This window comes from Melanotaenia boesemani, chromosome 20 (genome assembly GCF_017639745.1).
Source record: "Melanotaenia boesemani isolate fMelBoe1 chromosome 20, fMelBoe1.pri, whole genome shotgun sequence".
NCBI lineage: Eukaryota > Metazoa > Chordata > Actinopteri > Atheriniformes > Melanotaeniidae > Melanotaenia > Melanotaenia boesemani.
The window spans coordinates 23,739,290-23,798,018 of NC_055701.1; the positions used below are offsets into that span (position 1 = coordinate 23,739,290).

A 58,729-nucleotide genomic window follows, 5' to 3' on the forward strand; every position below is an offset into this window, starting at 1 on the left:
GTCTGGGGATGAAAGGCTGACACACTATCTGTTTTTAATAGAAAACTAAAAGTTGACCTAATTTAAAAAAAGCTTCTGAGTAATTTATTTATTATCATGATGTCATTCATGTTTCTTCTGTCTCTTGTAGGCGTCTGAGTGGCCGTCTTAAAGTGTGGTTCTAGAGGGTTGACCAGAAGTTCTGGGATCCCGCCTGAGATCACCACTTCACCAAGTTTTACATTTCAATGAAATGTATATATATACTGTCCCTCTGCAGTGTGCACCATCTACCTACAGAACATCCACCTGCCACCTCCACCTGCCACCTCCACCTGCAGCCACCACCATCGGCTTGCAAAGCACCATCCTCCTGTCTCCACTTGCACCCACCACCATCGGCTTGCAAAGCACCACCCTCCTGATTCCACATGCAGCCACCACCATCGGCTTTCTAAACACCAGCCTTCAGTCTCCACCTGCAGCCACCACCATCGGCTTGCTTAAAACCAGCTTCCTGTCTCCACCTGCAGCCACCACCATCGGCTTGCTAAATACCAGCCTCCCATCTCCACCTGCAGCCACCGCCATCGGCTTGCTAAACACCAGCCTCCCATCTCCACCTGCAGCCACCACCATCGGCTTGCTAAATACCAGCCTCCCATCTCCACCTGCAGCCACCACCATCGGCTTGCTAAAATCCAGCCTTCAGTCTCCACCTGCAGCCACCGCCATCGGCTTGCTAAACACCAGCTTCCTGTCTCCACCTGCAGTCACCACCATCGGCTTGCAAAGCAACACCCTCCTGACTCCACTTGCAGCCACCACCATCGGCTTGCTAAACACCAGCCTTCAGTCTCCACCTGCAGCCACCACCATCGGCTTGCTTAAAACCAGCTTCCTGTCTCCACCTGCAGTCACCACCATCGGCTTTCCAAAATCCAGCCTTCAGTCTCCACCTGCAGCCACCACCATCGTCTTGCTTAAAACCAGCCTCCTGTCTCCATCTACAGCCACCACCATCGGCCTGCTAAACACCAGTTTCCTGTCTCCACCTGCAGCCACCACCATCGGCTTGCTAAAATCCAGCTTTCAGTCTCCACCTGCAGCCACCACCATCGGCTTTCTAAACACAAGCCTCCCTTCTCCACCCGCAGCCACCACCATCAGCTTGCAAAGCACCACCTTCCTGACTCCACATGCAGCCACCACCACCATCAGCTTCCTGAACACCAACCTATGGTCTCCACCTGCAGCCACCACCACCAGCTTGCTAAAATCCAGCCTACGATCTCCACCTGCGGCCACTACCATCGGCTTGATAAACACCATCGTCCCGTCTCCACCTGCAGGAACCACCATCATCTTCTTCCAACACAGTACTGTACAAAAGTCTCGTGCTACTCCTTTCCTTTCCTTTCAATCTCCAACGTTGAACTTATCTTGGGCAGTAGTTTCTGTTGCTCAAGATAAGTTCAACTTTTCCTGAAACATTTTAAACCTGGAACCTTTTCTAGTTTCTTCCATCATCAGTAGTCCAGGCTTTCTGCATGTTTGGAGTTTTTCTTTAGACTTGGGCTGCTTTTTAGCTTGTTTTCAGTCCAGTTCTTGGACCTGACTGCTTTAGGAGGAATGTGTCTTTGTTTTATTCATGCGTTTGTTTGTTTATATATTTATGTTTCCATTTCAAGAAAGAGGGAAGACAGCTGCTGCTGCTAAGGAGAGAATTTCATCATGGGAGACAACTGCTGGCTGAGTCAACGTGGCGTGCACAGAGCAGCAGATTGGGCCGCAACCAAGAATTCGTTCCACCTTCGAGACAACGGTCTTCACTTCACAGAAGATCTCTGCAGAGCCGACACAGAAGCCAGGTTGAAGCTGTGGCCCCTGTTGAACAGATCTGGGAAGATTGGGAAAGCTGTCTATCTACTTTGTGGGTGGTCGTGTCTTTATTGAAAGGAAATTCCTCTTCTAGACTGAGGCGAAACAAGCTATTCATTGTAACTAATGATGTTTGTGTCCTTTAAGAATCAACTTGGCTTAATACAAGCCACCTGTGCAGGTAAGTTTCTCATTATGATGCTGCTCTCGCATCGCATGCAGTTCTCATAGTCAAAAACTATTTAGCTGACTGAGTTCATTTTTCTGTTACATTTATGTCTTTGTTGTTTCACTCAGCGCCTGAGGTTTAAGAGATGTTTTCTTCAGGACGCTCACCATTACCAGTCATATTTATTTCTGGAGGTCTCAGTGGGGAAATGAGAGTTATTTCTCACATGCTTCACAACAATCAGATGGTGTTTGCACACCTAAAAACAGTTTTACAGGTACTACATTACACACAACAGGAACGGTCACTGTATGTCTCAAGTTTTTGATATTTATGTCAATTTCATAACTTACCTTTTATGGCTCCAACTTCATGCATGATAATTTCCTAAATGAGGTGGAGAACAGAACTCTTTCCTGGCTGCTCAGATTTCCTCATGCTTACTTGATTATTGGTGGAGATTTTAATATTACTTTGGATAACACAATAGACAAATACACAAAATAATGCCAATGCAAAGTTAAAAACATCCATTTGCTGCCGTTTACCTGGAGTCGGGTCGCGGGGGCAGCTGCCTAAGCAGGGAAACCTAGACTTCCCTCTCCCCGGCCACATTCACCAGCTCATCCGGAGGGATCCTGAGGCGTTCCCAGGCCAGCCGAGAGATGTAGTCCATCCAGCGTGTCCTGGGTCTTCCCCAGGGCCTCCTTCCTGCATTTCTGCAGGAATTAAAAACACTCATGCAGAAATTTGACTTTGTAGATATCTGGAGAGAAAAATTCCCTTCTGTCAGAATTTTCACTTGGAGCAACAAGTTTATCTAGAATAGACTTCTGGCTAATTTCAAATAATCTTAAAGAAGTGCTGAAATTCTTTCTATCCCTTTGACTGACAAAAGGCACCATTGTCTTTTATCCCATCCTCCAGCCGCCCACATGCTTCCTACTGGAAACTTAATTGTTCTGTTTTCTGCCATGAAACCGTCAGACTTACGGTCAGAGTTATTACAGATCTGTTGGAATGAGGCTGAGGAGGATTGTGGTAGAAAATGAGAATTCTTTAAATTAGGCAAATTTCTGAGAATATATTGCAGCAACCTTGCAAAGCAAAGAAAATATAATCTCTTTCTGCCCTGTCTATTCTTCCTGATGCAATGTCACCTAAAGAAAGACAAACTGAGTACCAGAACAAATTAGATAATTTAAAGTTGAAGGTGACTGTATTAGACCCAGAAGGCAGTGGATAGAGAAAGGTGAGCAAAACTCTGCATTCTTCTTCTATAAATAAGACAACTGACCAGCTCCAGATAGATGCCATGTGCAGCGATGCAGCCTGTACAGCTTTAAATGCTGTAAAAATAGTGCTGCCACGTTTCTAAACTCTTTGAAAAACACCTAGCAAATAAGGATGCCGACCAAGAATTCTGGGATCGTCCAGTCTCACAGAAAGTAGTGTTACTCAGTTAAAGGTCTGAAAAATAATAAATCACCTGGGACAGATGGTCTGCTGTCGGAGTTTTACAGATTATGCTCCAGAGAAACAAACTTATAACATTAGACTTGTGTCCCACGTATTAGATTCAGAAATGATTAACAATGACATTTTATTCTTTTCCTGGACTTTTACAAAGCTTTGACTCAACAAGTTCATCTTTATCTGTAAAACAAACCTTAACAGAAATGCTCATTTAAACTAAAGAGTGGGACTTTACCAAACTTTGAATTAAACATAGAATACGACAAGGTTGCCCTGTTTATTCCTACCATCTACCCAGCTACTAGTTATATCAGAAATAGTTAGTGGAAAGGTCTATTCTGGACAGAGAGACAAGATCAGTAAACTGGCTAATGATACGACAATCTTTCTAAAGCATTCTTCACAAGTCCCTCCAGCACTAAATTTAAATATTCTCTAATGTTTCAGGTCTTTCTTTAAATGTGGGCCGCCGTTTATGTTAGGGTGTGCAGGAAGACAGACCAGAACCAGGAAGGAGCAGACAGCAGATTCAGTAAAGTGGTAACAAAGCTTTATATGGGGAATCTAGAGAGGCAGAGGTGGTGGCGGTGCAGCAGGCTAAACGATGACTCGTGGTGGGTCTTCCACACTGGAAACGGAACTCTTCTGTAAAAGGTTAACAATGAAAACAGGAACATTAGGAGTCAGACTGAACACTAAACTCAAAGAATCTCTGAATGGCTGGCTGATATGCAGTGGACCTCTCAGAGACAAGGTTAATAGACTTTATTTGACATCAAAGGGAGAAGTGTGGTCTTACGACATGCTGAAAATGAGGAGTAGACCCATCATGCGGGAACCATGGAGCCGTGTAGGGAGACGGAACAAGTCCATGTGGGTGCGTAGGTTAAGGTCTGACAGGGAGTGAATGTGGTGCTGGGGAATATAAGGACTGGTGAGTAAATGGGAAACAGGTGTGACTGATCAGGGGAGATTGGCTGTGGGGCAGAACTGGAGTGAATGTGTCAGAATGAGAGGATCAGGGACAGGTGTGGATGATCAGGGACGTGCTTACTGTGGAATGGCAGGAGAGAATGTGACATTGGCATTGTACTACTAGGTAAGGAAACGATCTGGCAACGAGTGGACTGCAGACTGGCTCTTATGTAGGCTGGCTGAGCCGAACAGCAGCAGGTGAGTGGAATCTCCCGTTAGCATTACCACCACCATACCCAGTAGGATCTCTGTGTCACAAAAGTAGCAAAAAAGGGAAAAACATAAATACAATCCTGACAATCTGTCTGCTCAGTTCAGTCTTACCAAGAATCAGAATATGAGATGATTTTAACTTCTGTCCGTTTTTAGAAAGAACAAAGAAAAATTAACTCATGGCTCCAAAGAGATTTATCACTTTGGGGTAAAACTTCCCTCTCTAAAGCAGAGTGAATATCCAGACTTACAGCTAAACCTGTATACGTTGATAAAAGGACTCGTAAAAATGTTGATCAGTTGCTCTGCAGCTTTGGAAGAACAAAAGCTATTACATTAAAAAATCTGTTGATGAACAGCTATGATAAAGGAGGTCTTAACTTTCTTGACTTTTTCACAATTAACACCAAAGTTAACTGGATTAAAAAAGCCTCCATAACATAACCTACCTCGACTTGGCATTTTATTCTTCACCATTGTTGTAGAAAAATTAAATACAAAGCGAAGTGTTACAAAGTTTAATTAGGAAAAAGAACAAATACTTGCAGCAAGGATCTCGCATAAAGTCAGAGGAGACTCTGCGGAGGCAAGAGGAAAACAAAGAGTTATACATTTTTGTTAAAAGAATCCTACTTCCTGAAGACCTTGGGTGGACACACAACTCCAAGAGCTGGCGTCAAGCAGTATCACATAGTTGTGTCTCCACAAGACCAGTCTGGCCATCTTACCCTCGTAGTGAACTTTTAACAAAGCATATGTGTTTGAAGAGAATAAACCTTAAAAGTGAATTAAAGCATGATGAGGAAAATGTACAATGCAAAAACTGTAATATACTAACAATCAATGAATAAATTAATAAATGTATATAATGAAAGAAATAATGGGATAAACAAACCTTTAACAAAATTAATATATGAAACAATAAGGCATAGTAAGTAAAATTTCTTCTACACCATTTTATGATGGTAGCCTAAACTTTTTTATTATTTAACTATAATATTGACCGAATTCCTGTCGCTCTCTCTAATTTCCATAAACACGCCCTTTTGGCCTGGTCTCTTATTTTCAGACATAATTTTTCTCCAAATACGTACATCATTTGGTACAACAAGGATATTTGTTATAAGAATAAATCTTTATTTTTGGACAACTGGTTTAGGAATGATATTGTGTTGATAAGTCAGTTCTCCACCTGTTCTGGATCCTGAACACACCAGAGGTTTGTGGCGAGGTGTTTGCTGTTTTATTTTGGATATCTATGATGAATTTGAACTTTATTTTGAAATCCCGCTACCCAAAGCGGAAAAACTACCCTGTCTAATGCTGCTCTATCTTTGTATTCACAAACTATAAAAAAGCGCTGGTTGATTATTTCCTTTTATGTAATCTTATCCTGTTGTTGGCCAATTTTTCATCCATAAATGCAAAGTTACCAAAACCAAACCTTCATGTATCTGTTTTATAAAAGAAGTAAAGCTTTATATATGTACTGTCTTCCTCCAACAATAGAACGGTCTTAAAAACAGTGTCTCTCCAAATTCAATGTGTTTTTATAAGTTTTTCATTTACTATTTTATGTGTAAAACCCCTGCCATTAATTAATTGTTCTTAATCTTCTGTAATGTGAATTCTGTGCTGTGTGTCTTTGTATGTTTCGAGAACTATTATAATTTAAAAAAAAAAAAAAAAAAAAAAAACAAGCTCATGAAGACACTGCACCCCCTAAGGTCGAGCCATACAGTCTATGCCTCGAACACACTTCACCAGCCTTACCTACCCTTTAGTTAGGTGTTGTCATTTCTAAAGACAGAGAAACTAGATGCAGTTCGAAAGTTGATCTGATTTTTGACAAAATGTAGAAAAAATACTGCCTCTGACCACAAATAGATGTCATTAAGAGGTAGAATAGTGCTAACCAAAGCTGATCTTACAGATGCTGCTCGATCTTTCAATGTTAATAAAAAGTCTCAGAAGAAATTGACAAAATGTTATTTAAAATATGAGAAACAAAAACCTATATATAAAAAAATCTGTAATAATGAACTTATATGATAAGGGCAACCTTAACCGACACACGGGAGGCGACGTCGCTTCTTCTCCATTTATTCATTGCCACGGAACTTGCGCGATGAGGCGAAAATCACTGACCTCCTTTCAAAGCGAAGCCGTTTTAGCCAAAAACCGTGCGTCCAAATGCGCGTTCCGAACGCATCGTGAACGCGCTCAAAACGCCTTAACCTTGAAAACGTCTTAATTCAAGGTGAATCTTTGTTGAATCACTTCCATTGGCTGAGGACTCTGGGTTAAGCCATTTCATTGAAAATCGTGGGGGTTGCAGGCTGTAACACCATCAATTGCTGGCAGTGTCATCAGTTTGTTATTGTTATTATTATTATTGGGGTTGCGGGCTGTAATACCATCGGTTGTTGGCAGTTTCACCCGTAGTTTTTTGTTATAATTAGAGATTGCAAAAAACACAACAAATGAAAAATAAAAGATAAATTATTTTTAAAAGATCAGAGTAATTGATCTTTTCTCTTTTTTTTTTTTTTTTTTGCTTTCACTTTGACATTCTAGATAGAAGAGCAAGTTTTCTTCTTCAAGGACCATTGAAGGACTCATATTTGCAATTTCTTTTCTATGAAAGCCTGCAGCACCTTCACAAGCAGTACAGCTACTTTCATTGCTGAGCAGCGGAGCTGTTATTCCAAAAATAACCAGCAGATGGCAGCATCCCGTCATTAACAAAACAAATGGCGGCCATCCCTTCTGTTCCAGTGGAAACTAATTTTAAGAGAGATTGTGACGTTAACTTTGTTTTGATAACTTTTATAGTAACAAATGTACACTTAATTTGTATAGTATCTTATATATGGTTGGTAGTTTTTCGTTTCGTTGATATTCTTTCAGGTCTCTCCACAAAATTGTAGGAATAAACACTTATTTACATGTCAGGTAATTTTAAACAAGAAGGCCAGGATGAAAAACTTTTGGAATATTGATCTTTATTGTAATTTCAACAAATGAACATACACAACGAAGGTTTAACTCGCTAATAACATAATTCTGTTAATATACACCCCCTTATCCAAAAAGTAGTAGGAGAGTTCTCCTTTTTTTCCCCTTTTTTTCCGGTTTGTAATGTAATGTCATGACATCCAATAATTAATATAAATTTGTTTTTTCCTGGTTTTGATATCACATGGTAACTTGATAAATGACACTTAACCTTGTTTTATCTATTGGCCTATGTATATTTGTATAAATTTGTATATATTAATGAATTATAAGTTCAAACTTTGTTCCTTTCTTTGTTCCAACTGTTCTATGGTGAAACTGTTCTGTTCCACAGAAAAGTTTTCCACTTTGCCTCAGACCATTTTTTTTGGTCCAGAGAAGATGGTGGTGTTTCTGGATTTCTCTTTGGATATGCCTTTTTCTGAGCATGACAGAGCGTTAACCTGCAAACTCTTTGCAATTTTATATTAAGTAACTTTTTTTTTTTTTTTTTTTTGGCATTGTTCCACCTTTTCTAGATATAAAACAGCTGTCCAGCATCTGAGAGACTCTGCCTCATTGAAATGCTCCTATTCAGTCATGTTACTAACCAGCCTTTTGTTGCTCCTACTACAACTTTTTACAGATGTGTTCCTGCCATCAGATTCACTATCGGCTCATATTTTCAGTTTCATCATGTGGTATGTTGTTTATCTCTACTGGGAATAAAATATGGGGTTATAAGATTTAGAAGTAATTTAATTCTGTTTTTGTTTACATTTAACACTGTATCCTGACTATTTTGTAGATGAGGTAGCCTTAATATTATGAAATGTAAGATGACATTTCATCGTTAATGACGTCAAAGTTTTACGTTCTATGAGGTTCATTGAATGCAGCACGACTGTGGGAGTTCTCCGACATTTCTGCGGCACTTTCGTCACATTTTATCCTTTTTCCAACTTTCAACCTTTTAACGTCAGTCCGAACATGTGATTAACGAGATGCACTTTAAAATGGTTTTAAATTGCATATAATATAATAAATGGTTTCCAACTAATTAGTTTTTGGTGTCTAAATTCAACTTAAATACATAAAATTACGCTATTTTGTTTGAGAAATGTTGAGAGTTTGAAGCATTTATTTTTTATGTGTGAAACAGGACTTCTGTTATAGACAGATTTACAATCCTGGCTGCGATTAAACAACATTTTATTCTCTCCACTGTCTGATAGGACTGTTTTATTTGGCGTATGAAAGCAAAACGATTGAACATTAAACATTTATATTTTAATTAGAACGTTCTTTATTCATAGACGTAGTTATTTCAAAATTAAACCCTCATTTACTTATTAGAAGAATGATTAAATCTTAAATCATAAATATCTCAGAAAGGTTACGATAAATAAAATATTTATTCTATTTAATGCAACTTTATTTTTTCTTGTCTTTCACGGTATATTGCATTGTGTCTTGTTTTACTGTATCTTCTCTTGTTTCTGACAGCTTTTTTCCTTGCTTAATCTGAGTAAACAATGTTTACGTTGAATGCTTAATTCAGCATGTGTGTGTGTGTGTGTATTGTTATTGTATATATTTAAAAAAAATGCTGGAAATCTGTGACGAATCTGCGGATGTGTTTCTCTCCGTGTCCTCCATGTTCTGTCACCCTGAGCCCTCTGCTGTCACGACCCTCACGCGCCTCAGCAGCCCACGCTCACACAGGTAACAATAAAACACATTTCTTCAGAGTTTAACACGATGTCTTTCTGTTGTTTTGTTGAGAAAAATAATCATAGATGGAAAAATTAAGACCGGAGGAAGGAAGCATGGAGCTTAAGGGGGTAGCTGTTAGCCTCGGAGCTAACGACACAGGAGCACGAGAAACATGTCCGACATGACGTTCCTGTTTTAAAGAAAACTTTTAGTCTAAACTGATTTATCTGAAACCAGTAAACAAATGAAAATGTTTAGAAATTATTACAATGGGAAATTTAAAGAGCGAAGCTGGAGTAAAACTGACAGAAAGAAAGGGATGTGTATGTTTAAGTTTCTTTAAACTGGTCTGGTGCAGGAGCTGATTGTGACTAATTGCCTCCACAGAGAGACTCATGGCGGTCCAGGTGTCTGAATCCGACCAGATCAAACAGGTAAGTCGGGGGAAAATAAAACAAACAGAACTCAGCATCATTATGTTACGTTTACCGTTGTCACACCAAATATTGTGACCACCGTGTTCTGTGACCCCGCAGATGCAACCACATGGAAAGTGTCTGTTTTACTAAAACTATTTAATCAGATTTATTCTTCCTAAAGTGTCTTAATACACGTTTCACCGCTTTGATCAAGAGCTGGAATAAAGTGCAGTTGGTCAAATTATCCGACATATATCAAAGCAGATTTTTTTTTTAACTTTTTTTTTAATTAGCCTATTTTCCTCTGTTATTTATAAGAGTAAAAACAGTACCATTCATTTATGAATCTAGTAAACGCAACCAATAATTGCACTTTACAGTTAGATGTAAGTTTGTGTGAGATTATTAAACCAAAAAACCTTACAGCAGTATAATAAGAGATACATACGTTCAGACCAGGGATCGGATTTCACACAGAATACAGATGCTCAGCAAATGCAGATGTTTTCATTAGCTATGATCTTTCCAGTTGGCAAACTTTTATATTCTAGTCAAAGAGGAACCGTGGTGGAAACTGCACAGGTAGCAGCCTTAAAAACAGCTACTACAGTGTTTAACCAGATGACTGTGTGCAACTTTAACTCTGCAAAACATCACAGAAAATTCTACAGCAAACATAAAACCTAACCTACTAAAAATGTAATTTTCTCTATGCTACACTTTGTAAGGAACGATGAGTCGGACTGATTTTATTCCGGCTGATGCCTCCAGAGACAGAGGAGACACCGAATATTATGACCATCAAATTCTGGGACTCTAAGAGGCGCTGCTAGTCCTGAACTGCTTTCGCTTCAAAGCAAAGTTTTCATTTATTGCATAAGTTTAGAGATGCTGGAGTACTATGATTGATTCCACGAAAAGCAATGTCATGTACCAGGCTTTTGTCCTGTATTAAAAGAAAACTGACTTTTAATTAAACCATAGACAAGTAATAACATATTAATAAATATAAACAATTTGAAGGAATCATATCATTTTTTGTCTCTACAATCTCGCTCATTTGTCTTAAAAACCAGACTAATCATACACAGAAAGAAACCATTTCAACTGAACTGACATTAAGTTTATTTAAAAAAAATCTTAATTACAAATGCTAACACGTGGCCTCACTGATCCAAACTCCTCTGTGTACATTTAATAAACATAATAAAGAAAGACGCATTTAAAAATACATAAAAGGATTTTAGTTCAATATCAGTTGAAATATTAGGTTGCTTTTTTTTGTATTATTATCCTAACTTTTAAAACAAAGGGAAGGGGCTTGAAGAAATCATAACATTGGTCGGAGTATTTCAGAATCTTCCGAGTGTGAGTGAGACACGAATGCTGTGTTATGAAATTACACCTCAATCTGCTCTCTTTTTAATGCTTAAAAATGCAGATAGGATGCTGAAATGTGCTTCAGCGCCTCCTTCAATAACATAATGCAATGGTCACAATATTTGGTGTGACACCATTTCTCCCAGTGCCAGTTCTTGCAGCTGAAAAAGATAAAACAAATCTAATTATCTAAATCATGTTAACGCTAGTAACAATAATAGGCTAGTAAGTAAGTGTATAGATGGATGAGTCATTTTATGTGGGTAATTTTAATATTTGTTTCCTTATCTGCAAAATATATATATATATAAAAAAAAAAAAAAAACTCTTGAGTCTAACACTGTTGGTGTATCTCAGAAACCCTTTAAACCAGGAGCGTAAAAGTCATTTTAGTTCAGGGGCCAAACACAGCACACTTTGATTAATAGCATAGAAATAATAAAAAATCCCTTTCCCCCCGTTTTGTTTTAGTGCAAATAAATACAAGTACATAATTAAAGTAGTACTATGTAATAGTTGTGTGCAATACTCCCAAGATTTAGTGTCATTCCAATACAAAGTAAATACAGCGCCAGTAACACTGATACCAGCACCAATACCGATGGTTTTTATTAGCTAAGGTGGGATGCATCATCAGATGTTTAAATCTGAATGAATGATTTTTATTTTTTCTTTTGATTATTTATTAGTTACAATCAGGACAGAATTAGTCAAAATTTATAAGTAAATATAGAACAGTAACAAAATAAATTTCAAAATTTACACTGTTGATGCAAATAAGTAATTATATTCAGTCCAGTATATTCAGTATATTTGTCTCCTGTATTCATTTAGATAACACAGTATAATGGGAAAATGTATTAATGCAGCATAAAGCACATTTTAGTCAGGATTTGTTCATACATGCATTCATTAACTGTTCTAGTTAGGGATGGGCCGATACCAATACTAGCATTGGAAATACTGATCCTACCAAAAGTAAGGGGTTTTGGTATCGGTGAGTATTTCTGTCTAAACATCATCCGATACCATGGAAACCGAATCATAATTCGTTGTTTCCTGCCAAACGCAACCACACACAGACAGGAAGTTACAGTCTTGCGTGACTGTTGCTTTGAGTTGGTAAGCAGAGAAGTAGCTGCACGTGAGTCACTGTTGTGCTAACATTTAGCATTAATGGTATGTTAGTAATTTGGCGTCATTACTCGTTAGAAAATCCCGCCGGCTAAACAGTGACATGCCTCATATGCAGGGCTGAAGTTTCCAGAGGCGACATGAATGCTGCCAAATTTACCACCAGCGACTTTATAAAGCATTTTGGTTGAAATCAAATTAAAGAGCACGAGTTTGTTTCTTTAAAGGAAATGTGCAACCAACCACAGTAATAACAAACATTGGTTAATGCTTTTAAAAACCATGAGTAATTTGCAGAAGAAAGCCAGAAAGCCACCGCTATAACAGACAATGTCTTAGATTTTATTGTCCTGCGTTAACAGCCCCTGTTCTTTGTGGAAAACGTTCACTGTTCGTCCGATTTCAAGATAGTTTTTAATAGAAATTCTTTGATCCGAGTTTATTTACTCAATAATTAAAACAGTTCTGTGGCCAACGTGGATTTCATGTGTTAATAAAACATGAATTATATAAATAAATATTAAGACTGTCAAAAATAACGCGCTAACAACAGTAACTAATTTATGTAATTATGTTCATTTTTAAACCGGAATTAATGCTCCCTCATCCCCCACATTTTTCCCGGTGAGGGGGTTCAACACTTGCACTCTTTCATTTAAAGATAAAAAAGAAGCTGTTTTCTGCAGGTCTGTACTAACGCACTTCTCCTCCTGTTGTTCCGTGACCGGCTGTTGGTGATCAGCTGATCGGCTTCTCTGCTGCTTGCACCATCTTTCTTTTTGCGGTTGTTTATTATTCATCTGAGGAGGAAACTAGCGATTCATGGTTCATATTACATTCAACCCAAAGTATAATTGGACACACTAGCTATAGCAAAGATTTATCAGTCTCATGTCAATCAGATCCATGCCACTGTCATAAAATAGAATTTATAGTCCTTTTAATAAAATAACACAGGTATCGGATTGGTACTCGGTATCGGCAGATACCCAGTCTGGTATTGGACAGAAAAAATGGCATCGGAGCATCCCCAGTTCTTGTTCCGTTGCTGTGAAACTGTGCACGAGCCTTTTGCTTAGTGAGTATCATTAATGTGCCATCCAGCCACTGGATGACTGGAGACTCCATCTGTGTTCTACTGATGGAGTCTCTTATCTACTACTGAGTGCGATCTAATCAGTTTATTGAAATCAGAGTTGCTTGAACTGATAGTTAGTGCTGGTCTTGAAACTGATAACTCTGCGTTTGACAGTTCAGAGTTAATCAACTCAGAGTTCAGATTTTTATCAAAATAAAAGTTCATATTCTGTTATTTTCAGATTTACAAAGTTCATCCTACAGACTAGTTTTGGTCCCCCGGCCGCACGTTTGACACCGCTGCTTAAAACCTTCCAGATGAATTGGCTCCATAGCTGAATAAAACCTATCCTGCTGTTGGAGCTACTTTGTTTGTATTTTATAGTCTTATTTACCACAATAATATGCCTCAACATAAAATCAAATTCACAACAACACCTGTAGTCAAACCAAGCAGTGCTGTCATGATGATGGTAGGTTTATTATATATGTTCGTGCAGAGGGACAGCTTTCCTCTCTAGTTCAGCATATTACCAAAATTAATTTCAGATAAGTGAAGCATGGCACTTTACATACACACACCAGGTCCTTGTAATAATCAGTCACTGCTGATGTAAATGCATTTTTTTAAATTCTAGGAGTCAATCATTTTTGCCAATGTGGAGGTGAGATGGGCATTAAATTCTGTTCCAAGTTTTCCTAAAAAAGTCTTAAAAAGTTTTAAATTTAACTTGTAAAAACCTGTAGGAACCCTGTCGGATCCTTTTGTTCAGGATCAAAGCTAAGAGCAAAGTCTATGATTGGTTCGTCTGGTATCAAAATGCATGTATCCAGAGTCTCAAAACTTCTGTTGACAACCAGCATTTGAGACCAATTAACTCAAACTAAATTTAGATAATCAAAATATCCATTTATCTGGACCCTGCTGTATCTGGACTCCTACGGACTCATTAGATCTGGACCAGATGAACTGGAACAGTTTGCGGTGGGCTGAAACCCCTGGCTCAGATTTGTAAAACCTTCCGTTTTGCATGAGCAGTTTTTTGACCCAGACCAGGACCCACACCAGGGTCTGATTTCTGTCTGTGCTGGACGAGGCGTTGACAGGTTGAAATGTATAGAAAACAAACTTGATGATGGGATTTTCACCAGTATAAAAGCTCTGACCCGTCCACACTGAAAACCAGCGTCAGACGTTGATTCTAGATCCAACTAGTCATAAACTCTAATATCACTAATTATAATACTAACATATTTATAACTGTAGCATTGTACAGTAGAAGCCACCTCAGATCAGAGTCGGTGTTTTATCAACACCACCTCATCATCACTTCTCCACCTCCTGAGACAGAAGAGGCTGGGCGATCCAGGAAGAGTTCTGTCTGCATGAACTCCGTCCATTTTCCACCCTTAGCTGTGTTAACCATCTTAAAGAACTCCAAATTAACTTATAGACAGCTGAGCATGTAGTTGGTTTTGGTTTTAATAATAACTTTAAATTTTTGCATCCATCATTGAGAGTGACTCAGCTTCCACATGCTGGAGGCAAGGCAAATTTATTTGTATAGCACATTTCATGTACAAGACAATTCAAAGTGCTTTACATAAAACATTTCAGCAGGGTGCAGAAAGCAAGACAACTGCATTAAAAAAAAGATTAAAAGAAATGCAATTAATGAAATAAAAACGGAACGAAGATGCTAAAATAAAATAGATAAAATGCAAGAAATAAAATTTCAGTGTGGAAAGACAATATTAAAACATGATTCCAGCTTAAAAGAACCAGATGTAGATTTTAACTTCTAAATAAAAACTACTGAAATGCAGCAGAGAACAGGTGGTTTTTAACCTGGATTTAAATAAACTAAGTGTTTCAGCTGATCTGAGGCTTTCTGGGAGTTTGTTCCAGACATGTGGAGCATAGAAGCTGAATGCAGCTTCTCCATGTCTGGTTCTGGCTCTGGGAACTGATAAGAAACTGGAACCAGATGACCTGAGGGTTCTGGTAGGTTCATACTGGGTCAGGAGGTCACTGATATATTTTGGTCCTAAACCATTCAGAGCTTTATAGACCAGCAGCAGAACTTTAAGGTCTATTCTCTGACAAACAGGCAGCCAGTGTAAAGACCTCAGAGGTCAAGAAGACAGATCCTGCAGATCCAGAAAACACGCATTTTTGTTCCTGACAGTGAACGCAGCAGTGATCAGTGCTCTGCATCCTCACACAGACATTAGATGAATTGATCTGTTATGATTTATTAACATGTTTTTCATGAAAGCATCACACTGTGACCTTTGACCCTGGGCAGGAGACCACTGACCTGGAGGACACCATGAGAACAAGTTCTGCATCAGGTCAATTTTCTCAGTTCTGGGGCATTATTTATAAAACTGTGTGTAACAAAACAAACTACAGGTGGTGTCTGCTGCTCAAAAAGCAAATGCTGTGCACTTCAACTTTCAGATTTCTAAAAGCCTGCGCACATACATCCTACACCTGTTTCTGTTCTTAAATCAGAATCAACTGTAAAGCAGGTGCACATGAGGCAACGCCTTCCCACGCCCACATGGTGGCTATAAATGGTCAGGTGGACGCCTACGATACATATTCATCACATCATTTCCAGGATGGCTCGGGAGGGAAAAGGAGTTAAGCGGAATTTTTCGGGGTGTGAGACTGAGATCCTGATGGACCATGTTGGAAAATGTAAAAATGTTTAATTGGTGGGCACGGCGTGGACATTACTGGTGTCAGAAAGGCAGAGTAGGGGCAGATGCCGTCATCACCGTGTCAAAAGGCAAATCACGTCAGAGACATCGGAACATATGGCTGAATATCTCAGTCAGTAGAGCATCTGTCTGTTATGTGGGAGATCGAAGTTTAAATCCCACAGTTGTGGACAGTAAACCTTCCAGTTGGGGCCTTAGGCAAAACGCTACAGCCCACAGTAAATTGTTTTGGAGAAAAGCGTCAGTAATGATGCCGGTAATGTCGTCTTTTGTTTTAATGTATAAAATAAATGTGTACAGATACATCTGAGACTGGTAGCAGTTAATTTAGTGTTAAATAATATTTCTTTATAGCTACTGGGTGTTCAGACTGGTTCTGTGGTGGTGCTGCAGCTGTGGTTGGAGAGGGTGAAGCCAGAGACTCCATGTAGCACCGCAGCACCACCGTGTCCTCAGAGGAAGTCCTGCAGGTGCAGAGGGACACCATCACCACTATTAACAACGTGGCCAAGGAGTTGCGGGAAATGGAGAGTGTCTTGATGGAAATTGGGACAATTACAAAAGGATTGTGTAAGAATGAATAAATAAAGGAAATCCACCTCTTGTGTTTCATAAGTGTTGCATCACTTCTAGATGCTCCAGTCTTTCCCACTCTGCTGGATCTTAGAATAAATGACCAAACTGTTCGCATTTTCTTTTACTGACTGGTAAATGTTGGCAGCAGACTCTCCACCTCGACTGTTGGTGTCCTAGTTTCCTGTTTTCCCAGATTTTGCGAGTGTGTCTGGGTCAGAGTTGCCGTGGAGGTAGAAACATTTTCCCGGCAAGTTTGGTTTTTATAAATCTCAAAAGTTGACTATATTTGGTTTTTGTACCTACGCCAGCTTTATAAATAAGGCCCCTGGTTTTGATTCAGCATCAGAAACCAGCTGTTTAATTTCCGATCAGCTGTTTGATCGTAGATCAGCTGTTTTATTACCATATATGGTTACATGTGGTCTTGTAGAGGGTAGGACATGAAACTGGTCCATGTGTGCACATGTCCAGGTGTTCTGGCATTTAGAAGGGAACTCTGCAGATGTGTGTGTTGTTTTTGGCTTCTGCACACACACACACACACACACACACACACACACTTGCTTCATGATAAACTGAGGTGTTTGTCTGCTGTGGTCTGGATAAAGAAATGGTGTAAAAGAAATAGTCTGAGTTCAGGAATTAGATCTAACAGACTTTTACCACAACATGTAGACAGGAAGGTTTCAGAAATGCAGCAGGTCTGTTTTCTGATGAGAAATAAGAGCTGAAACTTTCTGTTTCTGTCTTCTCCCAGTTTAAAGAGTTTCTGGGGACGTACAACAAAGTGACAGAGAACTGCTTCATGGACTGCGTCAAAGATTTCACCACCAGAGACGTGAAGCCAGAGGAGGTAAAGAAAAAAATAGCCAGGCTGACTCTGGGTGTCCAGTCAGGGTTTTGGTGATAAGACCATCAGAATTATGTTGTCTTTATAAATGTGAACTTTAAATCCACCTTGTGTGGTTGATCACCGTCATCGCTGTCATCAAAAATCCTGCCAAGTCAGACTGTTAATAATTTGTTTTTATTTCCAACATGAAGCAGAAATCTGGCACTCATGTTGCTTGTAAAAAACTGATTCCTGCAGTGATCTGTGATCAGAGAACCAGTGTTGTCGTTAACATTGATCCTCCTGTGGTTCCAGTCCAGCTGCTCCGAGTCCTGCCTGCAGAAGTATCTGAAGATGACTCAGAGGATCTCCATGCGTTTCCAGGAGTACCACATCCAGCAAAACGAGGCTCTGGCTGCTAAAGCTGGACTTCTGGGTCAGCCTCGCTGAACCGGTCTCAGAACATGATCGGAGACAGACCGCTCCTGGTCTAGCAGGTCCAAGATCACCAGAATGAAGACTGAAGCTGATCATGTTGGGTTTCAGTTTGAAACTGAGCCAATGCTTCAACCTGCACCATCAGACCCGACATTCTCACAGGAGGGTTCACTAACAAGATATTCTTCAGCTCCTGAAGCTCAGCAGGAACATCATCATCATCATCATTCTTCTGGACAGGGTCAAAACTGAACTGGATCTCCTGCACAAGAACCTGTGAAGTATCCTTTAACGTGGAAATTTCTGGACTTTTTCATTGAGATATTTTTTTGTTGTCGTTGTTTTTGTCTGTTTTGTGTCTTTCTTTAGTAAAAATGTGATTATTAATGTCAGAAAATATTAAAAACCAAAAATGAAGTTTTAGGATCTCTGTCGATTTTATGGTTCCTGTTTACTTTCAGGTTTTCATGATTTGACTTAATTAGTTTGGAGACGTGATCATTTAGCCTCGTTCCAGTCAAACGAGTGGAAAACACCGTGTCCTGGTGCAGCTCATGATGGAGGCCAAGATCCAGTTTGTTGGTTTCCTTGGGCCAATATTTCTATGAACACAGATGTTTTAAGTTGGACTAATGTGAGTTATATAAATTATTTTTAATTGGATTGTAACTGTACTAGTGAATTAACAAAACTGGACTGTGAATCGAACAGTTATTTGAATCTGTAATCCATTTCTATACTTACATGTTTGTTAGATTAGATATTTATTAATTAATTAATTCCTGGTGGGAAATTAAGAATTTCCAACAATATCCACAAAAGAAGATAAAAGTCATGCAGTAAATATACATAAAGCGGAAAAAGAAAAAAACAGGATTAAAGTTCAGAGCAAAGTAGTTTACTAATGTAGAACAAATACTTTTAAAAAATCATTTGTGTAAAAATTAGTTTCCATTAAAGCTTTTCTAAGTAACATACTTGGCACTAAGTAACAGTCTTGGCCTGATGATGACTAAATGTGAAGAGAATGATGAAGAGGATCGTTTAGATATGAGCTGTCATTGAACCAGAACATTTAGTTCTCCATTCATGGTTCAGAATCTTCTGTGGTTAATCATCTTGTTAGAGAACAGCATGTTGTAGTCCATTCTGACATACAGAAAGCTGAATATATGTAAGAAGTGTAGGGGACACATTATCAGGGCTCAGGACCTACTGTATGTTTGCATCATTTAGATGTCAAACATATTGCAATAAGTAGCGTTTTCCTCTTTAACAAAGTTAAAAGTTTGTCTTATTATAAAAGGATCTACATCTTTTTTTCTGTAAAGGAAAAAAATAAAAAGGCATCACATTAAGATGGAAGTAACTAATGAGAGAAACAACTTTATTAATCTATCAAGGCAGATAGGCTTTAATTTGAAAGTTGAAAATAGTATATAATTATATATTTTTTTTTTATTGCCACTTGCTCTCCTTAAATGCCCTTGATACGATTTTGTAGTTTAATAAATAAATAAATTGATCAGATATGGGGTATGTTTTATTCATTTATTGTCAGCTGTTTAACTAGTTTAATATGAATAATAATATATATCCAGTACTTGATCATTTTCCAGTCGTCTCTGTGGTGATCCTCCTCTTCAGCTCTACAGTCACGCTCCGTGACAGGACGTTTTTTCCTGTGAAAATTTAATACAAATCCACGGAATGTTTTATAACTGACCTCTATGAATTATTGGTGAGACAACAAAAATAAAGACGTGTGGATTTTGAGTTTTTTTGTCTGAAGTTTGGTGCGCAGATCTTCGGCACACAGCGGGGCTGGACTTCTCACGATGTTGGTACAAACAAGGAAGCATGCTGAGCCAATAGGAACACGAAGCTGCTGCAACGAAACCGACCTGTCCAATCATGTTCTTCCATTGTGTTTCGCTTAGTCTCGTCTTGACTGGACAACCAGTCAGTAATTACTGTCATTTCCCTCGTGGCGCCGCGTTCGTATTGACCAATAGCGTTTTCAGATGGAGTGTGTCCTATGAAAATCAGGGAAATATTTAACCAATCAGATATCTTTGTAGTGACTGCCGCTGCCACAGTAGCCAATCACATGTACGAAAACCCATCTCGGGGCTCAACAGCTTGTTGTCCGTGTATCGCTTTGCAGCTCGAGCGAGAGAGGAAGCAGTTGCGGTCGTGAATGTGAGTATAAACCTTGATATTTAGTCCTGAACAACACTTTACTTTGACTGGTTAAAACAGCTGACAGACCGCGGACGGAGACGTGAGCAGATGTCAGTCGAAAGGCCACCTGGATGCTGTAGTATGGAGCTGGCTGGGAACTGAATGGCTGTGAAGAAATGTGAAGCTCCTGCGCCTTTGTGGAAGAACCGATTATTAAATAAATAACTTCCCAGTAGCTCTGGCTCCGTCCAATGTCACAGATTGTCGGTCTGATTGAATGAAACTTTGTCCATTTCCAGAACCAAACAAGAGCTCGTGTGGTCGCAGGTCCACAATGCTCTGCTCCTGCCGGACTGTTAAAATCGCCGTGCGATCTCACTAGCTAGTTGCGTCGCTTGTTAGCCAGATGGGCAATGTCGCTTTAGACAAGAGAAGACGGCAAAGAACGCCGTTCACCCGCTGTTTGGACTTTATCTGAGTAGGGACTCGGTTGTGTAGCAGCGACCCTCCTCCCCACAGCACGTCGCGGTTTGGATGGGGGCGGACATGGTAAAGTTAGCCCAGCTAACTGACATGGCGAGCTGTGATGGCGACGTGACTCAGTTGCTCAGGGAGCGGAGCGGGAAGTAAAAAGGTTCATCTAGCCGCGCTATTGCCACTCCAAGCCCCACAAAAACCCACCGAAAGGGCTTTCCCAACCCGATGTGATAGAGACTTTGTGTTCAGTACAGATAAACGCTGCTAGCCAAGTTTGCCCGAGCTGTTTCTATGTCATATATGCTCAGATTCAGGCAGTGGAGGAGGAGGGGGGCAGCTCCGAGCCAGGAAAGAATGCCTGAGCTAACACAAGTGCGCGGCTAGTTGGTTAGCTCAACATAGCTGGAAATGTTGCAGCCTCGGGACAGCGTGACGCTGTCCCTTATATCCTCCTTGGAACCGCTAGTTTTATTAACACCATCCGTCACTCTGATTTTGTCTTTCAGTGATCCAAAGTCCTTCGAGCTGGACTCCGTAGAATAGCCGGAGAGATGAAGGTGAGTGCCCTGCGACACAAGCTAAAATACTCACAGCTCCATGTCCACATTACGAGGAGATCCTGCTGGAACCAGCTCCTGATCACTCACACTGGGCCCTGAACGTCTCATACTGCCACCTTTCAACTCCAGAAACTCCCCAGAGTCCTGTTTATTTCCCACACGGCAGGATTTTAGCTCTAGTGTCAGGAGACCAGCCTGAAAAGCACAATCAACAAAACTAACATGAAAAAACATCTGAAGGTCAGTCAGGGATGGAGATGACACAAAATGTTCTTCATCAGGACTAAAAACAAACAGTAGCTGGAAATGAAAATCTGTTATTTGACAGCAGATAAAGCTGGTAATCAACACACCCAATATTATTAATATCAGTATTATCTTGGCTGCAAACCTCAGAGGAAAACGGCAGCAGTCCTTGCTTAAAAACAAACAAAAAAAAAACACACAGAACAAGTTTCAACTGAAATAACAAACATCCTCTCAGGAGCTGATGCTGTCTAGAAATAAAAATCCCATCAGTAAGATCAGCTCAGTTTAACCTGTTTCATCCAGTTTTTGTTGACTGAAACAAAAACTGTTGATCGTTATCAGCTATATTTACTCTGTAGATTAAACCTGTAAATGTCAACAGAATACAAATTTAACTAGAGATGGGCCATGTGTACAAACAGTAAAAATAGACTATATATTTACAAACACTTAAACAGATATAAAAAAAATTTGATATATTTTATTGTTTTGAAAAGTGGCTCCCCTGACATTTCTTTCTGGCTTTCATGTAAAAATTTCTCCTCTTAATGATAAAAAACTCAGGTAATGAAGAATACGCGGCTACACATTTAATAAGACATTATTGTAATCCTATATTCAGATAATGTACATTTTTGTAATACCACAAAACTGCATTTTAAGCTCTAAACTAGATGTACTGATTGCAGTTTCCTCATGTTATCAATAATGTAAAATTCTGTCACAGTAAAATCAAGAACATTGAAAACCATTTTAGCTTTTTGTTTTCATGGAAGCTGCTTCTGTGAGATCTTTATAAATGTATAAAAATATAAGAATTTTAAACCCTGATTAGAAATCAGTCCTCCAGGTTTCTTGATAGTTATAATGTAGAAATAAAACCAAATAAATCCAACTGTAACGCTGTGAAATTTTTCCCTTCTGGCTCAGGAAGACGAGATCTGAGGAAAATGTAAGGTCTTCTGTTAGTTCCTTAAATCCTACTTTTATATAATATGTGCACATTTTTCCACAAAGATGTAAAGTAGCTGCCAGTCTGATGAAAAGATTTAGCATCATATCACCTGACAGCATATTACTTTACTCAGATATGATTTTATATTTCATTATTAAAGTGTGGTGTTTCTCCTATTAGCTTCTCTTATTGTTGGTCAACAGAAAACAAATAAAACATGAAACCCGTTCATTTAATGTGTCTGATAGCATTCTGTCGTACGGGTCGAATGTTCCCACTTGCCACACAAGGTCATTGTTGTTGTTGAACTCTGAATCAGCTGATTCTGGGACATCAGTTTGGTGTGTGTGCAGGCAGAGCGATGCAGGGCTGAGGACGATGTGATTTTTGCTTATAATGTGCCGCTGAAATGAGAGAGAGGCTGTTGAGCTGTTTCCTCGGACTTTGCTCAGACTGACGTTCCAGAAAGAGCTGATCCTGAACCAGGGATTGGTCTAAAACTCAGAGTGTATGGAACTTACGTAGGCTTTTATATAGTAGTTTAATCTTTTTATCTTCCAATTTTAGAAGCTGAGTCTCTCACTTAGTTTTGGAAACATTTCTGTCAGTTTGAGAGCGTAAATCTGAACATCAGCAGTAACATGGACAGACGTGTGAGGAGGCTCCAGTCACTTGTTACATGGTTTGATTTATAATGGAACATCAGACTTCTCACAACTGATAATATTTATGGTGAATTTCTGCCAATAACTGGTACCTGATTAATCTGAGCTCCTTCCAGATGTGGCCGCTCACTGTGGATTCATTTGGTTTCTGATCAGTTCACTGGCGTCTGGAAGAGTCTAAACTTTCGTCCTTCGTGGTTTACCTGTGGTCAGCCAAGCCAGTTGAACTCCAGGAAACTGTCAAAATCATCTGAGCTGCAGCTTTGTTAATAACACCAATATTTCCAGCTCCAGTCTTATGAGGTTGATCCGGATTGTTGTCGTCTTAAGACCAGAGCAACCTGCATAAACCTCTGTCCGTTTTCAGATGATGCCTCCAGCCTTAAAGGTTTGTTGTGAAACTGGAAAATGCCTGAAAACAGTCAGAAATAAAAATCTAAATCATCACTAAGAGCAACTTTTCTTAACTAAATAGCCTTTTCTGTCAAGATGAAACGGGTAAACTCAAGAGGCTGGTTGGTGGATAACGATTTAATGCTAGACTATATTAAACAACCATAATAATCCAACAAAAGAACCCAGTTGGGCTGTTTTATCAGCCACTCCAGAGTCTGCTGTTTCCACCTCAAATCTCACGTTTTGCTGTTACCTGGTTGGTTGTTATGAAGGTTCAGATGCCCTGAGTGGATGAGGAGGAGGAAACGAGTGAAACTTGGAGCTGGTGGTCTGACTCCTGGGCCACAGCTCTGACCTCATGGACCGTGTCCTTGAACCATGCATGCCCTGTGACGGCTGTGTTTCTGTTTGTTTCAGGCAGCAGACGAGCCTGCCTACCTGACAGTGGGGACAGATGTCAGTGCCAAGTACAGAGGAGCCTTCTGTGAAGCCAAAATCAAGACTGTTAAACGCATGGTCAAGGTGAAGGTAAGACCTCCAGGAAGAAAACCCACAATCTGCTCTGTAGGTGACCAGGAATCTGTTTCTGAAGACATGTGAAGAGGTTAGCAGCTTTTGTAGCGGTGGGGTGCACGGTGAAGGGGTTTGACTAGGGTCTAGCCCAGCAGCTTTTATCAGCACCGACTCTACAGGCTGTAAAGTCTGAAACGTAGAGCTGACAAGCAGAAACACCCCAGTCTGTCTGCCATCAGAGAGATTATTAAATATTATGGGATGTCTGAGCTCAGACTCCATGTTGCTGTTTATGTCCTCTGTGAAGGGTTCTCTGAACCAGAACCAGGGATGTTGCGGTTCTTTGTTTTGGTTTCTTCCTCTTCTCTCTGTAAAGCCCCGTTTCCACTGAGCGGTTCAGTCCGCGCTGGTACGGTTTGGAAGTTTTAGAATGGTCGGAACAATTCAGGTGAGCGTTCGCACTGCAACTTGGACCGCCACTGGGCATGCAGGGTTTAGACCAAATGCCTAGCGTGGCGTCATACTAGTGCGACAACAACAAACATGATGCTACAAACAACAACGGATGCCAATCAGCAGCTTGTTTTTGTTCTGCTTGGCTTTGGTTGTTTTGAATTGTGCGGTATGGTTCGGTTGTATAGGTCCTTTTTATAATGGAAACAGGGGTCGTTGCCTTCTGTCTGTGGTGTTTTTGTCTCTTTCTTCTTTCTACTTTCCCTTTTTGCTTCTTTTTTCTGTCTTCCTTCTTTTTCTGTTCCCTCCGGCCAGGTCCAGCAAGATTACATAGATTTTATGATTCAAAGTAGGCCTGTCGCAATAAGTCAAATAATTGCACGGTAAGAAAAAATGAGCGCGATAAGTTTGCCAGCCGCAATAATTTTTATTTTTAAAAAAAATTTCTTACTTTACTATAGACTGTATGACAATGGGTTTCACTATGGAGTATCTCGACTGAACGCTCTTGTCTATAGAGATATATGAAATGTAGCCCGGCCCGGTCGAGCTCATGTCAAGGTGTCCCTGAGCAAGACACCAAACCCCTACTTGCTCCTGATGGGTCGTGGTTGAGCGCCTTGCATGGCAGCATCCGCCATCAGTGTGTGAATGTGTGTGTAAATGTGACGTACATGTAAAGTGCTTTGGATAAAAGCGCTATATAAGTACAGACCATTTACCAAATGGTTATTTGAACGCACTGCTAGCTGTCCTGACGTAAGACTCTTTTGTTTTAAGTTTACACATGATTAAAATAATTTCAAAATAATTTTTGTGTCTCTATTTTAATAGACTATTTGAGGTTTGTTTGATTGTTTATATTTCTGTTTATTCTGACTGTAACACTTGGAAAAAAAATGGAAACTGATCGGTCGTTTGATTCTGGTCCTTTTCGTCTTTCCTGGACCTGGTGTCTTCTACACATCTGCATGTTTCTGGTTCCACCTGAGATGGAGGAAGTTATAGGAACAAGCGTGGCAGTGTTTGAAATGTGCTAATGAAGTCACATTTTTATAAATAAATAGATCTGACAAGTGGGACAAAAACAGGTGTATCAAATATTCTAACAAGACTCCCAATAGCTTTCACTGTTGTATAATTCCTGGAAACTCCTGTCAGCAGATGGTGCTCCATCCTGTTACAAAGACCGTTTTTAACACAACAAACGAAGCAGGAAAACTTGAGTTCTTTAAGAAGCTTCATTTGGACATCAGTAGTTCTGTTTTTACTCATATGCGATTGTTTTCAGAAGCTTGAGCTTGTGGTTAGCTTACAGGTGGTCACATCCAGTTGTTCTGGTTTAGATGGTGGGACAGGAGAATCAGTCCTGTTCTCCTGAACTGAGGTTGGTCCATCTTCATTCTGTCCTGCTCAACATTATTTATAATGTTCCTAACTGTGCAGGAACCTCCATGATATAAACTAAATGAGCAGGATTCTTGCTATGTGTTTCAGTCCCCGATCTATGATGGGTTGTTCCAGATGAGTGGAGATGAAAACAGTAAATAAGCCAAAGACTCTGGGGGGTTGTCCCTACGATGCCGGATTGCAGCAAAACCGCTAAAGTATTTTAGCAAACCACCCTTTCATCCCCACGAAGCCAGGGATTAGCCTCCATGAAACCGACCGTGTCTGAAGCCAGGTACCAAAGTGGATTGGTTTGAGTCCTCTTACTTGAGGATGCAACGTCAATGTGATGAACAGACGGCGATTACCAATCCATCCTTCCTCGAGTTTTGTATGCTTTGTAGTCAAGCATTTTTTGAAGAAGAAGCTCAACTTCTTCATTACTCCAAATATGTTTCTCTTTTGCCTCCCAGTGAATCCTCAGCTATCTTCTCTTCTCTGCTTCCGATGTGAACTTCCTGCAACACACAGCGAGCCTTTATCGGCGCATGCGCTGTTTTGCTCTAGCTTTGGCGTGTTACTCTTTAGCACCCCCACAGCTTGTAGTATGTACTACAGCAGTGTCTTAGGGATGTTGAAGCTTTTTTACTAGTTTTCGCCACCGTTTTCACACAAATAGCCTGGACATAGTCTGGATCTGACCAGTTCTATTACAGCTTTACGGCCTTCTGTCGGTAGGAGCTAAGACTGTGGTCTGTCTGGATGTGATGAAGATAGAAGTAGTGTTCAGTCAGAGAACTTAACTGAGGATGGCTTTATAAATGTTGATCAGTGTAAACAAACCTGTAGCGAGCAGGGAGAGGGTTTATCTTCGCACGTTGGTGTTTGTTGTTACCCGGTTAACACGCGTTAATATGGGCCATCCAGATGAGATAACTGGTCTGTGGTCGCGCTCTGCTACGTTTCCAGAGCTGGTTGGTGTTCAGGAATGATGCTGCAGCCCTGCCGTAGTTTGGAGGGAGATCTGTAATATTAAAACATCTGAGGAGTTTGGCTGAACACAGACATCACAACTGCTGTGTTGGATGTCTCAGAAACCACTGCCGGTGCTGGTTATTGAATTATTCTAGTTTCTAATCTTCCTTTTTCTCACCAGCCTCAGCAAGGTGAACTAGTTCAACATGTTTATTTCAATTATTAGTTTGTACTGGTTTGCTGGGGAACATTTTATTTTTTCTGAACTGGCTCAGATGGCTTTGGAGAAGATGCTGGGCTATAACCTCCTCTCTTTGTCTACTCAGGTGACTCTGAAAGGTGAGAGTACGTCTCAGGTGGTACAGGACGACCAGGTCAAAGGTCCACTGAGGGTAAGAGCTGTTGGTCCTGTTTTAATGTAGAAATGTGATATTTGATAAAGTCCTCTGATTTCAGTGTCAAACAGAATTTAAGCTGCACACAGCAGAGCAGTAATTTGACATTATTATTTACCTTTATTCACCTTTACATTGAGACATGATGATGTAACGGACAGAAAGCGTTCTGGAGCTGACATGAAATGAGTTGTCGTTAGTTTGTTTTAAACAACAACATGTTTCTGATGACCAGGATCATTTTCCTATTTTATGATCTTGAACTCAATCTGACACTTTGCATGCCAGACAACAAGATGTCTGCTGTCTTCTTCATGTCTGTCAGATGAGCTGCAGACTTTCAGAGTTTCTTTCAGGTTTAATTAAAACCCAGTTGCAGACACAGGAGCTGTACTTGAAGTAAAGCGGTTTGGCTGAGATAGAGCATTTTTGTTGAGCATGTTAACGTAGGATTTGATGTTGTAACTTGTGTTAATAAAGAAAACGTGGTGGTTTAGATGCCAATGCTGTCTCTGTGATACAGGTGGGCTCCATTGTGGAGGTGAAGACCAACGAGGGTTCATGCAGTGAGGCCATCATCAGTAAGCTGACGGACGCTAGCCTCTATACTGTGGGTGAGTCTCTGACAGCTGATTGGATGGTCAATTGACACATTACATGAGGTGCTGATGGTGGGAAATTTTTTTTAAATTGCTCAACGAATAAATGATGAAAAACAAAGGGCTTGATGGTTTATCAGAAGTTAAAATGGAGACATACTGTTGTCGTACCAAACAAAAACTCTACTTCAGGACACTTTTGTTCTTTCTTTTTTTATGAATTGCTGTAAGGAATCACTCTGCTGGTGTCACATTGCTGTTTTCTGTCTAAACTACAGTCTGTTTCAGCACATTTCTTCATATTTTTTCATTATTTTAATGGTACGTTTTTTTATCTGATCTCAGTGCTACAACCTCGATTCTAAACACGTTGAGTGTCTGTGTAAAATGTAAACATAAAAAATGTAGGCCCCCCCTAGTATTGTGAAAATTGTCCATGACATAATGTAAAACTCAATTTCCAACATTTCTCAGTCAGTGGTGCCAGTAGCAACACACTACACATTGTGGTGTAACTCACTGGCTTATGTACATTTTGTTTTTGTGTCCATCAAGGCGGTTTAAATTTCCCATTTTTCCATTACTCAATCACACAGTCACGCCTACTAATGTTTCATTCCTGTGTCTGCCCTCCTCACCTGACTGTCTCTCAGTGCTTCTGTCCCATCTCCCTGTCATGGCTTCTGTCTTTCTTTCTGTTTCACACCACTCCTTTGGTCCTTACTCCTCAGCTCTCCATCCCTGCCTTGTTGTTTCTCAGCCGCTTTTCTTCCCTCTTCTTTTGAATATGGAATCAATTCAGATCAACCAGACAGCAACAAGGCTGCCAACTTTTCTATAATTCTTGGAGTGAGATTTGGTGAAACCAACCAAAATTTTGTCGCATACACGGCAGCAAGACATAAGACTCATTTTGACTCATTTTGACTCATTTTGTGCAGGTTTAATCACAAAATACTGCACTCAGGAGTAATAAAATAAAAAAGGCATTTAAATAGGTCTTCAAAGTACCAACAGAAACTTGAAAATGAAACGGGAACCAACTCAACTATAAAAAAAGAAGGCTAATAAGACAAGACAGAGGGAATTTCACAATGATGATGATTTCTCAAGATCTGTGTGCCTTGTTGGACTGGCTTTTGGCCTTTTTGGGGGACTTAATTATCAGCTGATTGTGGTGAGAATGTACAAAAATGAATACAGCCTGTGGAAAATAAGATTATCTTAACCTGCTTATAGCAGAACATTCAATAGAATAAAACTTAATGTCAGTGTTATTGGGATCATTTTGTTTAAACCAGCTGCAGATGATTGATTTAAACTGAAGAACTTCAGCCTCATCTGGACGTGATGATGGACCTGCTGCTGCTGCTGGGTCTGAAACTGAGGACTTTGTGGTTCATGATGTTGATCTTTGCCAATACAGATGTTAAACTGGTGCTGAAAGGTTCAGTATATATGAATGAAATGAAATGAATGAATGAATGAAAAATACTTTATTAATCCCAAAGGGAAATTCAATATTGTAGTAGTAGTAATTTTTTAGTAAAACAGTCACATTAATTAATTAAGGGCTTTGTTCTTCAGCCTGATAGCTGCTGGAAGGAAGGATCTTTTGTATCTCTCTGTCTTGCATCGGACTTGAACAAGCCTCCCACTGAACACACTCTGTTGTTTCGTCACGGCGTTGTGTAGAGGGTGTGAAGGATCTTCCATTATCTTCGTCAGCTTGTACAGAATTCTTCTTCGGAAGAAACGGTTTGAATCGCCACCGTTTTCCTCTCTGCCTCGCTCCTGCCCTGCATCCTCTTCTCTTTCTTTTCAACTCCGTTGGGATTTGAAGTGTTGTTTCACTGATAATCTTGAGTTTGGAGAGTTTTATCAGTTGATCCCGATGGTAAACAAGTCTCGTTGCCATGGAGACTCACAATAACAAGTCTTGCAAAAAAGAAAAAATATTCAGAAAATCTCCCGTATAGCACAGCCTCTGACCAGCGCGAAAAAATCTACCCGAACAGACACAGATTGACAGCTGATGTCTTAAAAAAGACGGCTATATTGCAAAAAATCACAAGTTAAAAACAGAGCTACTACAATTGCTGCTGCCACCTAGCGGCGCATTCTATCTAATATATCTATTAGATATATCTAATCATATATCTAATATATGATTGTTATGCAATCATAGTCATGCAGTTCCCAGTCAGACAACAGCTTCAATACAAAACTTGACTCAGTGACATTTATTGGAGAACAAATTTCAACATTATTTTTTTTAAACATTTGTTGGAGCAAATTTCCAACAATCAAATATAATTTATTTCTGTAAATATAAATATATATGAGTAAAGCCTGACTTTAACTTTTATTATGCTGAATTTTTAAAGCAAACCTCCAAATTCATGTAAGAAATTATAAATCTATAATCTGATATTCACTTGGAATTTTTTTCTAATTTAAATCAAAAACTTAAACTTAAACGCAAATAACATGCAAGGGAAGCAAAAATGTTACCTGTAGATGGTGAATAGGTGATCCAATCTCGAGACTTTTTCCCCATCATCATGAGTGAGGGAGCGCACATGAAGCGGGTTGAAGCGGGATATTTTCTTGTTGCCCTGTTGTAAAAGGCAGCAGCTCCACGATCAATAAGGACAGCACAAGCATTTTCATTGACTTCCCCCCACAAAGCCGGGTCACAGACCTGATTAAACCACTGCAAGTCGGTGTTGCCGTTGCTGCAGCTAGCTTCAGGCTCTGTTGTAGGGCTAACGGTGGCCGTCTCCAGATCCAGACCCACCGACTTAGCTTCTACGTCATCCTCTATTACTTCAACCTCAATTTCCTCCCTCGATTTGATGAAGAAAGTGTCTATAAAAGGTACACTTCTTAATAAACACGCATCCCTCTCCAATTTCAGAAGAATGTTCCTCAGTGTAAAATAACACACACATACTGATATTGTTTTTAAATGGAAGCAGGCAGTCATAGCTGGAATTTTTAAACTGGAATCTCTTCACATCTCCCTTTCTTTCCTCTTCTTCTGACATGATTTTATACAGTCTTGTTTATTAGGTGTGGGTCCTCCTTCCATAACACAGACATGCTATGCTAACGTTGCTCTGTCTTAGTGTGAATCATTGCCATCATTCCTCCAGTTGACCCGAGGAAATCAGATTTCTACCAGTTTAATCTGGCACTCACTGGTCAAACTGAAAACTGTCCATTTCCAGGAAATGGCTCCTTTCCTACTTGATTGGAGTGTGTTGTGTATTACAGATTCAGCGACGTCCCTCTGGGATTGATCAAGTATTTCTGACTGTGATTCTATTAATTAAAAGTTAAACTTTGGCTTCTTCAAACACGGACTGGCTCTGGTTCGGAGTGATGATGCTGAGAAATGGTTTCGCTCATTGAGCTGATGACGTGTGATGTCACACCTTCTCTTGGCTGTCTGACCAACCCACTGTCAGCTCCAGTGATGAATTCCAACACCGTTAGCATCGTTTGTGGAAGTGAGACGTTAGCATCAGAGGTGGATCATCTGTTTGATTTCAGTCTGAGTGGAGAGCTCTGAATCAGCTGAGAGAGGAGAAAACAGACAGAACAATGAAACGACGAATGATAAAGATCAACTTTGACCATTTTCTTCTGGAACATTTGGTGTTGATATGCTCTATGAAAATGAAGGTGGATGCTTCCAACCTGAAAGCTCGCTGTGGATAAGAAGGCTGAATGTGTGTTTGTGTTTCAGTGTTTGATGACGGAGACGAGAAGACTCTCCGTCGAACGTCGCTGTGTCTGAAGGGAGAGAGACATTTTGCAGAGAGTGAGGTGAGTTGTCTGACAGCTGGACTTTCTTCAGTCCATCTTTTTTAAACCCAGCTGATGTCTGTAAGCGTTAAGATGTCCTCAGAGATTCTCGTCCTGCTGTCTCCCAGACGTTGGACCAGCTGCCGTTGACCAACCCGGAGCACTTTGGTACTCCGGTTATCGGTAAAAAGTCTAACCGAGGCGGGCGGCGCTCATCCCAGGCTGTGTGAGTTTTCTTCCTTCCTGGATGAGATGTTTTTATCAAATAGCTGCTGATGTTGTTTGAGGTTCACATTTTAAAAGCTTGTTCAGTGTAGCTGTTTTTTAAATAAAATTTTACGTAGTTTTAGATCAACTTTAAACACTTCATCTTGATCAGAGGCGAAAGTCCCACGAGGAGAAAACATAGATAACTTTAATTCTACCGATTTAGCTCCTGTTTGCTGTAAATTCATGACTACTTGTGTGTATTCCAGTGCTGATGAGGAAAACGACACTTCATCCAGCGAGGATGAGGAGGATGACAGGAGGCGGCTGAGTGATGAGCTGCTGGGTCAGGTCTGCAGCATAGAGAATGTGGAGGATTCCTGCAGCTGGTTCCTGGCACTGGTAAACATGGAGCTGAAAACTCGGCTGTAAATGGTGTGAAAATACTCTGACCGGGCGGTGTTTGGGTGTTCCAGGTGGTGTCTCCCAGCTGTAACGATGAGCTGGTGGTGAAGAAGGATCAGTGTCTGGTCAGGTCCTTCTGCGATGGAAAGTTGTGAGTTTTGATTTTTGTTTTCTCTACTGCTTTTTTTTTTATTTCTTTCTGCTCCACTTCCTTCTACCTCCATGTAGTTCAGATGAAAACAAAGATCTTCCTCTCCATCTCCCACCTGATGACTCTGATCATCAGGAATAGTTCATCAATCAAAACACCTCCTTTTTGTCCTTGCAGCTGCATCGTGGTGAGGAGACATGTCCACCCCGTCAACTCCCTCAGCATCTCCAAGTTCTTTAACAGGAAAGGTGAGAAATTTTTTCCCTCCTCTTCCTCATCCCTGCCTGCTCCATCTCCCACTCTTTTTCTTTTCTTCTCCTCCACTTCATATGTTTCTTGCTCCTCTTCACCTCCTCCAGGTCACGAAGGAGCCCAGATATTTCTGAGGGGCAGGGAGGTTCCAGATGTGTGGAAGATGGATATGAGTCAGATCCTAGACTCGTCCTCCAGTGAAGATGATGAGGATAAGGAAAGTGAAGAAGAGGAAGAAGAAGACGATGATGACGATGAAGATGAAAAGAAGAAGAAACACATGAAGGAGGAGGTGCAGATTTAACATTAACAGTTTTCTTGGGACACTAACAGGATTTTTGGTTTTGTTTGATTTCATCTTCCTGTCTGCCGTCTCTCTGCAGCCGGAGGAGGAGGCAGACCCTGAGGAGAGGGACCGCTTCCTTCAGCAGCTCTACAAGTTCATGGAGGACAGAGGTGAGTGAGCTCAGCGCTTCATCCTGGATGAGAGCTAAGCCAAAGAGCAGCAGTAGATGCTTTAACATGATGCTAATATGATGAAGAAAACGTAGCAGTTTTAGCAGATGTTGACTTTTTTTGCAGTTTGGATGAAGCTTTATAATAATGGTCCAGATTGGTTAAAGATTCAGAAACTAAACATGAGCTGTGTGTCTCAGGAACTCCCATCAACAAGCCTCCGGTGCTGGGGTACAAAGACCTGAACCTCTTCAAGCTCTTCAGGCTGGTGTATCACCTGGGAGGCTGTCACAAGGTGAGGAAGATGATAGTCTGCAGACCTGTTAGAGAGCTAGGTCGTGAGTAATGATGCTGATGAAGGTTTTGCATGCTTGGCTGAAGTCCCAATGATCATCTTGGCTGTCTGATGAAGACGTGCCTCTGCGTCCAGTCAGCTGATACACCACACTCTGAGAGTGAGTTGACCCAGTGGATTTCTGTCTTCCAGATCGAGTCCGGCACAGTCTGGAAACAGGTCTACGTGGATCTGGGGATTCCAGTTCTCAACTCTGCTGCATCCTACAATGTCAAGACGGCCTACAAAAAGTAAGAGATTCTTGGATAGGTTCAGATCTAAGTTCTGGATCAGGATCCATGATGTTTAGACGGTCTCTGAGGGATGAGATGGTGTCCACCGTGTTTTTGAGGGAAGAGATGGAGGTGTCCACCGTGTCTCTGAGGGAAGAGATGGTGTCCACTGTGTCTCTGAGGGATGAGATGGTGTCCCCTGTGTCTCTGAAGGAAGAGATGGTGTCCACGTGTCTCTGAGGGAAGAGATGTAGGTGTCCGCTGTGTCTCTGAGGGAAGAGATGGGGGTTTCCACTGTGTCTTTGAAGAGATGGAGCTGTCCCGATTGAAATCTACCAACAGGTGGACAGTCTGTGTCCTCCCTACATCTGTGTAAAGATTTCCAGATTGGATTTTTGGGTTTTGGTGAATTAAGTTTCACTTTCATGATAATTAATCAGGACTCCAGACTGCAACCAAATGGTCGCATGTTGTGACTAAAATGTGAGACAGTGTAAGTGAATTTTTCATCTACTCGCGCAATGGCGACCAATACATTTGCCGGTCTTTTTCTTGTAGTAGTTATAATTGAGTTTATTTTGTCGCTAACAAACTTCTGCTCCCCTCTTCAGCCCAGTAGCTCACAGTAATGCGCAAATTAGCTGCTGGTTTGTCGACTCAAACTAACTTCAATACGAGAAAAGGAGACAAGCTCCAACAAAGAAGATGGCAGCCAATGTGTGTGTGAGCGAGGACGAACAGCCACTGTGATTGATTGACTTATGTGTGGAAAGAGGTGGGTCTTGGGGGAATTTATTATTCCTCAGTGTTGCTAACTTAGTGACTTTGTCGCAATATTCAGCGAGTTTTCAGACCCTTCTAGCAACTTTTAAAGAAAACAGCGACTATCTACAAATCTAGCGACTTTTTCTGGAGACTTTTGGAAACTGACGTGAATGAACGTAATTTACTCTTTCCAGTTTACTTCCCCTCCCCGTCCAAAAGCACTCATACGAGGCTTGGTGTTCGCGGAGCAGCAGCAGCTGTATTCAGAGCAGACGGCGTTCTCCTCTGTTTCATGACCAGACTGAAACTGAAACGTACAAAGCTGCTGCTGGAGGATCCTGCGCTGGCTTACCGTCAGAGTAAAGCTGAACTAAAAAAAATAATATTGACAGAATTATTTTATTTATTATGTAGTTAATACATAATACATGGTGGTGTGGTGGTTAGCACCGCAGCCTCACAGCAAGAAGGTCGCCGGTTCGAATCTTGGCTGAGGGGAGGTTTGAACCTTGAGGACGGTGGCCTTTCTGTGTGGAGTTTGCATGTTCTCCCTGTGTATGCGTGGGTTCTCTCCGGGTTCTCCGGCTTCCTCCCACCGTCCAAAGACATGCATGATAGGTTAATTGGTTATTCTAAATTCTCCCTAGGAGAGAGTGTGTGTGTGTGAACTGGTGACCTGTCCAGGTTGTACCCTGCCTCTCACCTGCTAAAATGCTGGGATAGGCTCCAGCTCACCTGCGAACTATAATGGAATAAGCGGTCAAGATAATGGATGGATGGATGGATGGGTATTTAATTTATTTGCTGTTCTAAACATTTTTAGGTTCTTTTTTTTTTTATATATATATATATATCAATTTTTGCCTTTCCCACTACATCCCTCTTTATGGCAGCATCCATTACAACTATATGTACCAGGCTGATTATGCTAATTAGCGACTTTTAGGAGAGCCAATAGCTACTGTTTTTACTGAGCAGTTGGGAACAGTGGCTGGAGAGGAGTATCAGTCCCTGAAGCTGCTTCGACTACAAAGTGAAAATCAAATCAAATCTGGTTTGATTTGACAACTTCTTTGTCTACTTGTTTTGTATTAGTGTGGCCAGTAAGATGTATGTTTTTTTTATGTTATGTCAACTATAAATAATGTGAATTGTAAAAATTGTAATTTCTGAATTTATTATTCAAGTATTTATCACTAATACAGTGAAAATGAGAGGAATTGTGAATATTTGCTTTGCAAGGCGATTTCAGTTTGCGCCCCTAAATCTTCTGCTTGCACTCCTAAAAATTTAAATTTAAATGTGCTCCTCGTAAAAGTTAGTCTGGAGCCCTGTTAATATCTGAATGTTACTTCCGATTATGTAGCAATTAAAGGGGTTGTTATATAACCAAGGTGTTGCCATGACAACTTTTGACTTTGGATCTGTGCCATCAGGTATCTGTACGGCTTCGAGGAGTACTGCCGTTCATCCTCCATTACCTTCAGGACCATCCATCACAATGACCCCAGTCCTCACACTGTGCTGGCCAATCACAAGAAAGCTAAGGTGGAGCCTAAAGAGTCGCCCACACTGCATGTGAAGGCGGAGCCTATCGAAGAAAAGAGAGAGGAGCCAGAGACAGAGAGTGAGAGTGAGAAAGAGATGGAGAGGCAGTCATCTCCCAGGGTGAGAAGTCATATAATGTTGATGAACTGACGTCACGACTACCTGGAAGAGTCTGATCACGTCTGTCTGATTTCAGGGGAGGAGGAGGTGTGGGGGGGGTCGGCTGAAGCTGGCCTGCAGACCTGAGAGTCTGGGGAGAGGAGGAGGAGGAGAGAACAGTGAGGAGCAGCAGAGGGAGGTGAGGAGACACAGCAACAGAAGAATGGACGACTCTGAGAAAGGCTCTGATGATGAGGAGGAGGACGATGAGGAGGAGGAAGGGGAGGAGGACTCACGGACAGGAGACAGGTGAGACTGAAACAGCTTCCCAGCCAATCAGCTGCTGTCCTCACACCACAAAGTGCAGGAGCAGTTCATTGTAAACTAGTTGTTTTTCTATGATTAAAGCCTGGTACACACAACGATTTGGGGCTGTTTTTGTCCCGACTTTGCCTCTTCCCAACCTTGGACGGTAGACGCCCGATCATCGTGAGATTTCCCTGTCCAATCATCATTTGGTCTGTGGTGTATTACGAGCCACTTTGTCCCGATAATCCGCTCTGAAACGGGTCGTAGCCGACAATCGGGAACATTGAGCATGTTCAATATTTCAGAGCTGATTTCTGGGGAACGCCGACGACTTGTTCATTCTGACTGCGTGGATGGTGACGTGGTACGGAATGTAGCCAATCAGAGAGCGAGCTGGTTGGGGAACAAGGAAGTAAATAAAGTCTGTGTTCACGCCGTCTCCAGTCTGTTATTTTTTTGCAGTTTTTGCTTTTTCTGTTAACTAGTCCCAAGACCACCATCATTCCCTCGTCCTATATATCCCCTTCCATGCTGTGTTGTTTTTTGATTGTTACTAAGTTTCTTCTTCTTTGTTTTTTTGCCGGTTGTTGCTATGTTTCTTCTTCTTTGTTTTTTGCCGGTTGTTGCTATGTTTCTTCTTTGTTTTTTGCCGGTTGTTGCTATGGTTCTTCTTTGTTTTTTGCCGGTTGTTGCTATGGTTCTTCTTTTACGTTTCAACATTTGTCCTCCTCGGAGGACTAGATTGTAGAAGAGTTGCGGGACAGCATCGTCGTGTGTGATGTTCTGTGGTTAGATTATCGGGGCAAACCACACACAATATGATCAAAACAGATTTTTTATCTTTACACGTGAGGTCTCGACCAGATAAAAAATCTCATAAGATTAAAAAAATCGTTGTGTGTGTGTACCAGGCCTAAGGAAGAAAACAGAACCTAACAAATCAGTGTGAGGACCCACCGTCAGAGCGGGAAGCTCCAGTCCAGAACTCGAAGAAATGTTTCTCTAAAAATAAAGGTTTGATTAATTCTGAATAAAAACTAGATGAATATTTTAAGTCCTCAAATTTGGACAGAAATTTCCACATTTTCTGTCTCTCCTTGTTAAAACAATCCTTCATATTTAAACATTAATATTCCTTTTCTTCTTTCTAGATTTATTTGTTTTATTTTACAAAAAGAAAAAATACAGAACATGCTGCTCTATTATTGTTCTGTTTAAAACCATTGTACACAAACTAAACGAAAAATAACTTTTTGAGGAAATGTACGTCCTCCACCGCACAGATTTCTTTAATTTAGCTTTTTTAATTTCTTTGGGGAAAAATCATCTTTTTAAAATAATCTAAAAATATCCTAAATGATATCGCTGCAGTTTTCCATGGCTGGTTTAAACCAGTTTCTCACCATGACATTTCTAGCAGCAATGATTGAACCAACATTAGGATTTGTATGCAGTATTAGTATTAGAATTTAGAGTCAAACTTTAACTTGCTAGTCTTGCATTAGTTTTTTAATGTATTTTTTGAAACCATTTCTTTTCAATGAAGCCATGTGAAACATAGCGTCAAGCGCCCCCTGCTGACCACACCACCAGCTGATGAAGATGAGCTGGGTATTCAGACTTAAGTTTTATTCACCGTAAACTGACAAGATTTATATACATTTATTTATTTGGAAAGAAAAGATTTTTATTGGTCAATGAAATGATAGTTTAACAGGTTATAACTGGTTTTAACATTTATTTTAATATTTTTGTAGTTATAAAATTTTAAGTGTGAAATAATTTGTATTTATTTGAAGACGTGATGAAGGACTGAAATGCTAACTCCATTTTTACACCTTAGAGAACATAAACTATGGAAGCAATCGTCAGAGTCAGCTGTCAGATAAATAAGTGTCTCAAATAATAACGATAAAAATTTGGGCTGGAAGTTTAATTTTTTTTTTTTTTTTTTTTACTTTAGGAAAACAAACTTTTTTTCTGTCCAATTCAGATTTTTCTTATAACCAGCCCCCTTTAATCTGATTTGATGTTTGGTCCATTTGTGATAAACTCAGGAGTGAGGATGAGGAGGATGAAGACTCGGTGACAGGGACAAAGGTTAGGGTGAAGTATGGCCGAGGGAAGACGCAGAAGATCTACGAGGCTCACATCAAGAAGACTGACATGGACAATGGAGAGCAGTTCTACCTGGTTCACTACTATGGCTGGAACGTCAGGTGGGTTCATGGTGGTCTCCACAGAGCTACCAGGACCTTGAGGACAATGTTCTGATGTCGTATGTTCATCCACAGGTACGATGAGTGGGTAAAGGCTGACCGCATCATCTGGCCCACAGAGAAGGGAACAAAGAAACGACAGAGGAAGAAGGTAAAGGTGAGACGTCACATATTGTGACATCATAACCATCATCTCTGTGGAAATGTCCAGAAACGTGGACACTGACCTCCGTTATGGAGACGGATGCTCCCCTCATGCAAATTTCCATCTCAGGGAGTGATCTTGAGACAGGAGAGAGACAAGAGGGAATCTTATGTTTGATTTGTTTGTCCTCATGTGGACTTTTCTCTCCAGAACAAAGACAGGGACGAAGCATACAAGGATGAGGAAAAACCATCATCGGTGGTGGCAGTCAAACCAACACCTGTGAAACGTGGTCGTCCTCAGATCAGGAACATGTCCATTGGACGCAGTGTCTCCAAAACCCCCAGCAGCGATGGACAGTCCAATGGCAAGAGCAGCCGGATGGACACAATATCTAACTTGGCCAACGGAGATGGTAAGACAGACTGAGCACGTTCAGAACTGCTGGTTTTATTCTAGAGTCCTCGGGACCAGTCTGACCCATGACCTCTCTGCAGAAACTCCTCGGCGAAGGACGAGACGGACGTCCGGGATGTACGACTCTGACCACGCTTCAATTGGTGAGAATGTCTCCACTTTGTGTTTAATCAATGATCAATAACAGGAAACTGTCTCACCACATCCTGTCCTGTCGTGCAGAGGATTCTGGGAACTCCTCAGATGACAGCGACTCAGAAGACAAGCCTGACAAAAAGCCGTTGCCATGGCGAGGGAGGCTCGAAGCTTGCCAACCAGAGCCAAAGGAGGAGGAGGAGGAGGAGGAGGAAGAAGAGGAGGAGGAGACCAGGGAGTTTTCTGATGTCGCAACACCAGCTAACGATGACAATGTGGGTGCCATAGCAACGGCTGTCCAACTGCCAGCTGCCACCATCGCCTTGTGTCCCAGCATGCATCAGGAGAAAGCGGACGGAGTCCTGAACCGATTAGAGGAGAAGGAAGCCAAGCAGGAGGAGGAGCTTGCAGGAGCATCCGAATTGACTAGGACGGCATCTGTCCATGACGAGAAGACGTCACCTGGACAGGAGGGGCTCCAGAAGCTGTCCCCCAGCAGAATGACGCCACCTCCTGAAACAAAGCAGCCTGAGTCTTCGTCCCCCACTGTCCCCCAGGCCAGCGACCACTCCACCCCCACATCCTCCCCCAGAGTTAAAGGTCGCAGGAGCAACCCCAGGGAGCCGGGCTCCGAGACCCCTCCCACTGTTACCAACGTCCCCACCATCCCCAGCCCCCCCCAGGCAGAGGTTCCTTCTCCTCCTCGCAGCGTTCTCCGGAGACAGGAGGAGCCCATGGTGGTTCTCCACTGCCTCCCCACACAGCACCTCCCCACCAAGCCGCTGATCACCACCTCGGATACAGACTCTGCCACCGAGGAGGAGGAGGAGGAAGAGGAAGAGGGGGGGGGATCACCCAGGGAAAGGAGCAGCGCAGCGCTGAAGAGGAAGGCAGTGGAGCAGAGGACGGCGGAAAAGAAGCTCTGCTCCGACCAGAGGCAGGAGGAGGCTTCCTCCACCAAAACTCCCCCCTCCACACCCAAGACAGCTGCCGGAGTCTCCCCCAGAACACTTGTCTCCCCCTTACGCTCAGATAGGAGGAGCGAGGGAGCAGTGAAGGCAGAGGACTGGACCCATCCCGAGGAGGAGAAGAAGGCGTCAGAGGAGCATCAGACAGGTGAAACGAATATTGACCCAGAGGTACATGGTGGTACACCACCCTTTGCTCTAGAGACCCCCGCCCCTACTGAGGAGCTGCAGCCGGAGATTGACCCCGAGTCTCTGGTCTGCCATGAGGTGGACCTGGACGACACCGACGAGAAGGATAAACCTTCATCAGAACACCTCCTCCTGATGGTGAGGGACCAGAAAACAACTCCACATCCTCTGACCCATGTTGTTCACGCCTCTCCCTCCTCACATCACCTCCCCCAGCCTCAGGTTAGACCCTTCTTAATAGCTGCCACCCCCACCCCCTCCTCTGAGGAGCCCCATCCGGACAAGGCTGCTGCTGAGGAGGAGCAAGGAACCACCAGGGTGGAGCAGGAAGGAGACTCCAGCCCTGGGTTTGAAGGCAGCACCTCCTCATCCTCTACCTCCCTGCTGTCGCTGCAGGAGAACAAGGACCGAGGTAAGAAAGTCACAGCAGGAGATAGGTTTGTCCTGGCTCACTCTGACCTCTGATCTGACCTGTAACCTCCACCCTCTCAGGCCAGAAGAGGCTGAACGACTGTGGCTCTAGTCCTTCTGCCAAAAAACACAAACGGAACCAGAAACAGCCAAATACCCCTGCCAAGGTGGACAAGAATGGAGCAGGTGAGATAACGTGACTCGTGGAGAGGAAGGATGGAAGGGAAAACTTAAACCCATCAAGGACTAAACTGATCCAAAACTAAACTGTTGCAAAACTTGACAAGTCTAAAACGAAGTTGTTCTTAAACTAAACTGTTGTTAAACTAAGATGTTCTAAAGCTAAATGAATCTAAAGGTTCTGGTTCCATAGCCAGAATTTAGATGTTTTAGATGGTAACTTCCATCATAACATCAGTTTTTCCAGTCAGTGGACTTGGATCGGTTCAGACTTAGGACATCTGGTCCATACAAGTTGTTGATATCCGATCGGTCCCAGCTCTGATATTCAGTTCCACACTCTTGGAGATGGACGTCTTGAGAACTTCCATCAGTAACATCTGTGTTGCTGAAACTGTCTTCCTCTGTCTTTTCAGGTCACAGCAGTGACAGTGAAGACCAGTCTCGTCTCTCATCGCTGTCCAAATCCCAGAAATCTCGTTGTCCTGGTCTTTCATCTCCAGCTGCTCACAGCAAAGACAAAGGGAGCTTCCCGTCCCCTCAGCGCTCCTACAAATGGACCCTCCAGCTAGGTAAACACACACTCTGCCCTGAATGACCTGATCCGGTCACAGTTACAGCAAACTGTCCTGCAGTGTTGTCATAGCAACATCTGGGTAGCAGGTTCCTTTTCAGAGGAGTTAACAGATCACATTAAATAGGATTTCTGTCTTACATTTGGATCAGACTTCTGGTTTTCCAGGACTGTGCACGTTTGGGTCAGACTTCAGGTTGTCTGCCACTTTCAGCCCCCACTTTGTGCGTACACAACATTTATAAAAAAATTAAAAAAAAAAAAAGACCCCTGAGCTGGTGGGGGCATAAAGATGCTGAACAATAGGAGGCCCAACATGGATAAACTCCACATGTCATGTTTGTTTTAGTAGCTCCATAGTTACCAACTGATATGAAGTAGTTTCTATCTTTTAAGTCAAAGAAAACAGAGGAGTCCCATAGCTGGAGGTCTGATGATGATGATGACGATGGTAACCGCTGCTTTTCTATTGGATTTTGTTGCAGTGACATCTGTAGCCCAAGGTGACTCCTCAAAGCGGATAACTGTATTTTCCATGCAGATGTGTTCAGTCTTTTTGATGACCTTCATGGCCAGAAATGTTCCCACAAAAAACTTCTATAAAAATCATCAAACATAAATATTTTTTCCTTTTTATTTATTTATTTTCATAAATTGCCTAAACTATTTCAAACCTGCTCAATACTACCAAGCATTCAATCATTTTTAGTCTAAAAATCCAGTTTTGTTTCTTTTAAGCCTTTAAATTGCAGTTTAATTATTTGAATATTTGTAAAAGAAAACACACACACACAAAACATGATTCTTTTTTCCTACATAATACATATCAGGGGGATGAGTCTTTGGTGATGAGAGCCTTGGATATGTCAAAGATCAGCAGAAAAATTGATTTGATGTCTTTAGTATTTTTTATGTAGTATCAGAAACTCCCTCTGGGGACCTTCGTGGCCAAAAATCTCCCATTGACTTCCATTAAAACTACATGTTTTACTGGATTCCCCCAAATTCAACTGTTTCTTATTGTATGCAGATACAGGAAAGTCTTGTTTTTTTTTTGTTGTTGTTTTGTTACTACATATTATGGCGCCATGGGACCATCAGGGGCTGCCAAAAGTGGTGTTTTTCTGTGTGATTTATAAAATGTTGATTAGATGTTGATCCAGCAATTATTTCACACAGACACGCTTGAAAAAAGATGTAATTTAAAAGATTAAAACACTAAAATCTATTGAATATTTGTTAGATTATTTAAAAAAAAAAAAAAAAAAAAAAAAAGGTTTGTGGACCAAAAACTGCTAGAAAATTACCAGAGGGTACCATGGTTAAAGACCGAGCAGTGTTTTGTGATGCTACACATGATGATGATGATGATGATGACGACGATGGTGACAGCTTGATGTTCTTCCTCAGACGAGTTGGACGGCATGTCGAGCACAGAACGGATCTCCTTCCTTCAGGAGAAGTTGCAGGAGATCAGGAAGTACTACATGAGCCTGAAGTCGGAGGTGGCCTCCATTGACAGACGCAGGAAGAGACTAAAAAAGAAGGAGAGGGAAGGTGGGAGCAGTAAAGCATGCTGGGAAACTCAAACATCACTTTGTTTCGTTACTGATGATGTCCTCCTGTCCTCTTTCCTCAGTGTCAAACACCACGGCCTCCACCTCATCGGGGTCCTCAGACACGGGTATGAGTCCGTCCTCGGCCTCGCCCACTCAGAACACTGTGGCTGTGGAGTGCAGGTGATGACACGCCCACTGGGGCCCCACAGCCTTGCTGTGCTGATGGCTGATGGGAACCGGCCACAAGGAGGCCCCGCCCCCTCACCTGTGGACTGACCTCCTGTTTGAGGAGACTGTTAAAGTCTACTCCCGTCTGCTGAGCTGGTGCAAGCCTTTCCTTTCATTCTCGCCCCGAGAATCAGACGAGTCAGATTCCTCTTCCTCTTCCAGGTTCCTCTGCTTCACTTCCTTTTCCTCTTGTTTATTTCAAACACGATCAGAGTTTTTATGTTTATTAACTTTGTTCATGAACTGTTTGAGTAAAATAATGAACCTTTGAGTATTTATTGGCTGTGAACAGAACTTTTCCATGTTTGGGTTCTCATGTCAAATTTATTTACACAAATGGATCAAAATCCACATTTTTACCAGAAAATCTCAGATTTTTACTTGAAAAGCTAAATTCTGCTGTTGGACACAGCTGATGTTTGATTTGGTTTCTTCATAAATTAATTTAGCCTCAGACTCATGTAGTCTTGATTTCCCTGAAACTCTGTTTTAAATGTTTTATAAAGTTTCATTGATTTAAACAGATTTGGATGTGGTTTTGTCCAATCCGACAACTCCTTGGTTCTCTAAATCAAACTGACCTCTTCCTGACTCGAATCCTGCTGTTTCTGGTGATAAATTTGCACTTTTTCTGGATTAATCTGACTCTGTCTTCATGGTTTTGTTTGTCCAGTCATCCCTCCAGAGGCTCCTCCTGTTTGCCTTTACTTTCTGTTCTGTTTTTTTGTGCATTGGTTCAGGCAGACGGCTGCTTTCAGCTCCTTGACACTTGTTTGTTTTGTACATAAAAGCAGAAAAAAGAATAAAACACCTGTATTTGAGAATTACATTTTACACGCCTGCAAAGATACTTTCTAATATTTTCTAAGAGAAAACTGTTTGTACTGTAGTATTATGAACTCCTCGGTTGTTTTTGTTTTTCCTTATGTGGTGTTTTGCTGGCGGTGGTCTGAGAGCGAAAACTGTAAATATGAAAACACACTTCCTCCTTCAAACAGAAGCCACGCTGAAAGGTGTGTGCACAAGCAGCGCTCTGTTTCTAATAAAGTTTTTAACCGTTTCTGTGTCTTTTTTTCCCAGTCCTGAAGCTTAAACACGGGTCAGACATCTAAAGTTTTCCACCTTTAATCAGTAAATAGCGCTGAAATAAACACTTTTAAGGACAACAAAAGGTAAAAACAGACTTTCTGTACTTAGTGCTGTAAAAGTTTGGAGACTGAATTGGATTTTTTGGCAGCAACAAATGGCAAAAGTCATAAAATCATAAATGATATTAAAATTATTAAAAGCAGGGTAAGTTAAAAAGTTCTGATGCAGATTTCATTCATAGGTGCATGAGAATTAAAAATGTCTACATTTAATGAAAGTTTAATCTCCACTGGCAGTTTGTTCCACTTGTTTGCAGCATAACAGCTAAATGCTGCTTCTCCATGTTTAGTCTGGACTCTGGTCTGGACTAGTTGACCAGAGTCTTTGGATCTAAGAGCTCTGCTAGGTTTATATTCATATTCATATCATAACATATCACAGATGTATTCTGGGCCTAAACCATTCTGGGATTTGTAAACAATTCTGTGACTGACTGAAAATCAGTGTAAAGATTTCAAAACTGATATGAAATGTGTTCAGATCTTTTAGTCATCTGGATGAGCTGCAGATGTTTAATGCTCTTTTTAGGAAGTCCTGTTAAAAGACCATTACAGTAATCCAGCCTACAGGAGATGAATGCATGGATGAGTTTCTCTTGGTCTTTCTGGGAGACTAAACTTTTAATTCTGATGTTTCTGAGCTGGTAAAAAGCTTCTTAGTGAAGCTTTCATGTGGCTGCTGAAAGTCAGGTGTGAGTCTATCAACATTCCATGGTTAAGAACATGGTTGATGATTTTAAAAGCCCCAGTCTCTAGGTGTTTACCAATGCTGATCTTCTTTTCTGTGCTACCAAACAGAATAATCTGTTTTGTCTTCATTTAATTGTAAAAAATTCTCCTTCATCCAGGTGTTTATTTGCTCCAGACACTTACACAATAAGTCTATTGGGCTGCAGTTGTTAGGGGACAAGCACGAAGTTGTGTATCATCTGCATAACTTTGATAATTAATGGTAAAGTTCTGTAATATTTAACCCAAAGGGAGCATATACAAGTTTAACAGAAGAGGTCTGACCCCTGGGGGACTCCACAGGCCATGGCCACTTGCTCAGATTCATAGCTGCCAATCGTAACTGAACTCTGGCCTTATAAATAGGACCTGAACCGCTCCAGAAAGTCCAACCTAGTTTACCAAACTAGATCCTGTGCGACAGGATCCTGTGATCTCACGTCTTCTGTTCACCATTTTTCTAATAATGAAGTCATCAACTAACAGTGACTTGTTGGACAGAGATCTAATATTAAGTACAGCAGCTTTATGAAGTTTACACTGGTCTCTGGTGAGTTCTACATGGTAGTTAACAGATTAGATCCATTCACCCCACAAGGTGACCGTATTGGATTCCTTATTTTACTAACTTAGGAATACTACTGGGTTCAGGCTTGATCTCAGAACAGTTGTCAGTAGTAGCGGATCATTTATCATCATTTATCAAACTGCATAACAAAGCAGACTACAGGTGGCTTACAGGAAAAAAAAGGAAGCACGACAGACAAAAACTTTTAGATTTATCAAAGCGTGTACGGCACGCACGTCTCACACCTGTTTCCTCACAAATCAGAATCAACTCTAAAGTTACATACATGAGGGAGCTCTGTGGTGGCCATAAATGGTCAGGTGAAGTCCTATAATAAATATTCATCACATCATTTCCATGATGGCTCAAGGGGAGAAAAGAACAAAAAAAGTGGAATTTTTCGGTGTGTGAGACTGAGATCTTGATGGACCACGCTGGCAAACTTAAAAAGGTTCTATTGGCGGGCATGGCATGGGCATTACTAGTGTCAAAAAGACAGGAGTGGCAGCAGGTTACAGATGATGTTAATGCTGTGTCAGAAGGCAAGATATGCCAGAGGTATTGGATGGTGCAGCTGGATATCTCAGTTGGCAGGTTAGGTTCGCCACAGCCTAAACGTTTATAAACGTAAACACAGAAGTGTTGCTGGATGTAGGCTGCTTCAGCCATGCTGCGGCAGCTCTTTGGAGCTCACCAGGGGACGGGGGAAAGTCACTGAATAAAATAAACATTTTATTCCCACAGCCCATCACAGTTTGCCAACCAGTTGCCGCTGCCTGGCACCAGGTCTGCCTTTGCTTACAGTTGCTGCCACAGATATCTACCTAGAAGCATGTATCACAGAGGCAAACTTGGTAATTACAATGTATGTATATATAATATATCAAATGTATTTATCCTTTTATGTGGCAGAGTATTGGTGACTCACTAATGTCCAATGAAGTTGCTAATGTACGATCCACACCATGCATCAAAGGGTTAATAACATTTTTATATAGAAAAAGGACAGAGTCTGTGAACAGTCTGCACTGGAGCTGATCAGTTTGCCAGATGTTTCCTTATAGATGTACAGTCATGCTCAAGTTTATTGGCACCCTTTCATTAAAGAAAAGGCAAAGTTTACAGTAGTCACTCAACTAATTTGAAACAGAAAAAGTAAGAATAAATTCAGATTTGTTAAATCATAATTTAGTGAAAAGAGACACAACTTTTGAACTGTGGTTGAAAAGAATAATTTAAAAAAATAAAACTGTCCCAGACAATTTGGAGCTCTTTGCTGATGAGCAGTGGGCCAGAATACCTGCCTAGAAGTGCAAAAGTCTGATGGAGTTACAGAAAACACCTGATTGCATTGTTTTTTCAAAGGTTTGTTCAATAAAATATTGCATCTGCATCATTGTGCTAAGTGATCATATATTCACTACAAATGTCCATTTTGTTTGGGGATTTAACATAAATTAACATCTAAAGATAAGTTTAAGTATTTATTTTGCTTTTGTTTATGTTTTTTTTATTTCTCACTAAAATGTCATGTTCAAAGTTGTCCATAATATTCTTCAGTAATGAATAACAATCCCTTCGGCTTTTTGCACGTCTTTACCTGAATTTTAAACCTCGTTGGCAACTGTATCCTTGTCTTTGAGGTTGGAAAGTGTTCATGTGATGTGTGTGTGTGTAAAGAAAATATAGAATCCTGGAAATGTCTCTTTTTGTATAATGGGGAGGGGGAAATGGGACATTTTTTGGTCAGATACATAAATGAAAGCAGATGTTTAATTTTGATCATGTTAGTCTGACTACACATGCAAACCTGAGTTTCTTTTGCAAGCTGTGATCTGAGGAGCTAAATTTATAAGCAGGTTTATGATTTTCTTTGTCGTGTGGATTCATGTGATCACAGCTGTTAAAATCTACAGTTGAATGAAAGCCTCTTTCTAGCTGATGGAAGATGAATAAGAAGTCCCAGACAGAATTTCTGCTAAATACTGACGCTTCATGTTTCACACCATCTAATGGAGAAAGTTCACATAGTGACACCTGCTGGCCATTTTCTGTAACTACACCTGCTGCCTGAAGACATTTGATTTCTGTTTACACACAGTACATACTAAAGTAAAACAAGATTTTTTCGTTGTATGAAATATGTGTCTGGTTACTTTTATGCACATAGGCAGACGATACAATCAATACACATCTTTTGTACACTGCCTTATTAAGTATTTTTTTCTTCCACAATCTGGCATTTTTATGTGTATGTGTGTAGTATGTGTGTGATAAAGAAAGAGAAAAAAGAAAAGTTGTGTCTGAATTCATTTGCAGTACCAAGAGACAGACATGGATTGAAAAAAACTCCACCCAAAAACAGAAGGAGCTGCTGTAAAAGCCAAGCATTTCTGTTCTCAGTAAATAATTTGTCCTTACAGGTAAACTTCCTTCTAAGCCTTCAGCGAATTTATTAGGGCTGTTCTGACACTTGTTTATGCTGACATTCATACAGCTGCTGATACCAGAAACTGAAGAAAGTACGAGAAATGTGTTTTTACCGTCTCACCAACAGTAAATCTGAAGCATGAGAAAGTGTTTGGGAATCTTCTCTGATCAACCTCCTTAAGTCTCATATCAGTCCGACTCCCTGCCTCCGTCCTGTGGCGAGTTGGCAAAAAGCAAAAGAATAAAAATCAGCTGTGCATTACTCAACAGGCTTTTACAACAATTTAAGACTTCAAATTTGCAGTAAAATACCCACACCAATGCTAGCAATTAACTAGGTATAGTAAGTGGAAAATAAATCCACTGCTGGAGCTCTAACTTTGGCTTTTTATGCAAAATAAATAGATTTTTTTTACATGTGAAAACTATTCAGATTTTAGCAATACTGCCAAGAAAAGAAAAAATGTTATAAATGAATAACTGCAGCATCAAATTTAGCTTAAAGACGGCAAATTTTATTAACATCATTTCCAGCCAATATTTAAGCAGCTGAATTACAAAAATCTTGTACTGCAACTTTTAGCAAACCATCAGATTCTGAAAGTTTGGTTGTAAATGAGTTTTTCTTTGTTCCTAATCCATCAGTTTATTTATACGTTATTTGTTTTTACAAATTAACTTTAAGTTTTGCTCCCCAACAAGAAAAACACATACTAAACTTTCATTATAGAAAATGTTAGACATTATGTACATTAAAGCTTTTTTTTTTTTTTTTAATAAATAATATTTATTTATTTTGTCTTTTTTTTCGACAAGGTTATTTTAAACGTCTGCACAAAACTGAAAAACATTTTTCATAAATATTAATCTAAGAATCAGAGTCTAGTTTATATTTCATTGACACATTTGCATACAAAATAATTTGAGTAATTTCCACTCCTCCTCATTTGTTGTGTTTGTTTTTGTACATCAAACGTAGTGTAGTTCTTTCTAAATCGTGCCCTATATGTTTTACGTTGGATGCACATGTCAAATCTCTAGTTCGTTCCTGTTCCTGAAATATTACCAAGCCAAGCTCCACTGTGTCACGTCCCTGAACTGGAAATCATTATTCAAGCTTTTATTTCATCACCACTAGATTATTGAATGGATGATACACCTGTGTTAGCTAAACGGTTACAAGTTGTTCAACGCTGCTGCCAGGCTTCTGACAAAATCCTTAAAGTTTTCACATGTGACTCCAATCTTAATGAAACTGCACTGACTTCCATTTTATTTCAGAGTGCAATTCAAGATTGTTTTACTGACCTGGAGATCTCTTCACGGACAGACACCAGCCTATATATATATATATCAGAGGGCTTTTCAAGCCATTTCTCCAACCAGGTCCTTAAGGTCCTCTGCCCAGAGCCTGCTGATGGTGCCCCATACAAAGTTAAAAAATAAAGGAGACAGAGCTTTCTGTTCAGTGGCCCCCAGACTGGAACTCTCTTCCTTTGGACTTGAGATCGGACTCTGTGGTTGCTTTTAAAAGGCAGTTAAAAACACATTGTTTTAAATCTGCTTTTCAATCATTTTGTTTGTTTTGACATTGTTGGCTCTTGTAAAACACTTTGTGATTTTATACATTGAGAGCTGCTATATAAATGAAGTTTGACTTACTTACTTATAAATATTTAATTTAGGGTTTGATTGCATCTGCATGTATATTCTATATGTATTTGTTTAGGTCTTGGAGGTAGTAGGAGCTACCATGGGCAAAGATCTACTAACAGTGATGACACCCGTAGCCAGAAGGATGATGAGGAGAATGATGATGAGGCTGAGTCAGGGATTCACCCAGAGAGCTACACAAGCAGGGACCACGGCTGTTCGGGCTGCAACAATGGTTACATGATGCAGCTGAGACATGTCATTTCACTTTGATTTAAATGTGATCATCTGACAAGCTCATCACAGTTTGTTAAATGTTTCCTCACATCTATGGTGGTTTTCTAAAACATGGTGATCTCCTTAACAAACTACACCTGCATTAAGCTGAGACACAGTAGTGCAGACAAAGAACATTTTATTTAATAAACATGAAATAAATGACTTGTATAAAACAAAAATAAAATAATAAAAAACTGCCCATTTAGTACTCTCCCTCATCTTCTTCCCCCAAGCTATCAGTACCAACCTCTTTATAATCTATCTCCAGAGCCACCATGTCTTCTCTGGCCTCAGAGAAGTCTGGTGAATCAATCTAATCTGTTAACTGTACCTTGTATAACTCAGAATACAACAGAGACCAGTGTAAACTTCATAAAGCTGCTGTACTTAATATTAGATATCTGTCCAACAAGTCACTGTTAGTTAATGACTTCATCATTTCTCACAGTTTAGATTTTCTTTTTCTGACAGAAACATGGTTAACAGAAGACACAAGTGCTACAGTTCTTAGTGAAACAGCACCCCCTCATTTTAGTTTTATGAATAAATGTCGAAACGGGAGGAAAGGGGGAGGAGAAGCTGCCTTATTTAAAGATTCATTCCAGTGTAAAGAGATTTCATTTGCTGATTTTACTTCTTTTGAATATCTTAGTTTTATTTTAAGGGGCATTCCTAAAATCATATTTCTAATTGTGAGGGTGTGGTGTGACAGCCCCCTCACTAAGGTGAATGTGTTCCATATATTGTGACATTGTTTTTTTTGCTTAAGTTGTAGTTGTGATTTATTTTGGGAAAAGTCACTAACATCTCTCTCTCTCTGAGGTCTTGCTGGGCGTGACTTCATGGAGTGCACACATGGGGGCAGCCTAAGGACCCAAGCTGCTGGAAATTGTCCAATAATCACCTGATTGGGCTGAACCAGGGAGTCAGAGTAGAGAGGGATGGGAGTGAATGGGGGTTTTGATTAGTTTTTTTCTGTGAATGTTACTTTAGCTTTTCTGTTATGTATTAAGTTTAGTTAGTCACAATGTATGTAGTTTGTAAATAAGTTCAGGAAAGTTATGTTGTAACTAGTAGTTTATTTGTATTTAGAAATATGAGGGACACCATCTTTTTGTAGAATGGTTTAACCGATAATTATTTAGGTGGGGGAGCAGAGATGTGAGACGGGGTTTGTTTTTTGGTTGTAACTCTGACACTGCTGGATCGATCTGTGATGATGCATGCTGTAAACCACCCGGCTATGGGTGAGCTATGTTGCAATGTAAAGAGAATCACTAATTTCTAGTAAAAGAAAACTCAGAGCTCTAAGAAGTGACTGTGGAGATTCTTTCCATGCATGTGAGATGCTTTACCCTTCAAGACTGCTGATTTTTGTCCTGTTTTGAGGGTTCCATAACATCTACACCCCTACACTAATCATCTACAGACGTCCAGGACATTGTGCAAATTTTATTGATGAATTTTCTGAATTATTGTCGGTTATCTCTACTGATTTTAACCATTTCATCTTAACTGGGGATTTTAACAATCACATAGATAACATGACGGATGGTAATGTCAAGGAATTTTCTTCCATATTGGACGTGTTTGGTTTGTGGCAGCATGTAAAAGAACCGACCCACATTCGAGGTCACATTCTGGACCTGGTTATTTCAAAGGGTGTTGATATTTCTTCTGTAGCGGTCACTGACTTGGCCTTGTCTGACCATTTTTGTATTTTGTTTGATTTACTGATCACTCAGAATGTTCAACCAACCTGCTTCTCCGTTAGAAAGAGGTACATTAATGAAAGAACAAGTGCTAAGTTTGTGGAGGCCATAGCTATGTTACCAACAACCAGTGCAGAGTCAGTTGATGGACTCCTGGATCATTTCAATCTGAAAATCTTGAATGTAATGGATGCTGTTGCACCGATGGGAATTAAGAGCACTTTGAGCGAACAGAAAACACCATGGAGAAACACCACTGTGGTTACCAGCCTAAAAAGAGAATGCAGAAAAACTGAGCGGAGACGGCGGAAAAATAAACTTCAAATTCACTATGAGCTATACAAACAAAGCCTGCGTAACTATAACAATGAGCCGTGCAAGGTCAGAGAGCTGCATTTATCTGAAATGATTAACAGGAATGTCAACAATTCTCACACTCTGTTTGCTATGATTGAAAAACTTACTAATCCTCCTAAACAGATAAGCCCAGAGCTCCTTTCCACTGAGAAATGCAACCAATTTGCCAACTTTTTTAGTTGGATTTTTATGTCGCAATTTAAAATGGTGAATTTAAAAGTCCTACAAGAAACAGTTTGGCATTTGAAATCAACAACATGCACTCTGGACATGATACCATCCGACTTTTTAAAAACAGTTTTTACCTCAGTAGAAAGTGATCTCCTACTGATAGTTAACAGCTCACTGGCATCAGGCATTTTTCCCAAGTCACTAAAGATAGCTGCTATTAAGCCACTCCTAAAGAAAAGGACACTAGACTCCTCTATAATGAACAACTATAGACCTGTCTCTAACCTCTCTTTTATTTCCAAGATTATTGAAAAAGTTGTATTTCACCAGCTTCATGACTTTTTAAATGAAAGTGGAAATCTTGATAAATTTCAGTCCGGCTTCCGACCTCATCACAGCCCTGAAACAGCTCTGGTCAAAGTGTTAAATGACATTAGGTTGAATACCGATTCTGGTCAAGTATCAATCCTGGTTCTGTTGGATCTGTAGATCACAGAATCCTGTTGCACAGGCTGGAAAACTGGGTTGGACTTTCTGGAGCGGTCCTTAACTGGTTCAGGTCCTATTTAGAAGGCCGGAGTTATTTTGTTACGATCGGCAGCTATGAATCCGAGCGAGTGGCCATGACTTGTGGAGTCCCCCAGGGGTCAGTCCTTGGACCTGTTCTGTTCAACTTGTATATGCTCCCTTTGGGTAAAATATTACAGAACTATAGCATTAATTATCAAAGTTATGCAGATGATACACAACTTTATGTGTCTCTGTCACCAGATGACTGCAGTCCAATAGACTTATTGTGTCAGTGTCTGGAGCAAATAAACACCTGGATGAGGGAGAATTTTCTACAATTAAATGAAGACAAAACTGAGATTATTCTGTTTGGTAGCAAAGAGAAGAAGATCAGCATTGGTAAACACCTGGAGACTCAGGCTCTTAAAATCACCAACCAAGTTCGTAACCTGGGAGTGCTGATAGACTCAGATCTGACTTTCAGCAGCCACATCAAAGCTTCACTAAGAAGCTTTTTACCAGCTCAGAAACATCAGAATTAAGTTTAGTCTCTCAGAAAGACCAAGAGAAACTCATCCATGCATTCATCTCCAGTAGACTGGATTACTGTAATGGTCTTTTAACAGGACTTCCTAAAAAGAGCATTAAACATCTGCAGCTCATCCAAAACGCTGCTGCTAGAATTTTAACCAGGACTAAGAGATCTGAACACATCACACCAGTTTTAAAATCTTTACACTGGCTTCCAGTCAGTCACAGAATAGATTTTAAAACCCTTCTGATTGTTTACAAATCCCAGAACGGTTTAGGCCCAGAATACATCTGTGATATGTTCAGAGAATATAAACCTAGCAGAGCTCTTAGATCCAAAGACTCTGGTCAACTAGTCCAGACCAGAGTCCAGACTAAACATGAAGAAAGAGCATTTAGCTGTTATGCTGCAAACAAATGGAACAAACTGCCAGTGGAGATTAAACTTTCACCAAATGTAGACATTTTTAAATCCAGGTTAAAAACATTTCTTTTTTCATGCGCCTATGCATGAAATCTGCATGTTAACTTTTTAACTTATCTTGCTTTTAATCATTTTAATGTAATTTATTATTTTATTGCGATTATGTGTTGTTGCCTTTTACTATTCTAAATATCTGTAATGTCTTTGTTTTATGTAAAGCACTTTGAATTGTCCTGTACATGAAATGTGCTATACAAATAAACTGCCTTGTCTTGAATTTTTTATATTTTACTATAGCTGTTGCATTTTACTGAAACTTGCATGCTCGTATGTTTCCATCTTTCAAGCTGCTGGAACTGTGAATTTCTCTAACTGCTGAGCTAACAGCTGACAGCGATAACATGGTGGCTGGGGGTGGTGGTGGGGGCTGGATTTGGGGCTTGCTCTCCTCTTGCCTGCCGGGGGTGTCCCCCATGGGGCATGGTGGGAGGGTTAAGTGTGATGTGGATGTAAGATGACCGATGTGTCATGTCTTCTCTGGCTACATGAATGGCTCTCTTGGAGCTGATCAGGTGTGGGTAACAGGTTTATTCTCATGGAAGTCCTCCACTGCATCAGTAACAGACAGCTACTTTTAGGATTCCAGTTTTCACAAACAAAATAATTACAGTACCTAATTAACTGTACAATACACAGTGATCGTATTGTGGATCTGATGTCATATAAATGAAATAAAATACAATTAAATTAACTACGCTGTTTCTTTCAGCTTAACAGAATTACTAGAATTATAAACAAAAAAATTATAAAATCTAACTATTTTATCACTGAACTGTTAACCTTTTTTCTTTTTTTTTTTTTTTAGCATTTTTCATTTTACAAACATATAACAAATCACAGGAAATATTTAGTCTTAAAACATAATTGAACATCATACTATAACATACCTGCATCAGTAACAGAGGAATGTCATCTCACGTGGACAACAGCACATACATAACGTTAGCTTAAAAAAACATTTTCACCAGCAATAAAACACACAAAACTCAAGTCATTACTTAACAAAACCATAGCAAAATTACTCTGAAACATATAATATAAAACTAAGAAGCCAACTTCATTTCGATGCACTTTTCAGAGAGTTTATATTAATATTGCCCACGGACATTTATCTGCACCTTAACCCATGAAAATCCTCCATTACTTTGAGGATTACCCATAATTCCTTGCTGTCACTATTACGCTAAGGGATGCAGGTACATTTTACAACAGCAGGTGGCATTGTTTTCCCCCGTTTAGCAGGATTTAACCTGAACCTATTTAACTATGTTACATAAGGTTGGAGACTGGAGGGGTGATGGTGGGAGGAGGCGGGCTGGCAGGTGCGAGGCAGATGGAGGTGGATGGAGGGGAGACTATTCAGGCGTATTTGTACTCGTGCGGGGTCTGCGTCTCCGTCACCACCATAGGCGCTGTGTAGCTCCGCGGAGGCCCAACGTGCACCCCTGCTAGTAGACGAGGATGTACTCCCTTATGGTTTGTCAATTAGGGATTATGAGTTTCCGGATTTCTGTACCCCACGATATCACAAATACCTAAAAAACACAACTTTCACTGATGGTGCCAAACCGCGGCGAACTGAAGAAGGGCCAGCCATCTCTTTACTAAAACCTCTCCCATTTGTTGTGTTTCACTTCAGTACTGTGAAACTCTGAACAGATAATGTCCACATGTTGATTAAAGTTTTTTTGGAGGCTTTAATCTACTACAGCAAATTTTCAAAGCATTTATAAACTATAAAATGCAAAAAATATTTAGACGATAAGAAAATTCTGAAATTTTTCCTATGTTCCACCCTCAATTCCTTTAATACAGTGGCATCTGTGATGATGCTTTCACCTCTGATAAAATCTCACAAGTGTTTGCTTTATTTTGATACCAAGTTTGTTTATCGAAAGTTTATAATCACAGATAAATCATCAATTCTTTTTGTGTAAAAAGACCTTTGTGATTTAAGAGGTTAAGAGTTCTTGTTGCTTTATGATTCTTCACATTTTCAATTTAGGTGCTCTAAGATTTCAGTTCTACAAGAAATGTTGCAGCTCCACGTTTCGCTCTGATGTGGTGGAAACAAAAGTTAAGCATTAACCAACAGATGAAGTAGTTCTCTTCTTAGTTGTTGGTCACGACTAACATAACGTTACACCTTGTTCATCTTTTTATATTTTTCTTAAACTAATGTGCACAAGAGTTGAACGGACAACCCACAATGTTGTTGTACTTGTAACCATAGACATGCTGTATATATGCAGTTATATATTATGTAGTATTCAGTATTTATAGGTTTTTCCTGAATATTGTTCATATTACCTCATTTTAATTTTATTTTAATGCATAACTTTGTACTCACTGACAACCTTCAGTCCACTGGCTACTTTATATGTATTTATATTGTGTATTTTTTCTTAGTATTATGTGTAATTTTGTGCGTTAGGGTTGTTGCTCAGTTGTCCTCGTCTGTATCTTATCCTGGAGGATAACTGGATAAATTTCATTTTACTGATTCAGAATAATTTAAACTATTGCATGTGGTATTTCTATAGTACACAATATTTGAGTAATTTCACTTCTAGAAAATGGTACAAATATTTGGTACAAATATAACTGTATTAATATAATATATATAATACAAATATAATATAACTGTATCATGACAAATCTAGAGTGAGCTTGTTAACAAGGCATGAAGCTGAGGACCTCTACTGGTTTGCCAGCATAACTGCTTGTTAAAAAAAGGCCCAGCAGACTACTTCCATTAATCATCAGGAAGAGAAGCCTTTACTATGTCCCAGTATGTCAGGGAAAAACCTTCAGAGGGTCATAAAACTGGCCAACACCTCTGACCCGAGACAGGACCTGCTGTTCCTCCTCATGTCTAAAAAACAGGACAAACCGACTAAAAGCAGCTTCTTTTCCACAGTTATAAGAAGTTATTTTATCACTGCTGCACTGCTCACTATGTTCAACGACAGTAAAAGTTTTCTCAATAATTTAAAATTTTTGGTCAGACACATTTTCTTGAACTTAAGACCTAGATTTTAGAAACATTTTTACATTAGAAAATATATATTTGAGCTGCTTCTAAAACGTGTGTAGGCCTGTCTACTGCATGGAAACAGATTAAAATATTAGAAATACCAGAAAAGCATTATTATCAAACTTCAAATGCATATATTTTCAAAAGTTAATCACTTCTCCTACCTTTGATTTATGAATAAATTAGCCTTCAGAAAGTTGATTAAGTTGTGATGAATGCACATGAATTTATGGATTTTAAATAAAATTCATGAAATCAGCGTCAGAAAAGGAAAATGTCCTGAAATGGAAACATAAATGATTCTCATATGAGACAATAAAATGGATGAATATTGTAAACTATTCAATTTTAAATTAATATGCATTTTATTCTATATCCATTCAACTTTCCAGGAAAAGTGACAGAAATAAAAGAAGCAGTGGCTGCTGATGTAATTAGATTATTTACAAGCTGAGGCGAGGCTCTCTAGCCAACTGTGTGAACTCTGAACGGGGATGAGGTGTAGTCCCATTGTTTCTAATAAGGAGTTGATTTCCTGGAAACGAAGTGCTCCACAGCTCCTCATTCTGCCGCTAGAGGGCAGCAAACATGTTGCTCATGAACTGCAGCTGATGAGAGAAATGCAAACTCAGCTGCTGCCTTCAAATTTTATCTCAACCTCAAAGACACATAAAGGTGCAAATCGATTATATTGTTGAGATAATTGTGTTATCATGTAAGTAAATGATTTCTGGAGACAGACCCAAAACAAAAATCATAAATCTGAGAAGATGTGGTCCCATTCTTCCATAGACAGTGAACTGAAACATTCACTCAGAGAATTGTCTGCCTCCTCCTCTTCCTCCTCCTCCTCCTTAAGTGTGATCCTTGGTCCTGCAACAACAACAAACTTTTTTATTTCTGACTGGTTTTACTCACAGGAAATGTAATCTACTTAATTTGATCAGATAAGGTCAAAGATTTCTAAAATAATAAAAAAAATGACTGTTTTTAAATTGAAAAAAAAGAAAGAAAGAAAAAAAACTATATATATATATAGACTTACCTTTGGGGCTTTTTCTCTTTAGTGGTTTTGATGCTGATGCTTGTTTCTTTGTCTGTTTGTGTTTTGAAGCTGATGCATTGACAGACCTGCCAAATTACACATTAAACGTTTAGTGTTTGGTGTTTTCATTTAGAAACTGAGGAATTATTTTGATTTATTCCAGCCTGGCAGCTAATTTTCATGACTGAAATGGGACAAAAACCTTTTTCTCTTTGGAAAACTATGTGTTCGTGAAATAAACCAGAATTGTCTGTAAAGAGAGATTATTTAAAGATATTTTTTATAAAATGTTATGTATCAGTTAGAGTTGGGTCCCACCTGGATTTTCTGTTTGGGATGTTTTGCTGGGAGGATTTTCCAGAATATCTTGCATTAGCATGACATTTTCCCTTGTGTTTTTCTGATTGTGCTTTGGGTTCATGTTTTTCATTCTCATGTTCAGCTGAAGTTACAGAAGTGACGAAAATGCTCTCTCTGTCAGGGCTTTGGCCTAAACAACAATAATCACAATGAACATGATGTTAAAGCTCACAGAGCCATGTGTTTTACTAAAAGAAATGAAGGACAGCACACTGTACGGTGGTTTACATCATGTATTTCCTTTCACCTGATTGTACACTCCTGTGCAGCACGTTCATGTAGTGTTGGGTGATGAGGCTGCGGACATGTGCAGGGC

General features: G+C 40.2%; 2 protein-coding genes and 1 non-coding gene across 6 annotated transcripts; all 3 read left to right on the forward strand.

The window, feature by feature from the left end:
• The first annotated feature begins 4,638 nt into the window (after nt 1–4,638).
• On the forward strand, nt 4,639–18,355 carry timm9 (translocase of inner mitochondrial membrane 9 homolog). Its single transcript, XM_041971257.1, has 5 exons — nt 4,639–4,678; nt 9,364–9,415; nt 9,794–9,840; nt 17,480–17,575; nt 17,870–18,355. Exons 3-5 carry the CDS (start codon nt 9,802–9,804, stop codon nt 18,002–18,004), a joined length of 270 nt encoding a protein of 89 aa, XP_041827191.1. The 5' UTR covers nt 4,639–4,678; nt 9,364–9,415; nt 9,794–9,801; the 3' UTR covers nt 18,005–18,355.
• Nucleotides 18,356–20,078: 1,723 nt separating this feature from the next.
• arid4a (AT rich interactive domain 4A (RBP1-like)) lies at nt 20,079–44,459 on the forward strand. 4 transcript variants are annotated; one of them, XM_041971255.1, is made up of 25 exons: nt 20,079–20,194; nt 21,160–21,210; nt 23,896–24,006; nt 27,135–27,200; nt 27,727–27,817; nt 31,557–31,636; nt 31,744–31,841; nt 32,092–32,224; nt 32,299–32,378; nt 32,556–32,626; nt 32,738–32,922; nt 33,014–33,086; nt 33,287–33,381; nt 33,574–33,671; nt 35,855–36,086; nt 36,163–36,374; nt 38,432–38,593; nt 38,669–38,744; nt 38,949–39,153; nt 39,236–39,298; nt 39,378–40,859; nt 40,940–41,044; nt 41,455–41,610; nt 43,023–43,169; nt 43,252–44,459. In XM_041971255.1, the coding sequence occupies exons 2-25, from the start codon at nt 21,205–21,207 to the stop codon at nt 43,353–43,355; spliced, it is 4,131 nt and encodes a 1,376-aa protein (XP_041827189.1). In that variant the 5' UTR covers nt 20,079–20,194; nt 21,160–21,204; the 3' UTR covers nt 43,356–44,459. The 4 variants fall into 4 exon arrangements, with proteins under 4 accessions (XP_041827189.1, XP_041827186.1, XP_041827187.1 ...); XM_041971252.1 differs by having other exon boundaries at nt 20,081–20,194; nt 38,669–38,750; XM_041971253.1 differs by lacking the exon at nt 20,079–20,194 and adding an exon at nt 20,573–20,901 and having other exon boundaries at nt 38,669–38,750.
• On the forward strand, nt 31,182–31,264 carry LOC121631896. The gene has a single exon (XR_006008828.1). It is a non-coding gene; the product is annotated as a small nucleolar RNA SNORD53/SNORD92 (small nucleolar RNA).
• Nucleotides 44,460–58,729: the final 14,270 nt, after the last annotated feature.

Excerpts from the sequence above, each read along its gene's own strand:
- timm9 (XM_041971257.1), top strand. The coding sequence starts at position 9,802 with ATGGCGGTCCAGGTGTCTGAATCCGACCAGATCAAACAG. Across the intron at positions 9,841-17,479 it reads AATCCGACCAGATCAAACAG|TTTAAAGAGTTTCTGGGGAC; the intron begins GTAAGTCGGGGG and ends GTCTTCTCCCAG. Across the intron at positions 17,576-17,869 it reads GAGACGTGAAGCCAGAGGAG|TCCAGCTGCTCCGAGTCCTG; the intron begins GTAAAGAAAAAA and ends CTGTGGTTCCAG.
- arid4a (XM_041971252.1), top strand. Across the intron at positions 36,087-36,162 it reads AGAGGCAGTCATCTCCCAGG|GGGAGGAGGAGGTGTGGGGG; the intron begins GTGAGAAGTCAT and ends GTCTGATTTCAG. Across the intron at positions 41,611-43,022 it reads CAAATGGACCCTCCAGCTAG|ACGAGTTGGACGGCATGTCG; the intron begins GTAAACACACAC and ends GTTCTTCCTCAG.